The 72089-nt window shown below is 38.2% G+C and overlaps 2 pseudogenes; both read left to right on the top strand.

Annotated features, from left to right (window-relative positions):
- The first annotated feature begins 7617 nt into the window (after positions 1–7617).
- On the top strand, positions 7618–8236 carry LOC123310320 (annotated as a pseudogene).
- Positions 8237–22969: 14733 nt separating this feature from the next.
- LOC123310319 lies at positions 22970–54211 on the top strand (annotated as a pseudogene).
- Positions 54212–72089: the final 17878 nt, after the last annotated feature.

Here is a 72089-nt window from a genome sequence, read left to right as displayed (position 1 = left end):
TTGAAATTTCACACAGTTTTCGAATTGAGATGCACATGTTGAAATTCAGTTCGATAGTTCAGATAGGAATTGAGATTTCAGTGGTGAATTGGCAAAGTGTGATATCAATTCCTCGAAAACTGTTGGATCAATTCGAACCAAATCTTGAAACTGCACATAGTTTTCGGATTGAGATGCACATGTTGAATTTCAGTTCGATAGTTCAGATAGGAATTGAGATTTCAGTTTTCAATACGGCAAAGTGTGATATCAATTCCTGAAAACTGTTGGACCATTTCGACCCAAATCTTGAAACTGCAGATAGTTTTCGAATTTCAGATCGATAGTTCTGATAGGAATGGAAATTTCAGTAGTCGATTCGACAAAATATCATTTCAATTCCTAAGGAACTATTGGATCAATTCGACCAAAATCCCAAAACTGTACACAGTTTTCGAATTAAGATGCACATGTTGAATTTCAGTTCGATAGTTCAGATAGGAATTTAGATTTCAGTGGTCGATTCGACAAAATATCAATTCAATTCCCAAGGAAATATTGGATCAATTCGACCCAAATCCCGAAACTGTACTCAGTTTTCGAATTGAGATGCACATGTTGAATTTCAGTTCAACAGTTCAGATAGGAATTGAGATTTCAGTGGTCAATTCGGCAAAGTGTGATATCAATTCCTCGAAAACTGTTGGTTCAATTCGAACCAAATCTTGAAATTCCACACAGTTTTCGAATTGAGATGCACATGTTGAAATTCAGTTCGATAGTTCAGATAGGAATTGAGATTTCAGTGGTCAATTCGGCAAAGTGTAATATCAATTCCTCGAAAACTGTAGGATCAATTCGAACCAAATCTTGAAACTGCACATAGTTTTCGGATTGAGATGCACATGTTGAATTTCAGTTCGATAGATCAGATAGGAATCGAGATTTCGGTGGTCTTTTCTGCAAAGTGTGATATCAATTCCACAAAAACTGTTGGATCAATTCGAACCAAATCTCGAAACAGCACATGGTTTGAGAGATTGAGATGCACATGTTGAATTTCAGTTCGATAGTTCTTATAGGAATTGAGGTTTCAGTGATCGATTCGACAAAATATCATTTCAATTCCCAAGGAACTATTGGATCAATTCGACCCAAATCCCGAAACTTTACTCGGTTTTCGAATTGAGATGCACATGTTGAATTTCAGTTCGATAGTTCAGATAGGAATTGAGATTTCAGTGGTCAATTCGGAAAAGTGTGATATCAATTCCTAAAAACTGTTGGATTAATTCGAACCAAATCTTGAAACTGCAGATAGTTTTCGAATTGAGATGCACATGTTGAATTTCAGATCGATAGTTCTGATAGGAATGGAGATTTCAGTAGTCGATTCGACAAAATATCATTTCAATTCCTAAGGAAATATTGGATCAATTCGACCAAAATCCCGAAACTGTACACAGTTTTCGAATTAAGATGCACATGTTGAATTTCAGTTCGATAGTTCAGATAGGAATTGAGATTTCAGTGGTCGATTAATTCGAACCAAATCTTGAAACTGCACATAGTTTTCGAATTGAGATGCACATGTTGAATTTCAGTTCGATAGTTCTGATAGGAATTGAGATTTCAGTTGCCTTTCCGGCAAAGTGTGATATCAATTCCTCAAAAACTGTTGGATCAATTCGAACCAAATCTCGAAACAGCACATGGTTTTCGAATTGAGATGCACATGTTGAATTTCAGTTCGATAGTTCAGATAGGAATTGAGATTTCAGTTTTCAATTCGGCAAAGTGTGATAACAATTCCTGAAAACTGTTGGACCATTTCGACCCAAATCTTGAAACTGCAGATAGTTTTCGAATTGAGATGCACATGTTGAATTTCAGATCGATAGTTCTGATAGGAATGGAGATTTCAGTAGTCGATTCGACAAAATATCATTTCAATTCCTAAGGAAATATTGGATCAATTCGACCAAAATCCCGAAACTGTACACAGTTTTCGAATTAAGATGCACATGTTGAATTTCAGTTCGATAGTTCAGATAGGAATTGAGATTTCAGTGGTCGATTAATTCGAACCAAATCTTGAAACTGCACATAGTTTTCGAATTGAGATGCACATGTTGAATTTCAGTTCGATAGTTCTGATAGGAATTGAGATTTCAGTTGCCTTTCCGGCAAAGTGTGATATCAATTCCTCAAAAACTGTTGGATCAATTCGAACCAAATCTCGAAACAGCACATGGTTTTCGAATTGAGATGCACATGTTGAATTTCAGTTCGATAGTTCAGATAGGAATTGAGATTTCAGTTTTCAATTCGGCAAAGTGTGATAACAATTCCTGAAAACTGTTGGACCATTTCGACCCAAATCTTGAAACTGCAGATAGTTTTCGAATTGAGATGCACATGTTGAATTTCAGATCGATAGTTCTGATAGGAATGGAGATTTCAGTAGTCGATTCGACAAAATATCATTTCAATTCCTAAGGAAATATTGGATCAATTCGACCAAAATCCCGAAACTGTACACAGTTTTCGAATTAAGATGCACATGTTGAATTTCAGTTCGATAGTTCAGATAGGAATTGAGATTTCAGTGGTCGATTCGACAAAATATCAATTCAATTCCCAAGGAAATATTGGATCAATTCGACCCAAATCCCGAAACTGTACTCAGTTTTCGAATTGAGATGCACATGTTGAATTTCAGTTCAATAGTTCAGATAGGAATTGAGATTTCAGTGGTCAATTCGGCAAAGTGTGATATCAATTCCTCGAAAACTGTTGGTTCAATTCGAACCAAATCTTGAAATTTCACACAGTTTTCGAATTGAGATGCACATGTTGAAATTCAGTTCGATAGTTCAGATAGGAATTGAGATTTCAGTGTTCAATTCGGCAAAGTGTAATATCAATTCCTCGAAAACTGTTGGATCAATTCGAACCAAATCTTGAAACTGCACATAGTTTTCGGATTGAGATGCACATGTTGAATTTCAGTTCGATAGTTCAGATAGGAATCGAGATTTCGGTGGTCTTTTCTGCAAAGTGTGATATCAATTCCACAAAAACTGTTGGATCAATTCGAACCAAATCTCGAAACAGCACATGGTTTGAGAGATTGAGATGCATATGTTGAATTTCAGTTCGATAGTTCTGATAGGAATTAAGGTTTCAGTGATCGATTCGACAAAATATCATTTCAATTCCCAAGGAACTATTGGATCAATTCGACCCAAATCCCGAAACTTTACTTGGTTTTCGAATTGAGATGCACATGTTGAATTTCAGTTCGATAGTTCAGATAGGAATTGAGATTTCAGTGGTCAATTCGGCAAAGTGTGATATCAATTCCTAAAAACTGTTGGATTAATTCGAACCAAATCTTGAAACTGCACATAGTTTTCGAATTGAGATGCACATGTTGAATTTCAGTTCGATAGTACTGATAGGAATTGAGGTTTCAGTGATCGATTCGACAAAATATCATTTCAATTCCCAAGGAACTATTGGATCAATTCGACCCAAATCCCGAAACTGTACTCAGTTTTCGAATTGAGATGCACATGTTGAATTTCAGTTCGATAGTTCAGATAGGAATTGAGATTTCAGTGTTCAATTCGGCAAAGTGTGATATCAATTCCTAAAAACTGTTGGACCATTTCGACCCAAATCTTGAAACTGCAGATAGTTTTCGAATTGAGATGCACATGTTGAATTTCAGTTCGATAGTTCAGATAGGAATCGAGATTTCGGTGGTCTTTTCTGCAAAGTGTGATATCAATTCCACAAAAACTGTTGGATCAATTCGAACCAAATCTCGAAACAGCACATGGTTTGAGAGATTGAGATGCACATGTTGAATTTCAGTTCGATAGTTCTGATAGGAATTGAGGTTTCAGTGATCGATTCGACAAAATATCATTTCAATTCCGAAGGAACTGTTGGATCAATTCGACCCAAATCCCGAAACTTTACTCGGTTTTCGAATTGAGATGCACATGTTGAATTTCAGTTCGATAGTTCAGATAGGAATTGAGATTTCAGTGGTCAATTCGGCAAAGTGTGATATCAATTCCTAAAAACTGTTGGATTAATTCGAACCAAATCTTGAAACTGCACATAGTTTTCGAATTGAGATGCACATATTGAATTTCAGTTCGATAGTTCTGATAGGAATTGAGATTTCAGATGTCGATTCGACATATTATCATTTCAATTCCTAAGGAACTATTGGATCAATTCGACCAAAATCTCGAACCTGTACACAGTTTTCGAAATGAGATGCACATGTTGAATTTCAGTTCGATAGTTCTGATAGGAATTGAGATTTCAGTTGCTTTTCCGGCAAAGTGTGATATCAATTCCTCAAAAACTGTTGGATCAATTCGAACCAAATCTCGAAACAGCACATAGTTTTCGAATTGAGATGTACATGTTGAATTTCAGTTCGATAGTTCTGATAGGAATTGAGATTTCAGTGGTCGATTCGACAAAATATCATTTCAATTCCCAAGGATCTATTGAATCAATTCGACCCAAATCCCGAAACTGTACTCAGTTTTCGAATTGAGATGCACATGTTGAATTTCAGTTCGATAGTTCAGATAGGAATTGAGATTTCAGTGTTCAATTCGGCAAAGTGTGATATCAATTCCTAAAAACTGTTGGACCATTTCGACCCAAATCTTGAAACTGCAGATAGTTTTCGAATTGAGATGCACATGTTGAATTTCAGATCGATAGTTCTGATAGGAATGGATATTTCAGTAGTCGATTCGACAAAATATCATTTCAATTCCTAAGGAACTATTGGATCAATTCGACCAAAATCCCGAAACTGTACACAGTTTTCGAATTAAGATGCACATGTTGAATTTCAGTTCGATAGTTCAGATAGGAATGGAGATTTCAGTGGTCAATTCGGCAAAGTGTGATATCAATTCCTAAAAACTGTTGGATCAATTCGACCCAAATCTCGAAACTGTACACAGTTTTCGAATTGAGATGCTCATGTTGAATTTCAGTTCGATAGTTCAGATAGGAATTGAGATTTCAGTGGTCAATTCGGCAAAGTGTGATATCAATTCCTCGAAAACTGTTGGATCAATTCGAACGAAATCTTGAAACTGCACGTAGTTTTCGGATTGAGATGCACATGTTGAATTTCAGTTCGATAGTTCAGATAGGAATCGAGATTTCAGAGGTCGATTCAACAAAATATCATTTCAATTCCCAAGGAACTATTGGATCAATTCGACCCAAATCCCGAAACTGTACTCAGTTTTCGAATTGAGATGCACATGTTGAATTTCATTTCGATAGTTCAGATAGGAATTGAGATTTCCGTGGTCGATTCGACAAAATATCATTTCAATTCCCAAGGAAATATTGGATCAATTCGACCCAAATCCCGAAACTGTACTCAGTTTTCGAATTGATGTTGAATTTCAGTTCGATAGTTCAGATAGGAATTGAGATTTCAGTGGTCAATTCGGCAAAGTGTGATATCAATTCTTCGAAAACTGTTGGTTCAATTCGAACCAAATCTTGAAATTTCACACAGTTTTCGAATTGAGATGCACATGTTGAAATTCAGTTCGATAGTTCAGATAGGAATTGAGATTTCAGTGGTGAATTGGCAAAGTGTGATATCAATTCCTCGAAAACTGTTGGATCAATTCGAACCAAATCTTGAAACTGCACATAGTTTTCGGATTGAGATGCACATGTTGAATTTCAGTTCGATAGTTCAGATAGGAATCGAGATTTCGGTGATCTTTTCGGCAACGTGTGATATCAATTCCTCAAAAACTGTTGGATCAATTCGAACCAAATCTCGAAACAGCACATGGTTTGAGAGATTGAGACGCAAATGTTGAATTTCAATACGATAGTTGTGATAGGAATTGAGGTTTCAGTGGTCGGTTCGACAAAATATCATTTCAATTCCCAAGGAACTATTGGATCAATTCGACCCAAATCCCGAAACTTTACTCGGTTTTCGAATTGAGATGCACATGTTGAATTTCAGTTCGATAGTTCAGATAGGAATTGAGATTTCAGTGGTCAATTCGGCAAAGTGTGATATCAATTCCTAAAAACTGTTGGATTAATTCGAACCAAATCTTGAAACTGCACATAGTTTTCGAATGGAGATGCACATGTTGAATTTCAGTTCGATAGTTCTGATAGGAATTGAGATTTCAGTGGTCGATTCGACAAAATATCATTTCAATTCCCAAGGATCTATTGGATCAATTCGACCCAAATCCCGAAACTGTACTCAGTTTTCGAATTGAGATGCACATGTTGAATTTCATTTCGATAGTTCAGATAGGAATTGAGATTTCCGTGGTCGATTCGACAAAATATCATTTCAATTCCCAAGGAAATATTGGATCAATTCGACCCAAATCCCGAAACTGTACTCAGTTTTCGAATTGAGATGCACATGTTGAATTTCAGTTCGATAGTTCAGATAGGAATTGAGATTTCAGTGGTCAATTCGGCAAAGTGTGATATCAATTCCTCGAAAACTGTTGGTTCAATTCGAACTAAATCTTGAAATTTCACACAGTTTTCGAATTTAGATGCACATGTTGAAATTCAGTTCGATAGTTCAGATAGGAATTGAGATTTCAGTGGTGAATTCGGCAAAGTGTGATATCAATTCCTCGAAAACTGTTGGATCAATTCGAACCAAATCTTGAAACTGCACATAGTTTTCGGATTGAGATGCACATGTTGAATTTCAGTTCGATAGTTCAGATAGGAATCGAGATTTCGGTGATCTTTTCGGCAAAGTGTGATATCAATTCCTCAAAAACTGTTGGATCAATTCGAACCAAATCTCGAAACAGCACATGGTTTGAGAGATTGAGACGCAAATGTTGAATTTCAGTTCGATAGTTGTGATAGGAATTGAGATTTCAGTGGTCTTTTCGGCAAAGTGTGATATCAATTCCTCAAAAACTGTTGGATCAATTCGAACCAAATCTCGAAACAGCACATGGTTTGAGAGATTGAGACGCAAATGTTGAATTTCAGTTCGATAGTTGTGATAGGAATTGAGGTTTCAGTGGTCGGTTCGACAAAATATCATTTCAATTCCCAAGGAACTGAGTACAGTCAATCAAAAATTCTAAGAATATTAACAAACGCACCCTGGTACGTTACGAACCAAACGCTCCATACAGATCTAAAGATCCCATACGTGAAAGAAGTCATCCAGGACAGAAGTTGCAGACATGACGCAATACTCGGAAGCCATCTTAGGATGGCTTCCGAGTAGGGCGATTAGGGCGTTAGCGCCCTAATCCGACCACTGACCAAACCCCCAGATACCAGACGACTGAAGAGAAACTGGCCAGCAGATCTGAAGGATGCCTGAGGACTTATCACTGGATAAGACCTCATAACGCCACTTAGGAGCCTACAGCTCTGAACCAGCAAACAGGCCCATAGAATGAATACATTCTGATTGCTTGTATACGTACTATAATAAAAAAAAATATCAGGATATCCCTTCGATCGATGGTTGTCATGGCACAATGTAATTATTTGTTTGCAAGTGTCAATGAAGATTATAAAACCTTCAAAAATTCTTAATACGTGTATCTAAAAATGTTGATCGGTGACGACGAGGTTGTAGTTCCCGAGAGCATTATAGAGAAAGCAAATGAGGCAGCAGAAGAAGTTATTCCATTGAAATCAAAAACTTTGTACGAAAAGGAATATACAGCGTTTTGTACTTGGAGAAATAATATGAAAGCCGAAGGTGTCAACGAAAAAAATCATTTTGGCTTATATTTCTAAAAGGTTCAAAAAAGTTGAGTCGTCGTTCTTATGGTCCTTCTATTTGCAACTCAGAAAAATGTTGGCTCTGAAAGAAAAAATAGACATCGGCAGATTTTACCAAGTCACCGCCTTTTTGAAGCAACATTCTAGAGGATACCTGGCAAAGAAGTCGAAATTATTCACAAGAGAGGAGTTGGAATATGTTTTAGATGCCGCTCCTGATGAGCAATATTTATTGATAAAGGTAGTTTTTATTATGGGTGTTGCAGGAGGGTGTAGAATTGGCCAGCTGGTGAATATGGTCGTAGGTGATGTGGAAGATCAGGACAGCGTATTGGTTATTCAGCTTCCTGATAAAAAACCTTTAAGAAATGAGTTTTCACTATGGTCAATGGTAGTGATAAGGTTGCTGCACTTGATATATTCCGCAAGTATAAGAACTTGAGGCCAAACAAAGTTGATCACAAGCGACTATTCCTTAATTATAAAAACGAAAAATGTACTTTCCAGCCTGTAGGTATGAACTCATTTTGTAAAATGCCCGCTACAATTGCAAAGTATTTGGGTCTTTCTGATGCTGAACAATATGCAGGGCACACTTTCAGGCGATCTTCTGCAACCCTTCTCACAAATTCTGGGACAGAAGGATATATTGAGGATCCATTTCAGAACAGAATCAATATTTCTGAACAAATACTTGGTGGGGTGACACTAAAACCGGAGTTTCTGATGCAGAAGTGGATATTCCAGCAGGGCCTGAGGGAAATCGGTGCTTTATCTCTCTCTCTCTCTCTCCTCTCTCTCTCTCTCACTTGGTGACCCTCAAAATGCCAGTTAGACAGCAGGTCGGAAGAAGCTGTCAACCTGCAACTTGATCGGTGGGAAATCGGCAAAATATTGACAAAATAGGAACAAGATACGGTAAAGGCCCCAAGTCCTCTTGGGACCCAACGGCGGTCGAACGGTCACGGAAATCGGCAATCTACGCCTAAAATGACTAGATCAAGTCTGAACGTTAGGTCGGTATATTCAGCTAGTTAAACGGACTAAAGAAAGCGGAAAATACAGTTTTTAGGAATTGATATCACACTTTGCCGAATTGACCACTGAAATCTCGATTCCTATATGAACTATCGAACTGAAATTCAACATGTGCATCTCAATTCGAAAACTGTGTACAGTTTCGAGATTTGGGTCGAATTGATTCAATAGTTCCTTAGGAATTGAAATGATACTATGTCGAATCGACCACTGAAATCTCAATTCCTATCAGAACTATCATACTGAAATTCAACATGTGCATCTCAATTCGAAAACTATGTGCAGTTTCAAGATTTGGTTCGAATTGATCCAACAGTTTTTAGGAATTGATATCACACTTTGCCGAATTGACCACTGAAATCTCAATTCCTATCTGAACTATCGAACTGAAATTCAACATGTGCATCTCAATTTGAAAACTGAATACAGTTTCGGGATTTGGGTCGAATTGATCCAATAGTTCCTTGTGAATGGAAATGATATTTTGTCGAATCGACCACTGAAATCTCAATTCCTATCAGAACTATCGAACTGAAATTCAACATGTGCATCTCATTTCGAAAACTGTGTGAAATTTCTAGATTTGGTTCGAATTGATCCAACAGTTTTCGAGGAATTGATATCACCCTTTGCCGAATTGACCACTGAAATCTCAATTCCTATCTAAACTATTTAACTGAAATTCAACATGTGCATCTCAATTCGAAAACTGTGTGCAGTTTCAAGATTTGGTTCGAATTGTTCCAACAGTTTTCGAGGAATTGATATCACACTTTGCCGAATTGACAACTGAAATCTCAATTCCTATCTAAACTATCGAACTGAAATTCAACATGTGCATCTCAATTCGAAAACTGTGTGCAGTTTCAAGATTTGGTTCGAATTGATCCAACCGTTTTCGAGGAATTGATATCACACTTTGCCGAATAGACCGCTGAAATCTCAATTCCTATCTAAACTATCGAACTGAAATTCAACATGTGCAATCTCAATTCGAAAGCTATGTGCAGTTTCAAGATTTGGTTTGAATTGATCCAACAGTTTTTGAGGAATTGATATCACACTTTGCCGAATAGACCACTGAAATCTCAATTCCTATCAGAACTATCGAACTGAAATTCAACATGTGCATCTCATTTCGAAAACTGTGTACAGTTTCGAGATTTTGGTCGAATTGATCCAATAGTTCCTTAGGAATTGAAATGATAATATGTCGAATCGACCACTGAAATCTCAATTCCTATCAGAACTATCGAACTGAAATTCAACATGTGCATCTCAATTCGAAAGCTATGTGCAGTTTCAAGATTTGGTTCGGCAAAGTGTAATATCAATTCCTCGAAAACTGTTGGATCAATTCGAACCAAATCTTGAAACTGCACATAGTTTTCGGATTGAGATGCACATGTTGAATTTCAGTTCGATAGTTCAGATAGGAATCGAGATTTCGGTGGTCTTTTCTGCAAAGTGTGATATCAATTCCACAAAAACTGTTGGATCAATTCGAACCAAATCTCGAAACAGCACATGGTTTGATGAATTGAGATGCACATGTTGAATTTCAGTTCGATAGTTCAGATAGGAATTGAGATTTCAGTGGTCAATTCGGCAAAGTGTGATATCAATTCCTAAAAACTGTTGGATTAATTCGAACCAAATCTTGAAACTGCACATAGTTTTCGAATTGAGATGCACATGTTGAATTTCAGTTCGATAGTTCTGATAGGAATTGAGATTTCAGTGGTCGATTCGACATATTATCATTTCAATTCCTAAGGAACTATTGGATCAATTCGACCAAAATCTCGAACCTGTACACAGTTTTCGAAATGAGATGCACATGTTGAATTTCAGTTCGATAGTTCTGATAGGAATTGAGATTTCAGTTGCCTTTCCGGCAAAGTGTGATATCAATTCCTCAAAAACTGTTGGATCAATTCGAACCAAATCTCGAAACAGCACATGGTTTTCGAATTGAGATGCACATGTTGAATTTCAGTTCGATAGTTCAGATAGGAATTGAGATTTCAGTTTTCAATTCGGCAAAGTGTGATATCAATTCCTGAAAACTGTTGGACCATTTCGATCCAAATCTTGAAACTGCAGATAGTTTTCGAATTGAGATGCACATGTTGAATTTCAGATCGATAGTTCTGATAGGAATGGAGATTTCAGTAGTCGATTCGACAAAATATCATTTCAATTCCTAAGGAACTATTGGATCAATTCGACCAAAATCCCGAAACTGTACACAGTTTTCGAATTAAGATGCACATGTTGAATTTCAGTTCGATAGTTCAGATAGGAATTGAGATTTCAGTGGTCAATTCGGCAAAGTGTGATATCAATTCCTCGAAAACTGTTGGTTCAATTCGAACCAAATCTTGAAATTTCACACAGTTTTCGAATTGAGATGCACATGTTGAAATTCAGTTCGATAGTTCAGATAGGAATTGAGATTTCAGTGGTCAATTCGGCAAAGTGTAATATCAATTCCTCGAAAACTGTTGGATCAATTCGAACCAAATCTTGAAACTGCACATTGTTTTCGGATTGAGATGCACATGTTGAATTTCAGTTCGATAGTTCAGATAGGAATCGAGATTTCGGTGGTCTTTTCTGCAAAGTGTGATATCAATTCCACAAAAACTGTTGGATCAATTCGAACCAAATCTCGAAACAGCACATGGTTTGAGAGATTGAGATGCACATGTTGAATTTCAGTTCGATAGTTCTGATAGGAATTGAGGTTTCAGTGATCGATTCGACAAAATATCATTTCAATTCCCAAGGAACTATTGGATCAATTCGACCCAAATCCCGAAACTTTACTCGGTTTTCGAATTGAGATGCACATGTTGAATTTCAGTTCGATAGTTCTGATAGGAATTGAGATTTCAGTGGTCGATTCGACATATTATCATTTCAATTCCTAAGGAACTATTGGATCAATTCGACCAAAATCTCGAACCTGTACACAGTTTTCGAAATGAGATGCACATGTTGAATTTCAGTTCGATAGTTCTGATAGGAATTGAGATTTCAGTTGCCTTTCCGGCAAAGTGTGATATCAATTCCTCAAAAACTGTTGGATCAATTCGAACCAAATCTCGAAACAGCACATGGTTTTCGAATTGAGATGCACATGTTGAATTTCAGTTCGATAGTTCTGATAGGAATTGAGATTTCAGTGGTCGATTCGACAAAATATCATTTCAATTCCCAAGGATCTATTGAATCAATTCGACCCAAATCCCGAAACTGTACTCAGTTTTCGAATTGAGATGCACATGTTGAATTTCAGTTCGATAGTTCAGATAGGAATGGAGATTTCAGTGTTCAATTCGGCAAAGTGTGATATCAATTCCTAAAAACTGTTGGACCATTTCGACCCAAATCTTGAAACTGCAGATAGTTTTCGAATTGAGATGCACATGTTGAATTTCAGTTCGATAGTTCTGATAGGAATTGAGATTTCAGTGGTCGATTCGACATATTATCATTTCAATTCCTAAGGAACTATTGGATCAATTCGACCAAAATCTCGAACCTGTACACAGTTTTCGAATTGAGATGCACATGTTGAATTTCAGTTCGATAGTTCAGATAGGAATCGAGATTTCGGTGGTCTTTACTGCAAAGTGTGATATCAATTCCACAAAAACTGTTGGATCAATTCGAACCAAATCTCGAAACAGCACATGGTTTGAGAGATTGAGATGCACATGTTGAATTTCAGTTCGATAGTTCTGATAGGAATTGAGGTTTCAGTGATCGATTCGACAAAATATCATGTCAATTCCCAAGGAACTGTTGGATCAATTCGACCCAAATCCCGAAACTTTACTCGGTTTTCGAATTGAGATGCACATGTTGAATTTCAGTTCGATAGTTCAGATAGGAATTGAGATTTCAGTGGTCAATTCGGCAAAGTGTGATATCAATTCCTAAAAACTGTTGGATTAATTCGAACCAAATCTTGAAACTGCACATAGATTTCGAATTGAGATGCACATGTTGAATTTCAGTTCGATAGTTCTGATAGGAATTGAGATTTCAGTGGTCGATTCGACATATTATCATTTCAATTCCTAAGGAACTATTGGATCAATTCGACCAAAATCTCGAACCTGTACACAGTTTTCGAAATGAGATGCACATGTTGAATTTCAGTTCGATAGTTCTGATAGGAATTGAGATTTCAGTTGCCTTTCCGGCAAAGTGTGATATCAATTCCTCAAAAACTGTTGGATCAATTCGAACCAAATCTCGAAACAGCACATGGTTTTCGAATTGAGATGCACATGTTGAATTTCAGTTCGATAGTTCAGATAGGAATTGAGATTTCAGTTTTCAATTCGGCAAAGTGTGATATCAATTCCTGAAAACTGTTGGACCATTTCGACCCAAATCTTGAAACTGCAGATAGTTTTCGAATTGAGATGCACATGTGGAATTTCAGATCGATAGTTCTGATAGGAATGGAGATTTCAGTAGTCGATTCGACAAAATATCATTTCAATTCCTAAGGAACTATTGGATCAATTCGACCAAAATCCCGAAACTGTACACAGTTTTCGAATTAAGATGCACATGTTGAATTTCAGTTCGATAGTTCAGATAGGAATTGAGATTTCAGTGGTCGATTCGACAAAATATCAATTCAATTCCCAAGGAAATATTGGATCAATTCGACCCAAATCCCGAAACTGTACTCAGTTTTTGAATTGAGATGCACATGTTGAATTTCAGTTCAATAGTTCAGATAGGAATTGAGATTTCAGTGGTCAATTCGGCAAAGTGTGATATCAATTCCTCGAAAACTGTTGGTTCAATTCGAACCAAATCTTGAAATTTCACACAGTTTTCGAATTGAGATGCACATGTTGAAATTCAGTTCGATAGTTCAGATAGGAATTGAGATTTCAGTGGTCAATTCGGCAAAGTGTAATATCAATTCCTCGAAAACTGTTGGATCAATTCGAACCAAATCTTGAAACTGCACATTGTTTTCGGATTGAGATGCACATGTTGAATTTCAGTTCGATAGTTCAGATAGGAATCGAGATTTCGGTGGTCTTTTCTGCAAAGTGTGATATCAATTCCACAAAAACTGTTGGATCAATTCGAACCAAATCTCGAAACAGCACATGGTTTGAGAGATTGAGATGCACATGTTGAATTTCAGTTCGATAGTTCTGATAGGAATTGAGGTTTCAGTGATCGATTCGACAAAATATCATTTCAATTCCCAAGGAACTATTGGATCAATTCGACCTAAATCCCGAAACTTTACTCGGTTTTCGAATTGAGATGCACATGTTGAATTTCAGTTCGATAGTTCTGATAGGAATTGAGATTTCAGTGGTCGATTCGACATATTATCATTTCAATTCCTAAGGAACTATTGGATCAATTCGACCAAAATCTCGAACCTGTACACAGTTTTCGAAATGAGATGCACATGTTGAATTTCAGTTCGATAGTTCTGATAGGAATTGAGATTTCAGTTGCCTTTCCGGCAAAGTGTGATATCAATTCCTCAAAAACTGTTGGATCAATTCGAACCAAATCTCGAAACAGCACATGGTTTTCGAATTGAGATGCACATGTTGAATTTCAGTTCGATAGTTCTGATAGGAATTGAGATTTCAGTGGTCGATTCGACAAAATATCATTTCAATTCACAAGGATCTATTGAATCAATTCGACCCAAATCCCGAAACTGTACTCAGTTTTCGAATTGAGATGCACATGTTGAATTTCAGTTCGATAGTTCAGATAGGAATTGAGATTTCAGTGTTCAATTCGGCAAAGTGTGATATCAATTCCTAAAAACTGTTGGACCATTTCGACCCAAATCTTGAAACTGCAGATAGTTTTCGAATTGAGATGCACATGTTGAATTTCAGTTCGATAGTTCTGATAGGAATTGAGATTTCAGTGGTCGATTCGACATATTATCATTTCAATTCCTAAGGAACTATTGGATCAATTCGACCAAAATCTCGAACCTGTACACAGTTTTCGAATTGAGATGCACATGTTGAATTTCAGTTCGATAGTTCAGATAGGAATCGAGATTTCGGTGGTCTTTTCTGAAAAGTGTGATATCAATTCCACAAAAACTGTTGGATCAATTCGAACCAAATCTCGAAACAGCACATGGTTTGAGAGATTGAGATGCACATGTTGAATTTCAGTTCGATAGTTCTGATAGGAATTGAGGTTTCAGTGATCGATTCGACAAAATATCATTTCAATTCCCAAGGAACTGTTGGATCAATTCGACCCAAATCCCGAAACTTTACTCGGTTTTCGAATTGAGATGCACATGTTGAATTTCAGTTCGATAGTTCAGATAGGAATTGAGATTTCAGTGGTCAATTCGGCAAAGTGTGATATCAATTCCTAAAAACTGTTGGATTAATTCGAACCAAATCTTGAAACTGCACATAGTTTTCGAATTGAGATGCACATGTTGAATTTCAGTTCGATAGTTCTGATAGGAATTGAGATTTCAGTGGTCGATTCGACATATTATCATTTCAATTCCTAAGGAACTATTGGATCAATTCGACCAAAATCTCGATCCTGTACACAGTTTTCGAAATGAGATGCACATGTTGAATTTCAGTTCGATAGTTCTGATAGGAATTGAGATTTCAGTTGCCTTTCCATCAAAGTGTGATATCAATTCCTCAAAAACTGTTGGATCAATTCGAACCAAATCTCGAAACAGCACATAGTTTTCGAATTGAGATGTACATGTTGAATTTCAGTTCGATAGTTCTGATAGGAATTGAGATTTCAGTGGTCGATTCGACAAAATATCATTTCAATTCCCAAGGATCTATTGAATCAATTCGACCCAAATCCCGAAACTGTACTCAGTTTTCGAATTGAGATGCACATGTTGAATTTCAGTTCGATAGTTCAGATAGGAATTGAGATTTCAGTGTTCAATTCGGCAAAGTGTGATATCAATTCCTAAAAACTGTTGGACCATTTCGACCCAAATCTTGAAACTGCAGATAGTTTTCGAATTGAGATGCACATGTTGAATTTCAGATCGATAGTTCTGATAGGAATGGATATTTCAGTAGTCGATTCGACAAAATATCATTTCAATTCCTAAGGAACTATTGGATCAATTCGACCAAAATCCCGAAACTGTACACAGTTTTCGAATTAAGATGCACATGTTGAATTTCAGTTCGATAGTTCAGATAGGAATGGAGATTTCAGTGGTCAATTAGGCAAAGTGTGATATCAATTCCTAAAAACTGTTGGATCAATTCGACCCAAATCTCGAAACTGTACACAGTTTTCGAATTGAGATGCTCATGTTGAATTTCAGTTCGATAGTTCAGATAGGAATTGAGATTTCAGTGGTCAATTCGGCAAAGTGTGATATCAATTCCTCGAAAACTGTTGGATCAATTCGAACGAAATCTTGAAACTGCACGTAGTTTTCGGATTGAGATGCACATGTTGAATTTCAGTTCGATAGTTCAGATAGGAATCGAGATTTCAGTGGTCGATTCAACAAAATATCATTTCAATTCCCAAGGAACTATTGGATCAATTCGACCCAAATCCCGAAACTGTACTCAGTTTTCGAATTGAGATGCACATGTTGAATTTCATTTCGATAGTTCAGATAGGAATTGAGATTTCCGTGGTCGATTCGACAAAATATCATTTCAATTCCCAAGGAAATATTGGATCAATTCGACCCAAATCCCGAAACTGTACTCAGTTTTCGAATTGAGATGCACATGTTGAATTTCAGTTCGATAGTTCAGATAGGAATTGAGATTTCAGTGGTCAATTCGGCAAAGTGTGATATCAATTCCTCGAAAACTGTTGGTTCAATTCGAACCAAATCTTGAAATTTCACACAGTTTTCGAATTGAGATGCACATGTTGAAATTCAGTTCGATAGTTCAGATAGGAATTGAGATTTCAGTGGTGAATTCGGCAAAGTGTGATATCAATTCCTCGAAAACTGTTGGATCAATTCGAACCAAATCTTGAAACTGCACATAGTTTTCGGATTGAGATGCACATGTTGAATTTCAGTTCGATAGTTCAGATAGGAATCGAGATTTCGGTGATCTTTTCGGCAAAGTGTGATATCAATTCCTCAAAAACTGTTGGATCAATTCGAACCAAATCTCGAAACAGCACATGGTTTGAGAGATTGAGACGCAAATGTTGAATTTCAGTTCGATAGTTGTGATAGGAATTGAGATTTCAGTGATCTTTTCGGCAAAGTGTGATATCAATTCCTCAAAAACTGTTGGATCAATTCGAACCAAATCTCGAAACAGCACATGGTTTGAGAGATTGAGACGCAAATGTTGAATTTCAGTTCGATAGTTGTGATAGGAATTGAGGTTTCAGTGGTCGGTTCGACAAAATATCATTTCAATTCCCAAGGAACTATTGGATCAATTCGACCCAAATCCCGAAACTTTACTCGGTTTTCGAATTGAGATGCTCATGTTGAATTTCAGTTCGATAGTTCAGATAGGAATTGAGATTTCAGTGGTCAATTCGGCAAAGTGTGATATCAATTCCTCGAAAACTGTTGGACCATTTCGACCCAAATCTTGAAACTGCAGATAGTTTTCGAATTGAGATGCACATGTTGAATTTCAGATCGATAGTTCTGATAGGAATGGAGATTTCAGTAGTCGATTCGACAAAATATCATTTCAAATCCTAAGGAAATATTGGATCAATTCGACCAAAATCCCGAAACTGTACACAGTTTCGAATTAAGATGCACATGTTGAATTTCAGTTCGATAGTTCAGATAGGAATTGAGATTTCAGTGGTCGATTCGACAAAATATCAATTCAATTCCCAAGGAAATATTGGATCAATTCGACCCAAATCCCGAAATTGTACTCAGTTTTCGAATTGAGATGCACATGTTGAATTTCAGTTCAATAGTTCAGATAGGAATTGAGATTTCAGTGGTCAATTCGGCAAAGTGTGATATCAATTCCTCGAAAACTGTTGGTTCAATTCGAACCAAATCTTGAAATTTCACACAGTTTTCGAATTGAGATGCACATGTTGAAATTCAGTTCGATAGTTCAGATAGGAATTGAGATTTCAGTGTTCAATTCGGCAAAGTGTAATATCAATTCCTCGAAAACTGTTGGATCAATTCGAACCAAATCTTGAAACTGCACATAGTTTTCGGATTGAGATGCACATGTTGAATTTCAGTTCGATAGTTCAGATAGGAATCGAGATTTCGGTAGTCTTTTCTGCAAAGTGTGATATCAATTCCACAAAAACTGTTGGATCAATTCGAACCAAATCTCGAAACAGCACATGGTTTGAGAGATTGAGATGCATATGTTGAATTTCAGTTCGATAGTTCTGATAGGAATTGAGGTTTCAGTGATCGATTCGACAAAATATCATTTCAATTCCCAAGGAACTATTGGATCAATTCGACCCAAATCCCGAAACTTTACTCGGTTTTCGAATTGAGATGCACATGTTGAATTTCAGTTCGATAGTTCAGATAGGAATTGAGATTTCAGTGGTCAATTCGGCAAAGTGTGATATCAATTCCTAAAAACTGTTGGATTAATTCGAACCAAATCTTGAAACTGCACATAGTTTTCGAATTGAGATGCACATGTTGAATTTCAGTTCGATAGTTCTGATAGGAATTGAGATTTCAGTGGTCGATTCGACATATTATCATTTCAATTCCTAAGGAACTATTGGATCAATTCGACCAAAATCTCGAACCTGTACACAGGTTTCGAAATGAGATGCACATGTGGAATTTCAGTTCGATAGTTCTGATAGGAATTGAGATTTCAGTTGCCTTTCCGGCAAAGTGTGATATCAATTCCTCAAAAACTGTTGGATCAATTCGAACCAAATCTCGAAACAGCACATGGTTTTCGAATTGAGATGCACATGTTGAATTTCAGTTCGATAGTTCTGATAGGAATTGAGATTTCAGTGGTCGATTCGACAAAATATCATTTCAATTCCCAAGGATCTATTGAATCAATTCGACCCAAATCCCGAAACTGTACTCAGTTTTCGAATTGAGATGCACATGTTGAATTTCAGTTCGATAGTTCAGATAGGAATTGAGATTTCAGTGTTCAATTCGGCAAAGTGTGATATCAATTCCTAAAAACTGTTGGACCATTTCGACCCAAATCTTGAAACTGCAGATAGTTTTCGAATTGAGATGCACATGTTGAATTTCAGTTCGATAGTTCAGATAGGAATCGAGATTTCGGTGGTCTTTTCTGCAAAGTGTGATATCAATTCCACAAAAACTGTTGGATCAATTCGAACCAAATCTCGAAACAGCACATGGTTTGAGAGATTGAGATGCACATGTTGAATTTCAGTTCGATAGTTCTGATAGGAATTGAGGTTTCAGTGATCGATTCGACAAAATATCATTTCAATTCCCAAGGAACTGTTGGATCAATTCGACCCAAATCCCGAAACTTTACTCGGTTTTCGAATTGAGATGCACATGTTGAATTTCAGTTCGATAGTTCAGATAGGAATTGAGATTTCAGTGGTCAATTCGGCAAAGTGTGATATCAATTCCTAAAAACTGTTGGATTAATTCGAACCAAATCTTGAAACTGCACATAGTTTTCGAATTGAGATGCACATGTTGAATTTCAGTTCGATAGTTCTGATAGGAATTGAGATTTCAGATGTCGATTCGACATATTATCATTTCAATTCCTAAGGAACTATTGGATCAATTCGACCAAAATCTCGAACCTGTACACAGTTTTCGAAATGAGATGCACATGTTGAATTTCAGTTCGATAGCTCTGATAGGAATTGAGATTTCAGTTGCCTTTCCGGCAAAGTGTGATATCAATTCCTCAAAAACTGTTGGATCAATTCGAACCAAATCTCGAAACAGCACATAGTTTTCGAATTGAGATGTACATGTTGAATTTCAGTTCGATAGTTCTGATAGGAATTGAGATTTCAGTGGTCGATTCGACAAAATATCATTTCAATTCCCAAGGATCTATTGAATCAATTCGACCCAAATCCCGAAACTGTACTCAGTTTTCGAATTGAGATGCACATGTTGAATTTCAGTTCGATAGTTCAGATAGGAATTGAGATTTCAGTGTTCAATTCGGCAAAGTGTGATATCAATTCCTAAAAACTGTTGGACCATTTCGACCCAAATCTTGAAACTGCAGATAGTTTTCGAATTGAGATGCACATGTTGAATTTCAGATCGATAGTTCTGATAGGAATGGATATTTCAGTAGTCGATTCGACAAAATATCATTTCAATTCCTAAGGAACTATTGGATCAATTCGACCAAAATCCCGAAACTGTACACAGTTTTCGAATTAAGATGCACATGTTGAATTTCAGTTCGATAGTTCAGATAGGAATGGAGATTTCAGTGGTCAATTCGGCAAAGTGTGATATCAATTCCTAAAAACTGTTGGATCAATTCGACCCAAATCTCGAAACTGTACACAGTTTTCGAATTGAGATGCTCATGTTGAATTTCAGTTCGATAGTTCAGATAGGAATTGAGATTTCAGTGGTCAATTCGGCAAAGTGTGATATCAATTCCTCGAAAACTGTTGGATCAATTCGAACGAAATCTTGAAACTGCACGTAGTTTTCGGATTGAGATGCACATGTTGAATTTCAGTTCGATAGTTCAGATAGGAATCGAGATTTCAGTGGTCGATTCAACAAAATATCATTTCAATTCCCAAGGAACTATTGAATCAATTCGACCCAAATCCCGAAACTGTACTCAGTTTTCGAATTGAGATGCACATGTTGAATTTCATTTCGATAGTTCAGATAGGAATTGAGATTTCCGTGGTCGATTCGACAAAATATCATTTCAATTCCCAAGGAAATATTGGATCAATTCGACCCAAATCCCGAAACTGTACTCAGTTTTCGAATTGAGATGCACATGTTGAATTTCAGTTCGATAGTTCAGATAGGAATTGAGATTTCAGTGGTCAATTCGGCAAAGTGTGATATCAATTCCTAAAAACTGTTGGATCAATTCGAACCAAATCTTGAAACTGCACATAGTTTTCGAATTGAGATGCACATGTTGAATTTCAGTATGATAGTTCTGATAGGAATTGAGATTTCAGTGGTCGATTCGACATAGTATCATTTCAATTCCTGAGGAACTATTGAATCAATTCGACCCAAATCCCGAAACTTTACTCGGTTTTCGAATTGAGATGCACATGTTGAATTTCAGTTCGATAGTTCAGATAGGAATCGAGATTTCGGTGATCTTTTCGGCAAAGTGTGATATCAATTCCTCAAAAACTGTTGGATCAATTCGAACCAAATCTCGAAACAGCACATGGTTTGAGAGATTGAGACGCAAATGTTGAATTTCAGTTCGATAGTTGTGATAGGAATTGAGGTTTCAGTGGTCGGTTCGACAAAATATCATTTCAATTCCCAAGGAACTATTGGATCAATTCGACCCAAATCCCGAAACTTTACTCGGTTTTCGAATTGAGATGCACATGTTGAATTTCAGTTCGATAGTTCAGATAGGAAGTGAGATTTCAGTGGTCAATTCGGCAAAGTGTGATATCAATTCCTAAAAACTGTTGGATTAATTCGAACCAAATCTTGAAACTGCACATAGTTTTCGAATGGAGATGCACATGTTGAATTTCAGTTCGATAGTTCTGATAGGAATTGAGATTTCAGTGGTCGATTCGACAAAATATCATTTCAATTCCCAAGGATCTATTGGATCAATTCGACCCAAATCCCGAAACTGTACTCAGTTTTCGAATTGAGATGCACATGTTGAATTTCATTTCGATAGTTCAGATAGGAATTGAGGTTTCCGTGGTCGATTCGACAAAATATCATTTCAATTCCCAAGGAAATATTGGATCAATTCGACCCAAATCCCGAAACTGTACTCAGTTTTCGAATTGAGATGCACATGTTGAATTTCAGTTCGATAGTTCAGATAGGAATTGAGATTTCAGTGGTCAATTCGGCAAAGTGTGATATCAATTCCTCGAAAACTGTTGGTTCAATTCGAACCAAATCTTGAAATTTCACACAGTTTTCGAATTGAGATGCACATGTTGAAATTCAGTTCGATAGTTCAGATAGGAATTGAGATTTCAGTGGTGAATTCGGCAAAGTGTGATATCAATTCCTCGAAAACTGTTGGATCAATTCGAACCAAATCTTGAAACTGCACATAGTTTTCGGATTGAGATGCACATGTTGAATTTCAGTTCGATAGTTCAGATAGGAATCGAGATTTCGGTGATCTTTTCGGCAAAGTGTGATATCAATTCCTCAAAAACTGTTGGATCAATTCGAACCAAATCTCGAAACAGCACATGGTTTGAGAGATTGAGACGCAAATGTTGAATTTCAGTTCGATAGTTGTGATAGGAATTGAGATTTCAGTGGTCTTTTCGGCAAAGTGTGATATCAATTCCTCAAAAACTGTTGGATCAATTCGAACCAAATCTCGAAACAGCACATGGTTTGAGAGATTGAGACGCAAATGTTGAATTTCAGTTCGATAGTTGTGATAGGAATTGAGGTTTCAGTGGTCGGTTCGACAAAATATCATTTCAATTCCCAAGGAACTGAGTACAGTCAATCAAAAATTCTAAGAATATTAACAAACGCACCCTGGTACGTTACGAACCAAACGCTCCATACAGATCTAAAGATCCCATACGTGAAAGAAGTCATCCAGGACAGAAGTTGCAGACATGACGCAATACTCGGAAGCCATCCTAACGCCCTAATCCGACCACTGACCAAACCCCCAGATACCAGACGACTGAAGAGAAACTGGCCAGCAGATCTGAAGGATGCCTGAGGACTTATCACTGGATAAGACCTCATAACGCCACTTAGGAGCCTACAGCTCTGAACCAGCAAACAGGCCCATAGAATGAATACATTCTGATTGCTTGTATACGTACTATAATAAAAAAAAATATCAGGATATCCCTTCGATCGATGGTTGTCATGGCACAATGTAATTATTTGTTTGCAAGTGTCAATGAAGATTATAAAACCTTCAAAAATTCTTGATACGTGTTTCTAAAAATGTTGATCGGTGACGACGAGGTTGTAGTTCCCGAGAGCATTATAGAGAAAGCAAATGAGGCAGCAGAAGAAGTTATTCCATTGAAATCAAAAACTTTGTACGAAAAGGAATATACAGCGTTTTGTACTTGGAGAAATAATATGAAAGCCGAAGGTGTCAACGAAAAAAATCATTTTGGCTTATATTTCTAAAAGGTTCAAAAAAGTTGAGTCGTCGTTCTTATGGTCCTTCTATTTGCAACTCAGAAAAATGTTGGCTCTGAAAGAAAAAATAGACATCGGCAGATTTTACCAAGTCACCGCCTTTTTGAAGCAACATTCTAGAGGATACCTGGCAAAGAAGTCGAAATTATTCACAAGAGAGGAGTTGGAATATGTTTTAGATGCCGCTCCTGATGAGCAATATTTATTGATAAAGGTAGTTTTTATTATGGGTGTTGCAGGAGGGTGTAGAATTGGCCAGCTGGTGAATATGGTCGTAGGTGATGTGGAAGATCAGGACAGCGTATTGGTTATTCAGCTTCCTGATAAAAAACCTTTAAGAAAAGAGTTTTCACTATGGTCAATGGTAGTGATAAGGTTGCTGCACTTGATATATTCCGCAAGTATAAGAACTTGAGGCCAAACAAAGTTGATCACAAGCGACTATTCCTTAATTATAAAAACGAAAAATGTACTTTCCAGCCTGTAGGTATGAACTCATTTTGTAAAATGCCCGCTACAATTGCAAAGTATTTGGGTCTTTCTGATGCTGAACAATATGCAGGGCACACTTTCAGGCGATCTTCTGCAACCCTTCTCACAAATTCTGGGACAGAAGGATATATTGAGGATCCATTTCAAAACAGAATCAATATTTCTGAACAAATACTTGGTGGGGTGACACTAAAACCGGAGTTTCTGATGCAGAAGTGGATATTCCAGCAGGGCCTGAGGGAAATCGGTGCTTTATCTCTCTCTCTCTCTCTCCTCTCTCTCTCTCTCTCTCTTGGTGACCCTCAAAATGCCAGTTAGACAGCAGGTCGGAAGAAGCTGTCAACCTGCAACTTGATCGGTGGGAAATCGGCAAAATATTGACAAAATAGGAACAAGATACGGTAAAGGCCCCAAGTCCTCTTGGGACCCAACGGCGGTCGAACGGTCACGGAAATCGGCAATCTACGCCTAAAATGACTAGATCAAGTCTGAACGTTAGGTCGGTATATTCAGCTAGTTAAACGGACTAAAGAAAGCGGAAAATACAGTTTTTAGGAATTGATATCACACTTTGCCGAATTGACCACTGAAATCTCGATTCCTATATGAACTATCGAACTGAAATTCAACATGTGCATCTCAATTCGAAAACTGTGTACAGTTTCGAGATTTGGGTCGAATTGATTCAATAGTTCCTTAGGAATTGAAATGATACTATGTCGAATCGACCACTGAAATCTCAATTCCTATCAGAACTATCATACTGAAATTCAACATGTGCATCTCAATTCGAAAACTATGTGCAGTTTCAAGATTTGGTTCGAATTGATCCAACAGTTTTTAGGAATTGATATCACACTTTGCCGAATTGACCACTGAAATCTCAATTCCTATCTGAACTATCGAACTGAAATTCAACATGTGCATCTCAATTTGAAAACTGAATACAGTTTCGGGATTTGGGTCGAATTGATCCAATAGTTCCTTGTGAATGGAAATGATATTTTGTCGAATCGACCATTGAAATCTGAATTCCTATCAGAACTTTCGAACTGAAATTCAACAATTGCAAGTTTCCTGCGAAATCTCGAGGAATTTAGAATTTTTTATTTGTACCAATTATTGGGTTCATCATTGCATCGTATTTCGGACGAATGCGATATGGAAAATAGGCCGATATTTCATTTTTGACGGACCGAAACTATTCTTCCCAGACTTGTGGAAGTCGCTCCTGTCAAGGTTCCCGGATATTCTTATCATAAGTTATTATTTCGAAATTTGAGTCTCCTTGATCGAACAATTCATGATGAATAGAACTTTTTCTTTTATTGATTGACCATCAGAATTCGTACACAATTTTTGAACTGAGATATACGTATTGAGTTTCATTCAGTTCGATAATTCAGATAGGAATTAAGATTTCTGTGGTCAATTCGGCAAAGTCTGATATGAATTCCTCAAAAACCGTTTGATCATTTCGACCCAAATCTTCAAACTTCACATAGTGTGATATCAATTTCCCATAAACTATTGGATCAATTCAAGCCAAATTTTGAAACTGTACATAGTTTTCGAATTGAGTTGCATATTGAGATGCATGCGAAAACTATGTGCAGTTTCAAGATTTGGTTCGAATTGATCCAATAGTTCCTTAGGAATTGAAATGATATTTTGACGAATCGACTACTACTCCGGTTAGCGCATCCACCATTTTCGGTAATTCTAATCCATTTTCACCTTCTTCTTCGGTGGGGGCGGCACCGATGTGGGCGGCGACGGTTCTGACGGTGTTGGCGGTACGGCGGGCCTCAGTCGGAGGTCCGGCAGTATGGCCTCTGTCCTGCTCCCTGGAGTTGCGGTCGGTCCTGAGGCAGTTCTGGCGGTCCCTGGTCCCCTATCTCTAACGCAACACACCCTGGAAAGGACCCCCACACGGCCGCACCTGGAACAGAACTTCGTCCTTTCCCCTCGGCAGTCCTCCCTGTGGTGGCCTTCATTGCCACACCGCCAGCAACTGTGGGGGCCTAACCCCAGGTAGACCTGAAGTCCACAGTACCCCGCGATAAAACAACGAATGTTATGTTAGAGAAATTACCTAGAAAAGGTATAGCCGCTCTAACAAATATCACGAATGGAATCATTGGGACAGAACACTACCCAGAAAAATGGAAAAAAGCGGAAGTCATAGTATTCAATAAAACATTTAAAGAGAAGAAGTTTCCACAAAACTACAGACCGATAAGTCTACTGTCGGCGTTAGGAAAAGTAGTAGAAAGGATTATCGCCACGAGGCTAAATGAGGAATTCGAAAATCTGAAACTGATACCGCCAGTACAGTTCGGATTCAGAAGAGAGCATTCAACAGAGCAACAATTATTAAGGCTCACAGAGTACATTTCAGAGGGATTCCAAAATAAACAAGCCACAGGTCTTGTTTTACTAGACGTCGCCAGAGCTTTTGACAGAGTATGGTATGAAGGATTAATATTTAAGATGAGAAGTGCAGGATATTCAATCAAAATATGCAAGTTGATCCGGAATTATCACAAAAATAGAAGATTTTACATGAAAGTGGAAGGAGAATGCTCCACAACAAGAGATTTAGAGGCTGGTGTACCCCAAGGGTCAGTGCTTGGGCCATACATTCACGATATTCCGAAGAATGCAAGAACCATGCTAACGTTATATGCTGACGACACAGGCATAGTGACTCGACACCGAAACCCAGAAATGATAGAACGAGTTCTACAAGAAACGATTGACGAAACAAATGACTGGTGCATAAAGTAGAAAATCAAGCCATATTCTTCGAGAGAATTTTACCGGCCACATTAAGCAACGATATGCCCCTGTAATTGTTGCAATTCGACGTATCGCCTTTGTTCTTATAGAGGTTGATAACTAAAGCGTCTCTGAAGTCTTGTGGCACATCTCCCTGTTCCCAGATCTTGCGGAATAGTATTAGGAGACTATTGACAATGTCCTCATCCAAGGCTTTGAATATCTCCGCCGGAATGCCGTCTAGACCAGGTGACTTATCATTTTTCATATTTTTAATCGCGCTTATGATTTCCGACATTGAAATTTCGTCATCAAGCGATGTCATCGGACTATACGCGGGAAGCATGTCTAAAATGGATAAATCCGAGTCGTTATTTTGATTCAAGACCTGTGAGTAATGCTCCTTCCATCTTTCGAGAATTTTTCTATTATCAGTTAGAATAGCTCCATGAGCATCTCTTATAGGAAAGCTAGCTTTTCTGCTTGGACCGTAAACAGTTTTAATAGCTTCGAAAAAACGCCTGTAGTCGTGGTTATCGGCGTAAGCTTGTATTTCCCTAGCTTTTTCTTTCCACCAGCTGTCCTTGATTTTTCTTATTTCTTGACGGACCTCGCGTTTTATGTTTATGAAACCTATTTGGGCTGCAACATCGCCAGGCTTGTTAATTGCGGTTTTCATCGCTACAACCTACACAACTTCACAGACGGAATCAAATATTCCGTAGCTTGGTTAGTGGGCACTTTCACCTCCGCTTTCTCTTTTACGGCACTGTGACACTTCGACTTGCTCGTCCGCTTTCTCTTTTATAGCACTAGGAGCACTGTAGCACGTCTTCTCTCGTCAAGCGAATGACTCGGAATGACACTTTGGATTTCTTCAAATAGTGGGACCGATATTAGCCAAGTTGACGGAAATTTTACGGGCGAATGGTTGGTAAATTATTGCTAAGGACTTGAAATTGAAAGTTTCCTGCGCAATCTCGAGGATTTCAAAGTTTTTTATTTGTACCAATTATTGGGTTCATCATTGCATCGTATTTCGGACGAATGCGATATGGAAAATAGGCCGATATGTCATTTTTGACGGACCGAAACGATTCTTCCCAGACTTGCCGAAGTCGCTCTTGTCAAGGTTCATGGATATTCTTGTCATAAGTTATTATTTCGAGAGTTGAGTCTCCTTGATCGAACAATTCATGTTCATTCATAAATAGAACTTATTCTTTTATTCATTGACCATCAAAATTCGATCCAAATCTCGAAACTCTACACAATTTTTGAACTGAGATACACGTATTGAGTTTCATTCAGTTCGATAATTCAGATAGGAATTAAGATTTCTGTGGTCAATTCGGCAAAGTGTGATATGAATTTCTCAAAAACCGTTTGATCATTTCGACCCGAATCTTGAAACTTCACATAGTTTTCGAATTGAGATGCACATGTTGAATTTCATATCGATAGTTCTGATAGGAATTGAGATTTCAGAGGTCAATTCGGCAAAGTGTGATATCAATTTCCCATAAACTGTTGGATCAATTCGAGCCAAATTTTGAAACTGTACATAGTTTCGAATTGAGTTGCATATTGAGATGCATGCGAAAACTATGTGCAGTTTCAAGATTTGGTTCGAATTGATCCAATAGTTCCTTAGGAATTGAAATGATATTTCGACGAATCGACTACTACTCCGGTTAGCGCATCCACCATTTCGGTTGGTGCAATAAAGGATATTTTTCGGAACGGTATCATTTTAATACTCGGTAATTTTTTTTTCGGTAATTCTAATCCATTTTCACCTTCTACTTCGGTAGGGGCGGCAACGATGTGGGCGGCGACGGTTCTGACGGTGTTGGCGGTACGGCGGGACTCAGTCGGAGGTCCGGCAGTATGGCCTCTGTCCTGCTCCCTGGAGTTGCGGTCGGTCCTGAGGCAGTTCTGGCGGTCTCTGGTCCCCTATCTCTAACGCAACACACCATTTGATGCACCATTTGAGTAATTCATCTATGGCTTCCTGCAGTCTCCGGTGTATGATCTCTGGGCGTCGATGTCTGAACGCTATTCCTGTGTCATCTGCGTACAAGGTGAGCATATTTCTAGCATTCTTCGGGATATCGTAGACGTATATTACGTAAAGCAGAGGTCCAAGTACCGATCCTTGAGGCACTCCCGCTTCCAATTGTCTGGTTTGAGAGGTTGCTCCATCTATTTTCACATAAAAGTTTCTATTCCTCAGATAGTTCCTTATAATCTTGCATAGCTTGGTCGAATATCCTGCTTTTTTCATCTTGTAGATTAGGCCTTCTTGCCATACTCTATCAAAAGCTCTCTCGATATCCATCAGAACTAATCCTGTGGCCTGTTTGGTCTGCATTCCTTCGGTGACGTATTCTATGAGCCGTAGTAATTGGAGTTCAGTCGAGTGTTCTCGTCGAAATCCAAATTGTTCGGGTGGAATTATCTTCAACATTTCTGTTTCCTCATTCAGCCTTTTGGCGATAACCCTCTCGACGACTTTTCCTAGTGCTGATAGTAGGCTGATTGGTCTATAATTTTGAGGAAATTTCCGTTCCTTTCCAGGCTTGTTGAAAACTATCATTTCTGCAGTTTTCCATCTCTTTGGGTAGTATTCGGTCCTCATCACTCCGTTTGTTATATTCGTCAAGGCTGCTATTCCTTTTCTAGGCAATTTCTTCAACATTCGTTATCCTATCTTCTCCCGGTGCTTTCCGGTTTTTCAGTTTCATTATTATCTCTTTGATTTCTGTTGGTGAAGCCGGTTTTGGAATGATTTCGGTTTCCGGTGGTTCCATCATCAGTTCTTCGTTTGCCTCCACTTCTTCTTCTAGATCTTCATTGTCATCATCATTTCTGTAATTTATTCTGGCTTCTCTCTCAATCGAGTCGGCAAGTGCTTCGGCTTTTTCAAGTCTCGTATATACAATTCCGTTTGCTCCATGCAGTGGAGGTATAACTGTCTGTTCTCGTCGTAAGCGTTTTTGCATTTTCCAAGCCGAGTGATCTATTGTATTCAGTTCCCTTAATCTCTGGTGCCATCTGTTATTACGCAGTTCTGTTAAAGCATTTTTCAATATCTGACTATGCTTATTCAGTTTCTTCTTGTCTTCTTCTCTTTTTGTTGTTCTGTAGATTTTCCTGAGTCTTCTGTTCTTTTTTATAAGTTCCTTTATATCCCTTGGCGTATCTCCATGTGAATGTTTCGGAATTGGTTTCCTTATTCTCTTGGTGCTTTCTTCATAGGCTTCTTTCATTTGATTTTCCAATTTTTCAACTGCTTCATCTAATTCATCCCGGGTGTTTATTTGGGGAATTTCCGTGATTTTCTCCTGAAGTAAATTCTTATATTTCTCCCAGTCTGTGCGATCCTTGGTTTGTGTCTCTTCTTCGTTTCTTGGGCCATGTCCCACTACGAATTCTATGGGATTGTGGTCTGAAGTTCAGTCTTCTATTGTATCAATGCTGATTTCTTCAGTGATGTCTTTCATTACGACAATGTCCAGTACATCGGGTAGTCCATTTACTCTTGGTATGTAGGTCGGTATATCAGGTCATATCACAACCGCATTAAGTTTTTCAGCATAAATCTTCAGTCTTCTCCCGTTGGTATTTTCCACCCTACTGTTCCATTCCTGCGATTTGCAGTTAAGATCACCAATTATGATTTTCGGGTGTCTTCCTTCTAGTAGCATTTTCAGATCCTCTTCCAGCATGTCCTTATCCGGTGATTTATAAGTCGAAATAATCTTCACTTGTCCTCGATTGGTATTCACAATAATCGATATTGCTTCTACTTCTTGACCATTGAATATTTGGTCGAAATGGTGATCCATATTCCTTCTAGCCAGTATAGCAACGCCACCTGTGCTGTTAGGTCTATCATTTCTGTAGATATCGTAATTGGGAAATGCTATCCGAACGTTGGGGTTAAGTCTTGTTTCTTGGAGAGCTATGACATCCGGTCTCTTCTCTTCAATCAGTTCTTCGAATTCTGGTCTGCGGGCTCTCAATCCTTCGACGTTCCAAGAGACGATTATGAGATTGTTCTTTATCGTCGTATCAGCCATTAAATATTCTTAATAATTTGCTGCATCTTCTTCTCAATCTCTTTCTCCAGATTCTGCATCATGGTGCTGAGGAGGTTTTTCGTGAACTTATCCAGTTCCTCAGTGATTCCAGAAATTCCTTTTCTGGTTTCGGCTTTTTTGACGGTTTTTGCCTTTTCCGTCTTTTTCTCTGGTTTCTTCGTCTCTTTGACTGCTTTCGTTGCAGTTTCCTGGGGTTTCTTCACAAGAGTTTTGGGCTGGCTTCGGAGTATTCTGTGTTGGCCTCGAGCTGGTTTGGTTTGATCTTGGCGATCTCTTGGCCTTTTTAGTGACCAATTTCCATTCGCTACATCCCTTGTAGCTGGCTGGATGTCATTGTTCTCCACAGAGAACACAAGAAGCATTTCGCTCCTCGTTCTCCCTGGTAAGCGTACACTCCTTGGAGCTGTGATTACCGGAGCCTTTCACGCACCTCCATGGAAAAGTGCACTTACTTTGGGCATGTCCATATCGCTGACAGCGATAACATTGTCCAGGCCCGGTCGTCCTTCTCTTAGGTTCAACAACACAGTTCATGTTGTAGAGCCTTCTCACCTCGAAGATACCCTTATTCTGGGTTTTAAACAGCAATAAGGGCATCGGCTTTTTTGTTATATTTGTGGTAATCCTTATGACCTCAGCATCGACGATCCCTTGATCCTTTCATTCCTTTTGATAGTTTCGGGATTTTGGTCGAATTGATCCAATAGTTCCTTAGGAATTGAAATAATATTTTGTCGAATCGACTACTGAAATCTCCATTCCTATCAGAACTATCGAACTGAAATTCAACATGTGCATCTCAATTCGAAAACTGTGTGCAGTTTCAAGATTTGGTTCGAATTGATCCAACCGTTTTTGAGGAATTGATATCACACTTTGCCGAATAGACCGCTGAAATCTCAATTCCTATCTAAACTATCGAACTGAAATTCAACATGTGCATCTCAATTCGAAAACTAAGTGCAGTTTCTAGATTTGGTTTGAATTGATCCAACCGTTTTTGAGGAATTGATATCACACTTTGCCGAATAGACCGCTGAAATCTCAATTCCAATCTGACCTATCGAACTGAGATTCAACATGTGCATCTCAATTCGAAAACTGTGTGAAATTTTGTTCGAATTAATCCAATAGTTCCTTAGGAATTGAAATGATATTTTTTCGAATCGACTACTGAAATCTCCATTCCTATCAGAACTATCGATCTGAAATTCAACATGTGCATCTCAATTCGAAAACTATCTGCAGTTTCATGATTTGGGTCGAATTGGTCCACCAGTTTTTGAGGAATTGATATCACACTTTGCCGAATAGACCACTGAAATCTCAATTCCTATCTGAACTATCGAACTGAAATTCAACATGTGCATCTCAATTCGAAAACTGAGTACAGTTTCGGGATTTGGTTCGAATTGATTCAATTCCTTGGGAATTGAAATGATATTTTGTCGAATCGACCACTGAAATCTCAATTCCTATCAGAACTATCGATCTGAAATTCAACATGTGCATCTCAATTCGAAAACTATGTGCAGTTTCAAGATTTGGGTCGAATTGGTCCAACAGTTTTTGAGGAATTGATAATACACTTTGCCGAATAGACCACTGAAATCTCAATTCCTATCAGAACTATCGAAATGAAATTCAACATGTGCATCTCATTCCGAAAACTGTGTACAGTTTCGAGATTTTGGTCGAATTGGTCCAATAGTTCCTTAGGAATTGAAATGATGATATGTCGAATCGACCACTGAAATCTCAATTCCTATCAGAACTATCGAACTGAAATTCAACATGTGCATCTCAATTCGAAAACTATGTGCAGTTTCAAGATTTGGTTCGAATTGATCCAACAGTTTTTAGGAATTGATATCACACTTTGCCGAATTGACCACTGAAATCTCAATTCCTATCTGAACTAACGAACTGAAATTCAACATGTGCATCTCAATTCGAAAACTGAGTACAGTTTCGGGATTTGGGTCGAATTGATCCAACAGTTTTTGAGGAATTGATATCACACTTTGTTGAAAAGGCCACTGAAATCTCGATTCCTATCGGAACTATCGAACTGAAATTCAACAGGTGCATCTCAATCCGAAAACGATGTGCAGTTTCAAGGTTTGGGTCGATTTGATCCAACAGTTTTTGAGGAATTGATATCACACTTTGCCGAATAGACCACTGAAATCTCAATTCCTATAAGAACTATCGAACTGAAATTCAACATGTGCATCTCAATTCGAAAACTGAGTACAGTTTCGGGATTTGGGTCGAATTGATCCAATAGTTCCCTGGGAATTGAAATGATATTTTGTCGAATCGACCACTGGAATCTCAATTCCTATCAGAACTATCGAACTGAAATTCAACATGTGCATCACAATTCGGAAACCATGTGCTGTTTCGAGATTTGGTTCGAATTGATATAACAGTTTTTTAGGAATTGATATCACACTTTGCCGAAAAGACCACCGAAATCTCGATTCCTATCTGAACTATCGAACTGAAATTCAACATGTGCAACTCAATCCGAAAACTATGTGCAGTTTCAAGATTTGGTTCGAATTGATCCAACAGTTTTCGAGGAATTGATGTCACACTTTGCCGAATTGACCACTGAAATCTCAATTCCTATCTGAACTATCGAACTGAATTTCAACATGTGCATCTCAATTCGAAAACTGTGTGAAATTTCAAGATTTGGTTCGAATTCAACCAACAGTTTTTGAGGAATTGATATAACACTTTGCCGAAAAGACCACCGAAATCTCGATTCCTATCTGAACTATCGAACTGAAATTCAACATGTGCATCTCAATTCGAAAACTGTGTGCAGTTTCAAGATTTGGTTCGAATTGATCCAACCGTTTTTGAGGAATTGATATCACACTTTGCCGAATAGACCGCTGAAATCTCAATTCCTATCTAAACTATCGAACTGAAATTCAACATGTGCATCTCAATTCGAAAACTGTGTGCAGTTTCAAGATTTGGTTCGAATTGATCCAACAGTTTTCGATAAATTGATATCACACTTTGCCGAATTGACCACTGAAATCTCAATTCCTATCTAAACTATCGAACTGAAATTCAACATGTGCATCTCAATTCGAAAACTGTGTGCAGTTTCGGGATTTGGGTCGAATTGATCCAATTGTTCCTTGGGAATTGAAATGATATTTTGTCGAATCGACCACTGAAATCTCAATTCCTATCAGAACTATCGAACTGAAATTCAACATGTGCATCTCATTTCGAAAACTGTGTGAAATTTCAAGATTTGGTTCGAATTGATCCAACAGTTTTCGAGGAATTGATATCACCCTTTGCCGAATTGACCACTGAAATCTCAATTCCTATCTAAACTATCTAACTGAAATTCAACATGTGCATCTCAATTCGAAAACTGTGTGCAGTTTCAAGATTTGGTTCGAATTGATCCAACAGTTTTCGAGGAATTGATATCACACTTTGCCGAATTGACAACTGAAATCTCAATTCCTATCTAAACTATCGAACTGAAATTCAACATGTGCATCTCAATTCGAAAACTGTGTGCAGTTTCAAGATTTGGTTCGAATTGATCCAACCGTTTTCGAGGAATTGATATCACACTTTGCCGAATAGACCGCTGAAATCTCAATTCCTATCTAAACTATCGAACTGAAATTCAACATGTGCATCTCAATTCGAAAACTGTGTGCAGTTTCAAGATTTGGTTCGAATTGATCCAACAGTTTTCGAGGAATTGATATCACACTTTGCCGAATTGACCACTAAAATCTCAATTCCTATCAGAACTATCGAACTGAAATTCAACATGTGCATCTCATTTCGAAAACTATGTACAGTTTCGAGATTTTGGTCGAATTGATCCAATAGTTCTTTAGGAATTGAAATGATAATATGTCGAATCGACCACTGAAATCTCAATTCCTATCAGAACTATCGAACTGAAATTCAACATGTGCATCTCAATTCGAAAGCTATGTGCAGTTTCAAGATTTGGTTCGAATTGATCCAATAGTTTTTAGGAATTGATATCACACTTTGCCGAATTGACCACTGAAATCTCAATTCCTATCTGAACTATCGAACTGAAATTCAACATGTGCATCTCAATTCGAAAACTGAGTACAGTTTCGAGATTTTGGTCGAATTGATCCAATATTTCCTTAGGAATTGAAATGATAATATGTCGAATCGACCACTGAAATCTCAATTCCTATCAGAACTATCGAACTGAAATTCAACATGTGCATCTCAATTCGAAAGCTATGTGCAGTTTCAAGATTTGGATCGAATTGATCCAACAGTTTTTGAGGAATTGATATCACACTTTGCCGAATAGACCACTGAAATCTCAATTCCTATCAGAACTATCGAACTGAAATTCAACATGTGCATCTCATTTCGAAAACTGTGTACAGTTTCGAGATTTTGGTCGAATTGATCCAATAGTTCCTTAGGAATTGAAATGATAATATGTCGAATCGACCACTGAAATCTCAATTCCTATCAGAACTATCGAACTGAAATTCAACATGTGCATCTCAATTCGAAAACTATGTGCAGTTTCAAGATTTGGTTCGAATTGATCCAACAGTTTTTAGGAATTGATATCACACTTTGCCGAATTGACCACTGAAATCTCAATTCCTATCTGAACTATCGAACTGAAATTCAACATGTGCATCTCAATTCGAAAACTGAGTACAGTTTCGGGATTTGGGTCGAATTGATTCAATAGTTCCTTGGGAATTGAAATGATATTTTGTCGAGTCGACCACTGAAATCTCAATTCCTATCAGAACTATCGAACTGAAATTCAACATGTGCATCTCAATTCGGAAACCATGTGCTGTTTCGAGATTTGGTTCGAATTGATCCAACAGTTTTTGAGGAATTGATATCACACTTTGCCGAAAAGACCACCGAAATCTCGATTCCTATCTGAACTATCGAACTGAAATTCAACATGTGCATCTCATTTCGAAAACTGTGTACAGTTTCGAGATTTTGGTCGAATTGATCCAATAGTTCCTTAGGAATTGAAATGATAATATGTCGAATCGACCACTGAAATCTCAATTCCTATCAGAACTATCGAACTGAAATTCAACATGTGCATCTCAATTCGAAAGCTATGTGCAGTTTCAAGATTTGGTTCGAATTGATCCAACAGTTTTTAGGAATTGATATCACACTTTGCCGAATTGACCACTGAAATCTCAATTCCTATCTGAACTATCGAACTGAAATTCAACATATGCATCTCAATTCAAAAACTGAGTACAGTTTCGGGATTTGGGTCGAATTGATCCAATAGTTCCTTGGGAATTGAAATGATATTTTGTCGAATTGACCACTGAAATCTCAATTCCTATCTGAACTATCGAACTGAATTTCAACATGTGCATCTCAATTCGAAAACTGTGTGAAATTTCAAGATTTGGTTCGAATTGAACCAACAGTTTTTGAGGAATTGATATCACACTTTGCCGAAAAGACCACCGAAATCTCGATTCCTATCTGAACTATCGAACTGAAATTCAACATGTGCATCTCAATCCGAAAACTATGTGCAGTTTCAAGATTTGGTTCGAATTGATCCAACAGTTTTCGAGGAATTGATATCACACTTTGCCGAATTGACCAATGAAATCTCAATTCCTATCTGAACTATCGAACTGAAATTCAACATGTGCATCTCAATCCGAAAACTATGTGCAGTTTCAAGATTTGGTTCGAATTGATCCAACAGTTTTCGAGGAATTGATATCACACTTTGCCGAATTGACCACTGAAATTTCAATTCCTATCTGAATTATCGAACTGAAATTCAACATGTGCATCTCAATTCGAAAACTGAGTACAGTTTCGGGATTTGGGTCGAATTGATCCAATAGTTCCTTGGGAATTGAAATGATATTTTGTCGAATCGACCACTGAAATCTCAATTCCTATCAGAACTATCGAACTGAAATTCAACATGTGCATCTCATTTCGAAAACTGTGTACAGTTTCGAGATTTTGGTCGAATTGGTCCAATAGTTCCTTAGGAATTGAAATGATAATATGTCGAATCGACCACTGAAATCTCAATTCCTATCAGAACTATCGAACTGAAATTCAACATGTGCATCTCAATTCGAAAACTATGTGCAGTTTCAAGATTTGGTTCGAATTGATCCAACAGTTTTCGAGGAATTGATATCAAACTTTGCCGAAAAGACCACCGAAATCTCGATTCCTATCTGAACTATCGAACTGAAATTCAACATGTGCATCTCAATTCGAAAAGTATGTGCAGTTTCAAGATTTGGATCGAATTGATCCAACAGTTTTCGAAGAATTGATATCACACTTTGCCGAATTGACCACTGAAATCTCAATTCCTATCTGAACTATCGAACTGAAATTCAACATGTGCATCTCAATTCGAAAACTGAGTACAGTTTCGAGATTTTGGTCGAATTGATCCAATAGTTCCTTAGGAATTGAAATGATAATATGTCGAATCGACCACTGAAATCTCAATTCCTATCAGAACTATCGAACTGAAATTCAACATGTGCATCTCAATTCGAAAGCTATGTGCAGTTTCAAGATTTGGTTCGAATTGATCCAACAGTTTTTGAGGAATTGATATCACACTTTGCCGAATAGACCACTGAAATCTCAATTCCTATCAGAACTATCGAACTGAAATTCAACATGTGCATCTCATTTCGAAAACTGTGTACAGTTTCGAGATTTTGGTCGAATTGATCCAATAGTTCCTTAGGAATTGAAATGATAATATGTCGAATCGACCACTGAAATCTCAATTCCTATCAGAACTATCGAACTGAAATTCAACATGTGCATCTCAATTCGAAAGCTATGTGCAGTTTCAAGATTTGGTTCGAATTGATCCAACAGTTTTTAGGAATTGATATCACACTTTGCCGAATTGACCACTGAAATCTCAATTCCTATCTGAACTATCGAACTGAAATTCAACATGTGCATCTCAATTCGAAAACTGAGTACAGTTTCGGGATTTGGGTCGAATTGATTCAATAGTTCCTTGGGAATTGAAATGATATTTTGTCGAGTCGACCACTGAAATCTCAATTCCTATCAGAACTATCGAACTGAAATTCAACATGTGCATCTCAATTCGGAAACCATGTGCTGTTTCGAGATTTGGTTCGAATTGATCCAACAGTTTTTGAGGAATTGATATCACACTTTGCCGAAAAGACCACCGAAATCTCGATTCCTATCTCAACTATCGAACTGAAATTCAACATGTGCATCTCATTTCGAAAACTGTGTACAGTTTCGAGATTTTGGTCGAATTGATCCAATAGTTCCTTAGGAATTGAAATGAAAATATGTCGAATCGAGCACTGAAATCTCAATTCCTATCAGAACTATCGAACTGAAATTCAACATGTGCATCTCAATTCGAAAGCTATGTGCAGTTTCAAGATTTGGTTCGAATTGATCCAACAGTTTTTAGGAATTGATATCACACTTTGCCGAATTGACCACTGAAATCTCAATTCCTATCTGAACTATCGAACTGAAATTCAACATGTGCATCTCAATTCAAAAACTGAGTACAGTTTCGGGATTTGGGTCGAATTGATCCAATAGTTCCTTGGGAATTGAAATGATATTTTGTCGAATTGACCACTGAAATCTCAATTCCTATCTGAACTATCGAACTGAATTTCAACATGTGCATCTCAATTCGAAAACTGTGTGAAATTTCAAGATTTCGTTCGAATTGAACCAACAGTTTTTGAGGAATTGATATCACAATTTGCCGAAAAGACCACCGAAATCTCGATTCCTATCTGAACTATCGAACTGAAATTCAACATGTGCATCTCAATCCGAAAACTATGTGCAGTTTCAAGATTTGGTTCGAATTGATCCAACAGTTTTCGAGGAATTGATATCACACTTTGCCGAATTGACCAATGAAATCTCAATTCCTATCTGAACTATCGAACTGAAATTCAACATGTGCATCTCAATCCGAAAACTATGTGCAGTTTCAAGATTTGGTTCGAATTGATCCAACAGTTTTCGAGGAATTGATATCACACTTTGCCGAATTGACCACTGAAATTTCAATTCCTATCTGAATTATCGAACTGAAATTCAACATGTGCATCTCAATTCGAAAACTGAGTACAGTTTCGGGATTTGGGTCGAATTGATTCAATAGTTCCTTGGGAATTGAAATGATATTTTGTCGAGTCGACCACTGAAATCTCAATTCCTATCAGAACTATCGAACTGAAATTCAACATGTGCATCTCAATTCGGAAACCATGTGCTGTTTCGAGATTTGGTTCGAATTGATCCAACAGTTTTTGAGGAATTGATATCACACTTTGCCGAAAAGACCACCGAAATCTCGATTCCTATCTGAACTATCGAACTGAAATTCAACATGTGCATCTCATTTCGAAAACTGTGTACAGTTTCGAGATTTTGGTCGAATTGATCCAATAGTTCCTTAGGAATTGAAATGAAAATATGTCGAATCGACCACTGAAATCTCAATTCCTATCAGAACTATCGAACTGAAATTCAACATGTGCATCTCAATCCGAAAACTATGTGCAGTTTCAAGATTTGGTTCGAATTGATCCAACAGTTTTCGAGGAATTGATATCACACTTTGCCGAATTGACCACTGAAATCTCAATTCCTATCTGAACTATCGAACTGAAATTCAACATGTGCATCTCAATTCAAAAACTGAGTACAGTTTCGGGATTTGGGTCGAATTGATCCAATAGTTCCTTGGGAATTGAAATGATATTTTGTCGAATTGACTACTGAAATCTCAATTCCTATCTGAACTATCGAACTGAATTTCAACATGTGCATCTCAATTCGAAAACTGTGTGAAATTTCAAGATTTGGTTCGAATTGAACCAACAGTTTTTGAGGAATTGATGTCACACTTTGCCGAAAAGACCACCGAAATCTCGATTCCTATCTGAACTATCGAACTGAAATTCAACATGTGCATCTCAATTCGAAAACTGTGTGCAGTTTCAAGATTTGGTTCGAATTGATCCAACAGTTTTCGAGGAATTGATATCACACTTTGCCGAATTGACAACTGAAATCTCAATTCCTATCTAAACTATCGAACTGAAATTCAACATGTGCATCTCAATTCGAAAACTGTGTGCAGTTTCAAGATTTGGTTCGAATTGATCCAACCGTTTTCGAGGAATTGATATCACACTTTGCCGAATAGACCGCTGAAATCTCAATTCCTATCTAAACTATCGAACTGAAATTCAACATGTGCATCTCAATTCGAAAACTGTGTGCAGTTTCAAGATTTGGTTCGAATTGATCCAACAGTTTTCGAGGAATTGATATCACACTTTGCCGAATTGACCACTGAAATCTCAATTCCTATCAGAACTATCGAACTGAAATTCAACATGTGCATCTCATTTCGAAAACTATGTACAGTTTCGAGATTTTGGTCGAATTGATCCAATAGTTCTTTAGGAATTGAAATGATAATATGTCGAATCGACCACTGAAATCTCAATTCCTATCAGAACTATCGAACTGAAATTCAACATGTGCATCTCAATTCGAAAGCTATGTGCAGTTTCAAGATTTGGTTCGAATTGATCCAATAGTTTTTAGGAATTGATATCACACTTTGCCGAATTGACCACTGAAATCTCAATTCCTATCTGAACTATCGAACTGAAATTCAACATGTGCATCTCAATTCGAAAACTGAGTACAGTTTCGAGATTTTGGTCGAATTGATCCAATAGTTCCTTAGGAATTGAAATGATAATATGTCGAATCGACCACTGAAATCTCAATTCCTATCAGAACTATCGAACTGAAATTCAACAGGTGCATCTCAATTCGAAAGCTATGTGCAGTTTCAAGATTTGGTTCGAATTGATCCAACAGTTTTTGAGGAATTGATATCACACTTTGCCGAATAGACCACTGAAATCTCAATTCCTATCAGAACTATCGAACTGAAATTCAACATGTGCATCTCATTTCGAAAACTGTGTACAGTTTCGAGATTTTGGTCGAATTGATCCAATAGTTCCTTAGGAATTGAAATGAAAATATGTCGAATCGACCACTGAAATCTCAATTCCTATCAGAACTATCGAACTGAAATTCAACATGTGCATCTCAATTCGAAAGCTATGTGCAGTTTCAAGATTTGGTTCGAATTGATCCAACAGTTTTTAGGAATTGATATCACACTTTGCCGAATTGACCACTGAAATCTCAATTCCTATCTGAACTATCGAACTGAAATTCAACATGTGCATCTCAATTCAAAAACTGAGTACAGTTTCGGGATTTGGGTCGAATTGATCCAATAGTTCCTTGGGAATTGAAATGATATTTTGTCGAATTGACCACTGAAATCTCAATTCCTATCTGAACTATCGAACTGAATTTCAACATGTGCATCTCAATTCGAAAACTGTGTGAAATTTCAAGATTTGGTTCGAATTGAACCAACAGTTTTGGAGGAATTGATATCACACTTTGCCGAAAAGACCACCGAAATCTCGATTCCTATCTGAACTATCGAACTGAAATTCAACATGTGGATCTCAATCCGAAAACTATGTGCAGTTTCAAGATTTGGTTCGAATTGATCCAACAGTTTTCGAGGAATTGATATCACACTTTGCCGAATTGACCAATGAAATCTCAATTCCTATCTGAACTATCGAACTGAAATTCAACATGTGCATCTCAATCCGAAAACTATGTGCAGTTTCAAGATTTGGTTCGAATTGATCCAACAGTTTTCGAGGAATTGATATCACACTTTGCCGAATTGACCACTGAAATTTCAATTCCTATCTGAATTATCGAACTGAAATTCAACATGTGCATCTCAATTCGAAAACTGAGTACAGTTTCGGGATTTGGGTCGAATTGATCCAATAGTTCCTTGGGAATTGAAATGATATTTTGTCGAATCGACCACTGAAATCTCAATTCCTATCAGAACTATCGAACTGAAATTCAACATGTGCATCTCATTTCGAAAACTGTGTACAGTTTCGAGATTTTGGTCGAATTGGTCCAATAGTTCCTTAGGAATTGAAATGATAATATGTCGAATCGACCACTGAAATCTCAATTCCTATCAGAACTATCGAACTGAAATTCAACATGTGCATCTCAATTCGAAAACTATGTGCAGTTTCAAGATTTTATTCGAATTGATCCAACAGTTTTCGAGGAATTGATATCAAACTTTGCCGAAAAGACCACCGAAATCTCGATTCCTATCTGAACTATCGAACTGAAATTCAACATGTGCATCTCAATTCGAAAAGTATGTGCAGTTTCAAGATTTGGATCGAATTGATCCAACAGTTTTCGAAGAATTGATATCACACTTTGCCGAATTGACCACTGAAATCTCAATTCCTATCTGAACTATCGAACTGAAATTCAACATGTGCATCTCAATTCGGAAACCATGTGCTGTTTCGAGATTTGGTTCATCTCAATTCCTATCTGAACTATCGAACTGAATTTCAACATGTGCATCTCAATTCGAAAACTGTGTGAAATTTCAAGATTTGGTTCGAATTGATCCAACAGTTTTCGAAGAATTGATATCACACTTTGCCGAATTGACCACTGAAATCTCAATTCCTATCTGAACTATCGAACTGAAATTCAACATGTGCATCTCAATTCGAAAACTGAGTACAGTTTCGAGATTTTGGTCGAATTGATCCAATAGTTCCTTAGGAATTGAAATGATAATATGTCGAATCGACCACTGAAATCTCAATTCCTATCAGAACTATCGAACTGAAATTCAACATGTGCATCTCAATTCGAAAGCTATGTGCAGTTTCAAGATTTGGTTCGAATTGATCCAACAGTTTTTAGGAATTGATATCACACTTTGCCGAATTGACCACTGAAATCTCAATTCCTATCTGAACTATCGAACTGAAATTCAACATGTGCATCTCAATTCAAAAACTGAGTACAGTTTCGGGATTTGGGTCGAATTGATCCAATAGTTCCTTGGGAATTGAAATGATATTTTGTCGAATTGACCACTGAAATCTCAATTCCTATCTGAACTATCGAACTGAATTTCAACATGTGCATCTCAATTCGAAAACTGTGTGAAATTTCAAGATTTGGTTCGAATTGAACCAACAGTTTTTGAGGAATTGATATCACACTTTGCCGAAAAGACCACCGAAATCTCGATTCCTATCTGAACTATCGAACTGAAATTCAACATGTGCATCTCAATCCGAAAACTATGTGCAGTTTCAAGATTTGGTTCGAATTGATCCAACAGTTTTCGAGGAATTGATATCACACTTTGCCGAATTGACCAATGAAATCTCAATTCCTATCTGAACTATCGAACTGAAATTCAACATGTGCATCTCAATCCGAAAACTATGTGCAGTTTCAAGATTTGGTTCGAATTGATCCAACAGTTTTCGAGGAATTGATATCACACTTTGCCGAATTGACCACTGAAATTTCAATTCCTATCTGAATTATCGAACTGAAATTCAACATGTGCATCTCAATTCGAAAACTGAGTACAGTTTCGGGATTTGGGTCGAATTGATTCAATAGTTCCTTGGGAATTGAAATGATATTTTGTCGAGTCGACCACTGAAATCTCAATTCCTATCAGAACTATCGAACTGAAATTCAACATGTGCATCTCAATTCGGAAACCATGTGCTGTTTCGAGATTTGGTTCGAATTGATCCAACAGTTTTTGAGGAATTGATATCACACTTTGCCGAAAAGACCACCGAAATCTCGATTCCTATCTGAACTATCGAACTGAAATTCAACATGTGCATCTCATTTCGAAAACTGTGTACAGTTTCGAGATTTTGGTCGAATTGATCCAATAGTTCCTTAGGAATTGAAATGAAAATATGTCGAATCGACCACTGAAATCTCAATTCCTATCAGAACTATCGAACTGAAATTCAACATGTGCATCTCAATCCGAAAACTATGTGCAGTTTCAAGATTTGGTTCGAATTGATCCAACAGTTTTCGAGGAATTGATATCACACTTTGCCGAATTGACCACTGAAATCTCAATTCCTATCTGAACTATCGAACTGAAATTCAACATGTGCATCTCAATTCAAAAACTGAGTACAGTTTCGGGATTTGGGTCGAATTGATCCAATAGTTCCTTGGGAATTGAAATGATATTTTGTCGAATTGACCACTGAAATCTCAATTCCTATCTGAACTATCGAACTGAATTTCAACATGTGCATCTCAATTCGAAAACTGTGTGAAATTTCAAGATTTGGTTCGAATTGAACCAACAGTTTTTGAGGAATTGATATCACACTTTGCCGAAAAGACCACCGAAATCTCGATTCCTATCTGAACTATCGAACTGAAATTCAACATGTGCATCTCAATTCGAAAACTGTGTGCAGTTTCAAGATTTGGTTCGAATTGATCCAACAGTTTTCGAGGAATTGATATCACACTTTGCCGAATTGACAACTGAAATCTCAATTCCTATCTAAACTATCGAACTGAAATTCAACATGTGCATCTCAATTCGAAAACTGTGTGCAGTTTCAAGATTTGGTTCGAATTGATCCAACCGTTTTCGAGGAATTGATATCACACTTTGCCGAATAGACCGCTGAAATCTCAATTCCTATCTAAACTATCGAACTGAAATTCAACATGTGCATCTTAATTCGAAAACTGTGTGCAGTTTCAAGATTTGGTTCGAATTGATCCAACAGTTTTCGAGGAATTGATATCACACTTTGCCGAATTGACCACTGAAATCTCAATTCCTATCAGAACTATCGAGTTGAAATTCAACATGTGCATCTCATTTCGAAAACTATGTACAGTTTCGAGATTTTGGTCGAATTGATCCAATAGTTCTTTAGGAATTGAAATGATAATATGTCGAATCGACCACTGAAATCTCAATTCCTATCAGAACTATCGAACTGAAATTCAACATGTGCATCTCAATTCGAAAGCTATGTGCAGTTTCAAGATTTGGTTCGAATTGATCCAATAGTTTTTAGGAATTGATATCACACTTTGCCGAATTGACCACTGAAATCTCAATTCCTATCTGAACTATCGAACTGAAATTCAACATGTGCATCTCAATTCGAAAACTGAGTACAGTTTCGAGATTTTGGTCGAATTGATCCAATAGTTCCTTAGGAATTGAAATGATAATATGTCGAATCGACCACTGAAATCTCAATTCCTATCAGAACTATCGAACTGAAATTCAACATGTGCATCTCAATTCGAAAGCTATGTGCAGTTTCAAGATTTGGTTCGAATTGATCCAACAGTTTTTGAGGAATTGATATCACACTTTGCCGAATAGACCACTGAAATCTCAATTCCTATCAGAACTATCGAACTGAAATTCAACATGTGCATCTCATTTCGAAAACTGTGTACAGTTTCGAGATTTTGGTCGAATTGATCCAATAGTTCCTTAGGAATTGAAATGATAATATGTCGAATCGACCACTGAAATCTCAATTCCTATCAGAACTATCGAACTGAAATTCAACATGTGCATCTCAATTCGAAAGCTATGTGCAGTTTCAAGATTTGGTTCGAATTGATCCAACAGTTTTTAGGAATTGATATCACACTTTGCCGAATTGACCACTGAAATCTCAATTCCTATCTGAACTATCGAACTGAAATTCAACATGTGCATCTCAATTCGAAAACTGAGTACAGTTTCGGGATTTGGGTCGAATTGATTCAATAGTTCCTTGGGAATTGAAATGATATTTTGTTGAGTCGACCACTGAAATCTCAATTCCTATCAGAACTATCGAACTGAAATTCAACATGTGCATCTCAATTCGGAAACCATGTGCTGTTTCGAGATTTGGTTCGAATTGATCCAACAGTTTTTGAGGAATTGATATCACACTTTGCCGAAAAGACCACCGAAATCTCGATTCCTATCTGAACTATCGAACTGAAATTCAACATGTGCATCTCATTTCGAAAACTGTGTACAGTTTCGAGATTTTGGTCGAATTGATCCAATAGTTCCTTAGGAATTGAAATGAAAATATGTCGAATCGACCACTGAAATCTCAATTCCTATCAGAACTATCGAACTGAAATTCAACATGTGCATCTCAATTCGAAAGCTATGTGCAGTTTCAAGATTTGGTTCGAATTGATCCAACAGTTTTTAGGAATTGATATCACACTTTGCCGAATTGACCACTGAAATCTCAATTCCTATCTGAACTATCGAACTGAAATTCAACATGTGCATCTCAATTCAAAAACTGAGTACAGTTTCGGGATTTGGGTCGAATTGATCCAATAGTTCCTTGGGAATTGAAATGATATTTTGTCGAATTGACCACTGAAATCTCAATTCCTATCTGAACTATCGAACTGAATTTCAACATGTGCATCTCAATTCGAAAACTGTGTGAAATTTCAAGATTTGGTTCGAATTGAACCAACAGTTTTTGAGGAATTGATATCACACTTTGCCGAAAAGACCACCGAAATCTCGATTCCTATCTGAACTATCGAACTGAAATTCAACATGTGCATCTCAATCCGAAAACTATGTGCAGTTTCAAGATTTGGTTCGAATTGATCCAACAGTTTTCGAGGAATTGATATCACACTTTGCCGAATTGACCAATGAAATCTCAATTCCTATCTGAACTATCGAACTGAAATTCAACATGTGCATCTCAATCCGAAAACTATGTGCAGTTTCAAGATTTGGTTCGAATTGATCCAACAGTTTTCGAGGAATTGATATCACACTTTGCCGAATTGACCACTGAAATTTCAATTCCTATCTGAATTATCGAACTGAAATTCAACATGTGCATCTCAATTCGAAAACTGAGTACAGTTTCGGGATTTGGGTCGAATTGATCCAATAGTTCCTTGGGAATTGAAATGATATTTTGTCGAATCGACCACTGAAATCTCAATTCCTATCAGAACTATCGAACTGAAATTCAACATGTGCATCTCATTTCGAAAACTGTGTACAGTTTCGAGATTTTGGTCGAATTGGTCCAATAGTTCCTTAGGAATTGAAATGATAATATGTCGAATCGACCACTGAAATCTCAATTCCTATCAGAACTATCGAACTGAAATTCAACATGTGCATCTCAATCCGAAAACTATGTGCAGTTTCAAGATTTGGTTCGAATTGATCCAACAGTTTTCGAGGAATTGATATCAAACTTTGCCGAAAAGACCACCGAAATCTCGATTCCTATCTGAACTATCGAACTGAAATTCAACATGTGCATCTCAATTCGAAAAGTATGTGCAGTTTCAAGATTTGGATCGAATTGATCCAACAGTTTTCGAAGAATTGATATCACACTTTGCCGAATTGACCACTGAAATCTCAATTCCTATCTGAACTATCGAACTGAAATTCAACATGTGCATCTCAATTCGAAAACTGAGTACAGTTTCGAGATTTTGGTCGAATTGATCCAATAGTTCCTTAGGAATTGAAATGATAATATGTCGAATCGACCACTGAAATCTCAATTCCTATCAGAACTATCGAACTGAAATTCAACATGTGCATCTCAATTCGAAAGCTATGTGCAGTTTCAAGATTTGGTTCGAATTGATCCAACAGTTTTTGAGGAATTGATATCACACTTTGCCGAATAGACCACTGAAATCTCAATTCCTATCAGAACTATCGAACTGAAATTCAACATGTGCATCTCATTTCGAAAACTGTGTACAGTTTCGAGATTTTGGTCGAATTGATCCAATAGTTCCTCAGGAATTGAAATGATAATATGTCGAATCGACCACTGAAATCTCAATTCCTATCAGAACTATCGAACTGAAATTCAACATGTGCATCTCAATTCGAAAGCTATGTGCAGTTTCAAGATTTGGTTCGAATTGATCCAACAGTTTTTAGGAATTGATATCACACTTTGCCGAATTGACCACTGAAATCTCAATTCCTATCTGAACTATCGAACTGAAATTCAACATGTGCATCTCAATTCGAAAACTGAGTACAGTTTCGGGATTTGGGTCGAATTGATTCAATAGTTCCTTGGGAATTGAAATGATATTTTGTCGAGTCGACCACTGAAATCTCAATTCCTATCAGAACTATCGAACTGAAATTCAACATGTGCATCTCAATTCGGAAACCATGTGCTGTTTCGAGATTTGGTTCGAATTGATCCAACAGTTTTTGAGGAATTGATATCACACTTTGCCGAAAAGACCACCGAAATCTCGATTCCTATCTGAACTATCGAACTGAAATTCAACATGTGCATCTCATTTCGAAAACTGTGTACAGTTTCGAGATTTTGGTCGAATTGATCCAATAGTTCCTTAGGAATTGAAATGAAAATATGTCGAATCGAGCACTGAAATCTCAATTCCTATCAGAACTATCGAACTGAAATTCAACATGTGCATCTCAATTCGAAAGCTATGTGCAGTTTCAAGATTTGGTTCGAATTGATCCAACAGTTTTTAGGAATTGATATCACACTTTGCCGAATTGACCACTGAAATCTCAATTCCTATCTGAACTATCGAACTGAAATTCAACATGTGCATCTCAATTCAAAAACTGAGTACAGTTTCGGGATTTGGGTCGAATTGATCCAATAGTTCCTTGGGAATTGAAATGATATTTTGTCGAATTGACCACTGAAATCTCAATTCCTATCTGAACTATCGAACTGAATTTCAACATGTGCATCTCAATTCGAAAACTGTGTGAAATTTCAAGATTTGGTTCGAATTGAACCAACAGTTTTTGAGGAATTGATATCACACTTTGCCGTAAAGACCACCGAAATCTCGATTCCTATCTGAACTATCGAACTGAAATTCAACATGTGCATCTCAATCCGAAAACTATGTGCAGTTTCAAGATTTGGTTCGAATTGATCCAACAGTTTTCGAGGAATTGATATCACACTTTGCCGAATTGACCAATGAAATCTCAATTCCTATCTGAACTATCGAACTGAAATTCAACATGTGCATCTCAATCCGAAAACTATGTGCAGTTTCAAGATTTGGTTCGAATTGATCCAACAGTTTTCGAGGAATTGATATCACACTTTGCCGAATTGACCACTGAAATTTCAATTCCTATCTGAATTATCGAACTGAAATTCAACATGTGCATCTCAATTCGAAAACTGAGTACAGTTTCGGGATTTGGGTCGAATTGATTCAATAGTTCCTTGGGAATTGAAATGATATTTTGTCGAGACGACCACTGAAATCTCAATTCCTATCAGAACTATCGAACTGAAATTCAACATGTGCATCTCAATTCGGAAACCATGTGCTGTTTCGAGATTTGGTTCGAATTGATCCAACAGTTTTTGAGGAATTGATATCACACTTTGCCGAAAAGACCACCGAAATCTCGATTCCTATCTGAACTATCGAACTGAAATTCAACATGTGCATCTCATTTCGAAAACTGTGTACAGTTTCGAGATTTTGGTCGAATTGATCCAATAGTTCCTTAGGAATTGAAATGAAAATATGTCGAATCGACCACTGAAATCTCAATTCCTATCAGAACTATCGAACTGAAATTCAACATGTGCATCTCAATTCGAAAGCTATGTGCAGTTTCAAGATTTGGTTCGAATTGATCCAACAGTTTTTAGGAATTGATATCACACTTTGCCGAATTGACCACTGAAATCTCAATTCCTATCTGAACTATCGAACTGAAATTCAACATGTGCATCTCAATTCAAAAACTGAGTACAGTTTCGGGATTTGGGTCGAATTGATCCAATAGTTCCTTGGGAATTGAAATGATATTTTGTCGAATTGACCACTGAAATCTCAATTCCTATCTGAACTATCGAACTGAATTTCAACATGTGCATCTCAATTCGAAAACTGTGTGAAATTTCAAGATTTGGTTCGAATTGAACCAACAGTTTTTGAGGAATTGATATCACACTTTGCCGAAAAGACCACCGAAATCTCGATTCCTATCTGAACTATCGAACTGAAATTCAACATGTGCATCTCAATCCGAAAACTATGTGCAGTTTCAAGATTTGGTTCGAATTGATCCAACAGTTTTCGAGGAATTGATATCACACTTTGCCGAATTGACCAATGAAATCTCAATTCCTATCTGAACTATCGAACTGAAATTCAACATGTGCATCTCAATCCGAAAACTATGTGCAGTTTCAAGATTTGGTTCGAATTGATCCAACAGTTTTCGAGGAATTGATATCACACTTTGCCGAATTGACCACTGAAATTTCAATTCCTATCTGAATTATCGAACTGAAATTCAACATGTGCATCTCAATTCGAAAACTGAGTACAGTTTCGGGATTTGGGTCGAATTGATCCAATAGTTCCTTGGGAATTGAAATGATATTTTGTCGAATCGACCACTGAAATCTCAATTCCTATCAGAACTATCGAACTGAAATTCAACATGTGCATCTCATTTCGAAAACTGTGTACAGTTTCGAGATTTTGGTCGAATTGGTCCAATAGTTCCTTAGGAATTGAAATGATAATATGTCGAATCGACCACTGAAATCTCAATTCCTATCAGAACTATCGAACTGAAATTCAACATGTGCATCTCAATCCGAAAACTATGTGCAGTTTCAAGATTTGGTTCGAATTGATCCAACAGTTTTCGAGGAATTGATATCAAACTTTGCCGAAAAGACCACCGAAATCTCGATTCCTATCTGAACTATCGAACTGAAATTCAACATGTGCATCTCAATTCGAAAAGTATGTGCAGTTTCAAGATTTGGATCGAATTGATCCAACAGTTTTCGAAGAATTGATATCACACTTTGCCGAATTGACCACTGAAATCTCAATTCCTATCTGAACTATCGAACTGAAATTCAACATGTGCATCTCAATTCGAAAACTGAGTACAGTTTCGAGATTTTGGTCGAATTGATCCAATAGTTCCTTAGGAATTGAAATGATAATATGTCGAATCGACCACTGAAATCTCAATTCCTATCAGAACTATCGAACTGAAATTCAACATGTGCATCTCAATTCGAAAGCTATGTGCAGTTTCAAGATTTGGTTCGAATTGATCCAACAGTTTTTGAGGAATTGATATCACACTTTGCCGAATAGACCACTGAAATCTCAATTCCTATCAGAACTATCGAACTGAAATTCAACATGTGCATCTCATTTCGAAAACTGTGTACAGTTTCGAGATTTTGGTCGAATTGATCCAATAGTTCCTCAGGAATTGAAATGATAATATGTCGAATCGACCACTGAAATCTCAATTCCTATCAGAACTATCGAACTGAAATTCAACATGTGCATCTCAATTCGAAAGCTATGTGCAGTTTCAAGATTTGGTTCGAATTGATCCAACAGTTTTTAGGAATTGATATCACACTTTGCCGAATTGACCACTGAAATCTCAATTCCTATCTGAACTATCGAACTGAAATTCAACATGTGCATCTCAATTCGAAAACTGAGTACAGTTTCGGGATTTGGGTCGAATTGATTCAATAGTTCCTTGGGAATTGAAATGATATTTTGTCGAGTCGACCACTGAAATCTCAATTCCTATCAGAACTATCGAACTGAAATTCAACATGTGCATCTCAATTCGGAAACCATGTGCTGTTTCGAGATTTGGTTTGAATTGATCCAACAGTTTTTGAGGAATTGATATCACACTTTGCCGAAAAGACCACCGAAATCTCGATTCCTATCTGAACTATCGAACTGAAATTCAACATGTGCATCTCATTTCGAAAACTGTGTACAGTTTCGAGATTTTGGTCGAATTGATCCAATAGTTCCTTAGGAATTGAAATGAAAATATGTCGAATCGAGCACTGAAATCTCAATTCCTATCAGAACTATCGAACTGAAATTCAACATGTGCATCTCAATTCGAAAGCTATGTGCAGTTTCAAGATTTGGTTCGAATTGATCCAACAGTTTTTAGGAATTGATATCACACTTTGCCGAATTGACCACTGAAATCTCAATTCCTATCTGAACTATCGAACTGAAATTCAACATGTGCATCTCAATTCAAAAACTGAGTACAGTTTCGGGATTTGGGTCGAATTGATCCAATAGTTCCTTGGGAATTGAAATGATATTTTGTCGAATTGACCACTGAAATCTCAATTCCTATCTGAACTATCGAACTGAATTTCAACATGTGCATCTCAATTCGAAAACTGTGTGAAATTTCAAGATTTGGTTCGAATTGAACCAACAGTTTTTGAGGAATTGATATCACACTTTGCCGAAAAGACCACCGAAATCTCGATTCCTATCTGAACTATCGAACTGAAATTCAACATGTGCATCTCAATCCGAAAACTATGTGCAGTTTCAAGATTTGGTTCGAATTGATCCAACAGTTTTCGAGGAATTGATATCACACTTTGCCGAATTGACCAATGAAATCTCGATTCCTATCTGAACTATCGAACTGAAATTCAACATGTGCATCTCAATCCGAAAACTATGTGCAGTTTCAAGATTTGGTTCGAATTGATCCAACAGTTTTCGAGGAATTGATATCACACTTTGCCGAATTGACCACTGAAATTTCAATTCCTATCTGAATTATCGAACTGAAATTCAACATGTGCATCTCAATTCGAAAACTGAGTACAGTTTCGGGATTTGGGTCGAATTGATTCAATAGTTCCTTGGGAATTGAAATGATATTTTGTCGAGACGACCACTGAAATCTCAATTCCTATCAGAACTATCGAACTGAAATTCAACATGTGCATCTCAATTCGGAAACCATGTGCTGTTTCGAGATTTGGTTCGAATTGATCCAACAGTTTTTGAGGAATTGATATCACACTTTGCCGAAAAGACCACCGAAATCTCGATTCCTATCTGAACTATCGAACTGAAATTCAACATGTGCATCTCATTTCGAAAACTGTGTACAGTTTCGAGATTTTGGTCGAATTGATCCAATAGTTCCTTAGGAATTGAAATGAAAATATGTCGAATCGACCACTGAAATCTCAATTCCTATCAGAACTATCGAACTGAAATTCAACATGTGCATCTCAATTCGAAAGCTATGTGCAGTTTCAAGATTTGGTTCGAATTGATCCAACAGTTTTTAGGAATTGATATCACACTTTGCCGAATTGACCACTGAAATCTCAATTCCTATCTGAACTATCGAACTGAAATTCAACATGTGCATCTCAATTCAAAAACTGAGTACAGTTTCGGGATTTGGGTCGAATTGATCCAATAGTTCCTTGGGAATTGAAATGATATTTTGTCGAATTGACCACTGAAATCTCAATTACTATCTGAACTATTGAACTGAAATTCAACATGTGCATCTCAATTCGAAAACTGTGTGAAATTTCAAGATTTTGTCCGAATTGAACCAACAGTTTTTGAGGAATTGATTTCACACTTTGCCGAAAAAACCACTGAAATCTCTATTCCTATCTGAACTATCGAACTGAAATTCAACATTTGCATCTTAATCCGAAAACTACGTGCAGTTTCAAAATTTGGTTCGAATTGATCCAACAGATTTCGAGGAATTGATATCACACTTTGCCGAATTGACCACAGAAATCTCAATTCCTATCTGAATTATCGAATTGAATGAAACTCAATACGTATATCCCAGTTCAAAAATTGTGTACAGTTTCGAGATTTGGATCGAATTTTGATGGTCAATCAATAAAAGAAAAACTTGTATTCATCATGAATTGTTCGACCAAGGAGACTCAAATTTCGAAATAATAACTAATGATAAGAATATCCGGGAACCTTGACAAGAGCGACTTTCGCAAGTCTGGGAAGAATAGTTTCGGTCCGTCAAAAATGACATATCGTCTTTTTTTCCATATCGCATTCGTCCGAAATACGATGCAATGATGAACCCAATAATTGGTACAAATAAAAAATTCTAAATTCCTCGAGATTGCGCAGGAAACTTGCAATTTCAAGTCCTTAGCAATAATTTACCAACCAATCGCCCGTCAAATTTCCGTCAACTTCGCTAATATCGGTACCACTATCAGAAGAAATCTAAGGTGTAAAGGTTAAACAATGTCATTTTCAACTTCCGAGTCTGAAATGCGACAGGCAACTACGCCCGCCACTGCTGTTGGTAAGACGCTGAAAAAAGCTGAGAAAAAAACCTCAGCAAGGTCAAAACATGTCAAACCCAGCCATCCCCCAACTTCCGATGTGGTTAATCGTGCCATCAAAGGATTGAAAGAAAGGAGCGGATCCTCGTTGCATGCTTTCAAGAAATACATCGGTTCGAATTACAAGGTCGATTCTGAAAAACTTGCACCGTTCATAAGAAAAGACCGCTGTACAGTCCGGTTCCTTGATTCAGACCAAAGGAAAAGAAGCGTCTGGCTCTTTCAAATTGGCCGCTGGCGGTTCTACAACAAACGCGTCGAAGAAATTTGCGAAAAAATTGGTCAAGTCGGCCGATGGAGCAAATAATAATGCATCACCTACAATGGCAGCCGACAAGAAGAACACATCACCTGCCAGGTCTACATCTATCTAGTGAGTAGGTCGGAAAAGAGAGCGGCAATTGCAACAGAAAAGAAGCCAAAATTAACGAAATCTCCCTCGAAAGCTAAGAAGGCAAACAAAAAGCCGACGAAGAAGTCCAAAGCACCGAAACCAAAAACGGTCAAATCAGTAACGGCTCCGAAGAAAGTAACGTCTCCCAAAAAGCAAAAGTAAAACGTATATAATTTTGGAAGGAAAAAAATTTAAATCCGGTCCTTTTCAGGGCCTCTAGAATTTTCTATCAAATATTACTTTTATAGATTTTCGCTCGCTAGAGATACGATGTCAGACAAGATGTTTTCATCGAACACGACATAGCATCATTTCAATTCCTAAGGAACTATATTGGATCAATTCGACAAAAATCTCGAAACTGTACACAGTTTTCGAATTGAGATGCACATGGTGAATTTCAGTTCGATAGTTCTGATAGGAATTGAGATTTCAGTGGTCAATTCGGCAAAGTGTGATATCAATTCCTCGAAAACTGTTTTATCAATTCGAACCAAATCTTGAAACTGAACATAGTTTTCGGATTGAGATGCACATGTTGAATTTCAGTTCGAAAGGACCGTGGGGACCTGTGGACTTCAGTTCTACCTGGGGTTAGGCCCCCACAGTTGCTGGCGGTGTGGCAATGAAGGCCACCACAGGGAGGAATGCCGAGGGGAAAGGACGAAGTTCTGTTCCAGGTACGGCCGTGTGGGGGTCCTTTCCAGGGTGTGTTGCGTTAGAGATAGGGGACCAGGGACCGCCAGAACTGCCTCAGGACCGACCGCAACTCCAGGGAGCAGGACAGAGGCCATACTGCCGGACTCCCGACTGAGGCCCGCCGTACCGCCAACACCGTCAGAACCGTCGCCGCCCACATCGTTGCCGCCCCTACCGAAGTAGAAGGTGAAAATGGATTAGAATTACCGAAAAAAAAATTACCGATTATTAAAATGATACCGTTCCGAAAAATATCTTTTATTGCACCAACCGAAATGGTGGATGCGCTAACCGGAGTAGTAGTGGATTCGTCAAAATATCATTTCAATTCCTAAGGAACTATTGGATCAATTCGAACCCAATCTTGAAACTGCACATAGTTTTCGCATGCATCTCAATACGCAACTCAATTCGAAAACTATGTACAGTTTCAAAATTTGGCTCGAATTGATCCAACAGTTTATGGGAAATTGATATCACACTTTGCCGAATTGACCTCTGAAATCTCAATTCTTATCAGAACTATCGATATGAAATTCAACATGTGCATCACAATTCGAAAACTATGTGATGTTTTCAGATTTGGGTCGAAATGATCAAACGGTTTTTGAGAAATTCATATCACACTTTGCCGAATTGACCACAGAAATCTTAATTCCTATCTGAATTATCGAACTGAATGAAACTCAATACGTATATCTCAGTTCAAAAATTGTGTAGAGTTTCAAGATTTGGATCGAATTTTGATGGTCAATGAATAAAAGAATAAGTTCTATTTATCATGAATTGTTCGATCAAGGAGACTCAACTTTCGGAATAATATTTTATGACAAGAATATCCATGAACCTTGACAAGAGCGACTTCGGCAAGTCTGGGAAGAATCGTTTCGGTCCGTCAAAAATGACATATCGGCCTATTTTCCATATCGCATTCGTCCGAAATACGATGCAATGATGAACCCAATAATTGGTACAAATAAAAAACTTTAAAATCTTCGAAATTGCGCAGGAAACTTTCAATTTCAAATCCATAGCAATAATTTACCAACCATTCGCCCGTAAAATTTCCGTCAACTTGGCTAATATCGGTCCCACTATTTGAAGAAATCCAAAGTGTTAAAGTCAAACAATGTCATTTTCAGCCTCCGAGTCTCAAGTGCGACAGGCAACCACGCCCGCCACTGGTGTATGTACACAGTTTTCGAATTGAGATGCACATGTTGAATTTCAGTTCGAAAGGACCGTGGGGACCTGTGGACTTCAGTTCTACCTGGGGTTAGGCCCCCACAGTTGCTGGCGGTGTGGCAATGAAGGCCACCACAGGGTGGACTGCCGAGGGGAAAGGACGAAGTTCTGTTCCAGGTGCGGCCGTGTGGGGGTCCTTTCCAGGGTGTGTTGCGTTAGAGATAGGGGACCAGGGACCGCCAGAACTGCCTCAGGACCGACCGCAACTCCAGTTAGCAGGACAGAGGCCATACTGCCGGACCTCCGACTGAGGCCCGCCGTACCGCCAACACCGTCAGAACCGTCGCCGCCCACATCGTTGCCGCCCCTACCGAAGTAGAAGGTGAAAATGGATTAGAATTACCGAAAAAAAAATTACCGATTATTAAAATGATACCGTTCCGAAAAATATCTTTTATTGCACCAACCGAAATGGTGGATGCGCTAACCGGAGTAGTAGTCGATTCGTCAAAATATCATTTCAATTCCTAAGGAACTATTGGATCAATTCGAACCAAATCTTGAAACTGCACATAGTTTTCGCATGCATCTCAATACGCAACTCAATTCGAAAACTATGTACAGTTTCAAAATTTGGCTCGAATTGATCCAACAGTTTATGGGAAATTGATATCACACTTTGCCGAATTGACCTCTGAAATCTCAATTCTTATCAGAACTATCGATATGAAATTCAACATGTGCATCTCAATTCGAAAACTATGTGAAGTTTCAAGATTTGGGTCGAAATGATCAAACGGTTTTTGAGAAATTCATATCACACTTTGCAGAATTGACCACAGAAATCTTAATTCCTATCTGATGTGATGAAGTCCAGTTTTCTGAGGAAAATTGGAGTTCATCTTAGTGCATTTCTTTCGTTTCAAATTTCCGTCTTTGCAAATATTTTGATTCTCGAATATTCCGTACGTTCATTCCGATAGGCAGAGTGAATGTAAAAAACCGCTCATCTGTATTTCACCTTGTTTTTCTTACATGCCGCTGAAGATTTCGACGTCACTTTTCGACTTTTGACTTTTACTTCAGTTCTTTCACTTCGCTTCAGTATTTTCGATTTTTCGCTTTCTAACGTGGTGACTTCTGTTATAGATTCAGTTAACTTTTAGTTTCAAGATTTGGTTCGAATTGATCCAACAGATTTCGAGCAATAGATATCACACTTTGCCGAATTGACCACTGAAATCTCAATTCCTATCTGAACTATCGAACTGAAATTCAGCATGTGCATCTCAATTCGAAAACTGTGTGAAATTTCAAGATTTGGTTCGAATTGAACCAACAGTTTTCGAGGAATTGATATCAAACTTTGCCGAATTGACAACTGGAATCTCAATTCCTATCTGAACTATCGAACTGAAATTCAACATGTGCATCTCAATTCGAAAACCGTGTGAAATTTCAAGATTTGGTTCGAATTGAACCAACAGTTTTCGAGGAATTGATATCACACTTTGCCGAATTGACCACTGAAATCTCAATTCCTATCTGAACTATCGAACTGAAATTCAACATGTGCATCTCAATTCGAAAACTGTGTACAGTTTCGAGATCTGGGTCGAATTGATCCAATAGTTCGTAAGGAATTCGAATGATACTATGTCGAATCGTCCACTGAAATCTCAATTCCTATCAGAACTATCGAACTGAAATTCAACATGTGCATCTCAATTCGAAAACTATGTGCAGTTTCAAGATTTGGTTCGAATTGATCCAACAGTTTTTAGGAATTGATATCACACTTTGCCGAATTGACCACTGAAATCTCAATTCCTATCTGAACTATCGAACTGAAATTCAACATGTGCATCTTAATTCGAAAACTGTGTACAGTTTCGGGATTTGGTTCGAATTGATCCAATAGTTCCTTGGGAATTGAAATGATATTTTGTCGAATCGACCACTGAAATCTCAATTCCTATCAGAACTATCGATCTGAAATTCAACATGTGCATCTCTGAAATAGATTTAATAAAAAATGATCTAAAGGTCCAAGGAATCCATGACGCCGAGGTGTCCAGAATGACATCCAATAAAACCAAAAAGTTTATACCCTTATACCTGGTAAAAACTCAGAGAAAGGAGATTTTCGAAATAAGACGCCTCTACAATCTCTGCATTGTAGTGGAATCAAAAAGAAGGGCAGAAAATCCAAGCCAATGCTTCAGATGTCAGAGGTACGGACATGCCCAAAACAAGTGCTCTTTTCCATACAGATGCGTCAAATGTTTGGGCAATCATTGCACAAAAGATTGCGAACTTACCAGAAAAGGTGAGGAGAGAAATGCCACATGCGTTCTGTGCGGCGAAGAAGGCCATCCAGCAAGCTACAAAGGATGTAGCGAATTCAAATTAGTTACAAGGAAGAGGGAAACAGGCCAGAAATCGGCTCAGCAGAGCACGATTCCTCTAAAAGTCCAGGAGAAAAGGAAGCCCACACCCTCCAAAGTAGACGACAAGAAAAAAGAAGTACCCAAACCAGTACAGAAGAAGGAGACCTCGAAAATGCCCCAAGCTAAACCTACGATCAACAAAACAAAAGAAAACAGAAAAGTCTCTGAATCCGCCGACGATTTAGACACTTTTACTGAAAAAATTTTCAACAAAATCATGTAGAAAATTGAAAGAGAGATGGAGAAAAAACTCCTAGGAATGTTCAGTAAACTGAAATAATGGAACATACAACTAGGAAAAATTCCCTTAAAATAGTCTCCTGGAAGATAAACGGGGTCAGAACTCGAAAACCCGAGATAGAAGAAATAATATCAGAGAGAAAACCTGATATTATAGCCTTACAGGAAACAAGAATACAACCAAATACGCGATTGAATATCATGAATTATGAGATATATAGATGTGACAGAATCGCAAACACTGGGGGAGGTGTTGCCTTACTGGTTAGACGAGATCTGAAACACTATTTTAAAGGAAGATCTGACGAGTCACAAATAGAAACAGTGACGATTGTAGCTGAAATAAATCTACAAAGAGTCGAAGTCACATCGGCATATAAAAGACCCCCAAATAACCTATTAGAAGAAGAAATCAACAACTTACTAGATGGAACAAACCCGAAAATCTGCATCGGAGATTTTAATTGCAAATCTCCAGAATGGAACAGCAGGATGGAAAACAGAAATGGCAGAAAACTGAAAGATCTCGCTGAAAAACATGAAGCTGTCGTTATTGGACCTGAAGATTCAACGTACCTAGCATTCGGAAATGGATTACCAGATATAATTGATATCGCAATTATGAAAAATATCACTAGAGAATTCTCGATAGAGACCTTGTGGGACGGAACCTCTAACCACAACCCCATCGAAATAACAATAGGAGATGGGCCAAGAAGAGAACTAATGCAAACAAGAGAATACACCGATTGGACGAAATATAGCCATCTGATACAATCGGAGGTAACAGAAATACCGACAATCAACACACCGGAAGACCTAGAAAGAGCAGTTGATGAACTAGAAAAGAATATAATAGATGCCTACAAAAAGAGCACAAAGAAAATAACGAGACCAGCACCGATACATCCACACGGTGATACACCCAGAGAAATCAAAGATCTCATCAGGGAAAATCGGAGACTAAGAAAAACATACAGGCTCAACAAAACAGATATAAATAAGAGAAATCTAAACCGACACAGCCAAGTTCTAAAAAATGCCCTGAAGGACATGAGAACAAATAGATGGAACAAAAGAGTTCAAGAACCAAATACTATCGATCATTCTGCATGGAAAATGCAAAAATGTGTGAGAAGAGAAAAGACTAAAATACCACCTCTCCACGAAGAAAGAGGAATGGCATATACGAATATCGATAAAGCAGAAGCACTGGCGGACTCGATAGAAAGAGAATCGAGAATAAATTACAGACCTGATGACGATAATGACGAGCTGGAAGATCCTGTAGAGAACAACGAAGAAGAAATGGGCGAACCACCAGTAGACGACAAAATAGAAAAACCAACTTCTCCATTTGAAATAAAAGAGATAATCAGAAGCTTGAAAAATAGAAAAGCTCCCGGAAGTGATAAAATAACGAATGCTATGTTGAAGAAATTACCTAGAAAAGGTATAGCTGCTCTCACAAATATTGCAAACGGTATAATGAGGACTGAACACTATCCGGAAAAGTGGAAAACTGCAGAAGTCATAGTGTTCAACAAACCAGGCAAAGATGAAAAATTCCCCCGAAACTACAGGCCGATAAGTTTATTGTCCGCCCTAGGAAAAGTAGTAGAAAGGGTAATCGCTAGGAGGCTTACAGAAGAAACTGAAAATCTGAATCTCATTCCAGCAGAGCAATTCGGATTCAGAAGAGACCACTCAACTGAACAGCAATTACTGAGACTCACAGAATACATAACAGAAGGATTCCAAAATAAACAAGCAACCGGTCTTGTACTACTAGATGTCGCCAGAGCATTCGACAGAGTATGGCAGGAAGGATTGATTTACAAAATGAGATATGCTGGATATTCAATGAAACTGTGCAAGTTGATTAGGAATTATTTGAGGAACAGAAGATTCTACGTGAAAGTGGAAGGAGAAAACTCCACAACCAGATATATGGAAGCAGGGGTGCCTCAAGGGTCAGTACTTGGGCCATTACTGTATAACATATATATCCACGATATACCAAAATCTCCAAGGACTATGCTGACATTATATGCCGACGACACAGGAATCGCAATGCGACATCGCAAGCCAGAAATTATAGAAGGAATGTTACAAGAAGCTATAGATGAAATAAATGACTGGTGTATTAAATGGAAAATAAAACTCAATGGACAAAAGAGCCAAGCGATATTACTGCAGAAGAGGAGACTAAGAACTACAACAAATCTAGAGGTAGATGGAGAAGAAATCGAATGGAAAAACGAAGCAAAATATTTAGGTATCACCCTAGACAAAGGTCTAACATGGAGAAGCCATATCAAACAAGCCGTTGACAAAACCAAGGCAGCGATGAATATGCTCTAACCGCTGATAGGTAGAAAGAGCCACATGTCAAATGAGACAAAATTGAAAATAATCAAAGCCGTTGCTAGACCGCAACTGACTTATGGATCAGGTGCTTGGGGATTCGCGGCAAAGAGCCATATACAAAGAATTCAGGCAACAGAAAACAAGCTACTACGATGTGCCATAGATGCGCCTTGGTTTGTCAAGAACAAACAGATATATCGAGATTCGAAGTGGGAAACCATCACCGAATTTATGAAGAGGAAAGCTGAAAAGTTATTCGAAACAGCGAAGGAACATCCAAACGAAGAACTCAGGAGACTAGTGGACTACGATCCGGAGGAAGACAGAAGAAGAATGAGAATTTACAAAAGGAGACCGAGAGATCAATTGAGGAGAGATTAAAATGAGTACGACAACTTATTAAAACTATACTAAGAAGAGATATCCGAAATGGACGAACATGAAAACCTTAGCACGACAATGTGCAAGAAGAAATCAACCGATTAAGGGATAAATGGTTTATAGGCAAATGCCCGGAACCAACAAAAAGCAGGTTAGGTTTAGTGGGTCGCGAACTCAGGAGAGTGAGTAACCCCACAGTGTTCCCTAGAAATGGGTTCCTCTGGGCGAGAGATAGAGCCCCGTGTTTTCACGGTCGCAGATTCATCTGCTATAAAAAAAAAAAAAAAAAAGGTCAAACCATGTCATTTTCAGCCTCCGAGTCTCAAGTGCGACAGGCAACCACGCCCGCCACTGGTGTATGTACACAGTTTTCGAATTGAGATGCACATGTTGAATTTCAGTTCGAAAGGACCGTGGGGACCTGTGGACTTCAGTTCTACCTGGGGTTAGGCCCCCACAGTTGCTGGCGGTGTGGCAATGAAGGCCACCAAAGGGAGGACTGCCGAGGGGAAAGGACGAAGTTCTGTTTCAGGTGCGGCCGTGTGGGGGTCCTTTCCAGGGTGTGTTGCGTTAGAGATAGGGGACCAGGGACCGCCAGAACTCCCTCAGGACCGACCGCAACTCCAGGGAGCAGGACAGAGGCCATACTGCCGGACCTCCGACTGAGGCCCGCCGTACTGTCAACACCGTCAGAACCGTCGCCGCCCACATCGTTGCCGCCCCTACCGAAGTAGAAGGTGAAAATGGATTAGAATTACCGAAACAAAAATTACCGATTATTAAAATGATACCGTTCCGAAAAATATCTTTTATTGCACCAACCGAAATGGTGGATGCGCTAACCGGAGTAGTAGTCGATTCGTCAAAATATCATTTCAATTCCTAAGGAACTATTGGATCAATTCGAACCAAATCTTGAAACTGCACATAGTTTTCGCATGCATCTCAATATGCAACTCAATTCGAAAACTATGTGAAGTTTCAAGATTTGGGTCGAAATGATCAAACGGTTTTTGAGAAATTCATATCACACTTTGCCGAATTGACCACAGAAATCTCAATTCCTATCTGAATTATCGAACTGAATGAAACTCAATACGTATATCTCAGTTCAAAAATTGTGTAGAGTTTCGAGATTTGGATCGAATTTTGATGGTCAAGGAATAAAAGAATAAGTTCTATTTATCATGAATTGTTCGATCAAGGAGACTCAACTTTCGGAATAATAACTTATGACAAGAATATCCATGAACCTTGACAAGAGCGACTTCGGCAAGTCTGGGAAGAATCGTTTCGGTCCGTCAAAAATGACATATCGGCCTATTTTCCATATCGCATTCGTCCGAAATACGATGCAATGATGAACCCAATAATTGGTACAAATAAAAAACTTTAAAATCCTCGAGATTGCGCAGAAAACTTTAAATTTCAAGTCCGTAGCAATAATTTACCAACCATTCGCCCGTGAAATTTTCGTCAACTTGGCTAATATCGGTCCCACTATTTGAAGAAATCCAAAGTGTTAAGGTCGAACAATGTTATTTTCAGCCCCCGAGTCTCAAGTGCGACAGGCAACCACGCCCGCCACTGGTGTATGTACACAGTTTGCTAATTGAGATGCACATGTTGAATTTCAGTTCGAAAGGACCGTGGGGACCTGTGGACTTCAGTTCTACCTGGGGTTAGGCCCCCACAGTTGCTGGCGGTGTGGCAATGAAGGCTACCACAGGGAGGACTGCCGAGGGGAAAGGACGAAGTTCTGTTCCAGGTGCGGCCGTGTGGGGGTCTTTTCCAGGGTGTGTTGCGTTAGAGATAGGGGACCAGGGACCGCCAAAACTGCCTCAGGACCGACCGCAACTCCAGGGAGCAGGACAGAGGCCATACTGCCGGACCTCCGACTGAGGCCCGCCGTACCGCCAACACCGTCAGAACCGTCGCCGCCCACATCGTTGCCACCCCTACCGAAGTAGAAGGTGAAAATGGATTAGAATTACCGAAAAAAAAATTACCGATTATTAAAATGATACCGTTCCGAAAAATATCTTTTATTGCACCAACCGAAATGGTGGATGCGCTAACCGGAGTAGTAGTCGATTCGTCCAAATATCATTTCAATTTCTAAGGAACTATTGGATCAATTCGAACCAAATCTTGAAACTGCACATAGTTTTCGCATGCATCTCAATATGCAACTCAATTCGAAAACTATGTACAGTTTCAAAATTTGGCTCGAATTGATCCAACAGCTTATAGGAAATTTATATCACACTTTGCCGAATTGACCTCTGAAATCTCAATTCCTATCAGAACTATCGATATGAAATTCAACATGTGCATCTCAATTCGAAAACTATGTGAAGTTTCAAGATTTGGCTCGAAATGATCAAACGGTTTTTGAGAAATTCATATCACACTTTGCCGAATTGACCACAGATAATCTGAATTATCGAACTGAATGAAACTCAATACGTATATCTCAGTTCAAAAATTGTGCAGAGTTTCGAGATTTGGATCGAATTTTGATGGTCAATGAATAAAAGAATAAGTTCTATTTATCATGAATTGTTCGATAAAATTCCACCCATCACGATGATGGGCACCTCAGATTGGGTAGAGATATCTAAAGCTCTCTACACAAAAATGATAAATTACAACCGTGCAACTACAGTTATTATAGAAGGAATGTTACAAGAAGCTATAGATGAAATAAATGACTGGTGTATTAAATGGAAAATAAAACTCAACGGACAAAAGAGCCAAGCGACATTACTGCAGAAGAGGAGACTAAGAACTACAACAAATCTAGAGGTAGATGGAGAAGAAATCGAATGGAAAAACGAAGCAAAATATTTAGGTATCACCCTAGACAAAGGTCTAACATGGAGAAGCCATATCAAACAAGCCGTTGACAAAACCAAGGCAGCGATGAATATGCTCTACCCGCTGATAGGTAGAAAGAGCCACATGTCAAATGAGTGAAAATTGAAAATAATCAAAGCCGTTGCTAGACCGCAACTGACTTATGGATCAGGTGCTTGGGGATTCGCGGCAAAGAGCCATATACAATGAATTCAGGCAACAGAAAACAAGCTACTACGATATGGTATAGATGCGCCTTGGTTTGTCAGGAACAAACAGATATATCGAGATTTGGAGTGGGAAACCATCACCGAATTTATGAAGAGGAAAGCTGAAAAGTTATTCGAAACAGCGAAGGAACATCCAAACGAAGAACTCAGGAGACTAGTGGACTACGATCCGGAGGAAGACAGAAGAAGAATGAGAATTTACAAAAGAGACCGAGAGATCAATTGAGGAGAGATTAAAATGAGTACGACAACTTATTAAAACTATACTAAGAAGAGATATCCGAAATGGACGAACATGAAAACCCTAGCACGACAATGTGCAAGAAGAAATCAACCGATTAAGGGATAAATGGTTTATAGGCAAATGCCCGGAACCAACAAAAAGCAGGTTAGGTTTAGTGGGTCGCGAACTCAGGAGAGTGAGTAACCCCACAGTGTTCCCTAGAAATGGGTTCCTCTGGGCGAGAGATAGAGCCCCGTGTTTTCACGGTCGCAGATTCCCCCTGCTATAAAAAAAAAAAAACTACAGTTAAAGACGGTATAAAAATCATCGCGTCAACCGTAGATGATTTTAGAAAAATCACTACATTCTTCGAGCAGCATGGTAAAGAATTTTTTACCTACCAAATGGAGGAGGAGAAGAAGATATATGCCGTTATAAGGCATTTACCAACCGACGCTGATATTGCGTTGATTAAGTACGACCTGATATTCCAGGGAATATCAGACGCTGAGGTGTCCAGAATGACATCGACAATGACAAAGAAGCCAATACCTCTCTACATGGTTAAAACCCAGAAAAAGGCTCTTGTCAAGGTTCATGGATATTCTTGTCATAAGTTATTATTCCGAAAGTTGAGTCTCCTTGATCGAACAATTCATGATAAATAGAACTTATTCTTTTATTCATTGACCATCAAAATTCGATCCAAATCTCGAAACTCTACACAATTTTTGAACTGAGATATACGTATTGAGTTTCATTCAGTTCGATAATTCAGATAGGAATTAAGATTTCTGTGGTCAATTCTGCAAAGTGTGATATGAATTTCTCAAAAACCGTTTGATCATTTCGACCCAAATCTTGAAACTTTACATAGTTTTCGAATTGAGATGCACATGTTGAATTTCATATCGATAGTTCTGATAGGAATTGAGATTTCAGAGGTCAATTCGGCAAAGTGTGATATCAATTTCCCATAAACTGTTGGATCAATTCGAGCCAAATTTTGAAACTGTACATAGTTTTCGAATTGAGTTGCATATTGAGATGCATGCGAAAACTATGTGCAGTTTCAAAATTTGGTTCGAATTGATCCAATAGTTCCTTAGGAATTGAAATGATATTTTGACGAATCGACTACTACTCCGGTTAGCGCATCCACCATTTCGGTTGGTGCAATAAAAGATATTTTTCGGAATGGTATCATTTCAATAATCGGTAATTTTTTTTTGGGTAATTCTAATCCATTTTCACCTTCTACTTCGGTAGGGGCGGCAACGATGTGGGCGGCGACGGTTCTGACGGTGTTGGCGGTACGGCGGGCCTCAGTCGGAGGTCCGGCAGTATGGCCTCTGTCCTGCTTCCTGGAGTTGCGGTCGGTCCTGAGGCAGTTCTGGCGGTCCCTGGTCCCCTATCTCTAACGCAACACACCCTGGAAAGGACCCCCACACGGTCGCACCTGGAACAGAACTTCGTCCTTTCCCCTCGGCAGTCCTCCCTGTGGTGGCCTTCATTGCCACACCGCCAGCAACTGTGGGGGCCTAACCCCAGGTAGAACTGAAGTCCACAGGTCCCCACGGTCCTTTCGAACTGAAATTCAACATGTGCATCTCAATTCGAAAACTGTGTACATACATCAGTGGCGGGCGTGGTTGCCTGTCGCACTTGAGACTCGGAGGCTGAAAATGACATTGTTTGACCTTATTTTCACTAATAAGGTCAAACAATGTTTGACCTTAACACTTTGGATTTCTTCATATAGTGGGACCGATATTAGCCAAGTTGACGGAAGTTTTACGGGCGAATGGTTGGTAAATTATTGCTAAGGACTTGAAATTGAAAGTTTCCTGCGCAATCTCGAGGATTTTAAAGTTTTTTATTTGTACCAATTATTGGGTTCATCATTGCATCGTATTTCGGACGAATGCGATATGGAAAATAGGCCGATATGTCATTTTTGACGGACCGAAACGATTCTTCCCAGACTTGCCGAAGTCGCTCTTGTCAAGGTTCATGGATATTCTTGTCATAAGTTATTATTCCGAAAGTTGAGTCTCCTGGATCGAACAATTCATGATTAATAGAACTTATTCTTTTATTCATTGACCATCAAAATTCGATCCAAATCTCGAAACTCTACACAATTTTTGAACTGAGATATACGTATTGAGTTTCATTCAGTTCGATTATTTTGATAGGAATTAAGATTTCTGTGGTCAATTCGGCAAAGTGTGATATGAATTTCTCAAAAATAGTTTGATCATTTCGACCCAAATCTTGAAACTTCACATAGTTTTCGAATTGGGATGCACATGTTGAATTTCATATCGATAGTTCTGATAGGAATTGAGATTTCAGAGGTCAATTCGGCAAAGTGTGATATCAATTTCCCATAAACTGTTGGATCAATTGGAGCCAAATTTTGAAACTATACATAGTTTTCGAATTGAGGTGCATATTGAGATGCATGCGAAAACTATGTGCAGTTTCAAGATTTGGTTCGAATTGATCCAATAGTTCCTTAGGAATTGAAATGATATTTTGACGAATCGACTACTACTCCGGTTAGCGCATCCACCATTTCGGTTGGTGCAATAAAAGATATTTTTCGGAGCGGTATCATTTTAATATCGGTAGGAATTGAGATTTCAGAGGTCAATTCGGCAAAGTGTGATATCAATTTCCCATAAACTGTTGGATCAATTCGAGCCAAATTTTGAAAGTGTACATAGTTTTCGAATTGAGATGCATGCGAAAACTATGTGCAGTTTCAAGATTTGGTTCGAATTGATCCAATAGTTCCTTAGGAATTGAAATGATATTTTGACGAATCGACTACTACTCCGGTTAGCGCATCCACCATTTCGGTTGGTGCAATAAAAGATATTTTTCGGAATGGTATCATTTTAATAATCGGTAATTTTTTTTTTTCGGTAATTCTAATCCATTTTCACCTTCTACTTCGGTAGGGGCGGCAACGATGTGGGCGGCGACGGTTCTGACGGTGTTGGCGGTACGGCGGGCCTCAGTCGGAGGTCCGGCAGTATGGCCTCTTTCCTGCTCCCTGGAGTTGCGGTCGGTCCTGAGTCAGTTCTGGCGGTCATTGATCCCCTATCTCTAACGCAACACACCCTGGAAAAGACCCCCACACGGCCGCACCTGGAACAGAACTTCGTCCTTTCCCCTCGGCAGTCCTCCCTGTGGTGGCCTTCATTGCCACACCGCCAGCAACTGTGGGGGCCTAACCCCAGGTAGAACTGAAGTCCACAGGTCCCCACGGTCCTTTCGAACTGAAATTCAACATGTGCATCTCAATTCGAAAACTGTGTACATACACCAGTGGCGGGCGTGGTTGCCTGTCGCACTTGAGACTCGGAGGCTGAAAATGACATTGTTTGACCTTAACACTTTGGATTTCTTCAAATAGTGGGACCGATATTAGCCAAGTTGACGGAAATTTTACGGGCGAATGGTTGGTAAATTATTGCTAAGGACTTGAAATTGAAAGTTTCCTGCGCAATCTCGAGGATTTCAAAGTTTTTTATTTGTACCAATTATTGGGTTCATCATTGCATCGTATTTCGGACGAATGCGATATGGAAAATAGGCCGATATGTCATTTTTGACGGACCGAAACAATTCTTCCAAGACTTGCCGAAGTCGCTCTTGTCAAGGTATCCATATACAGGGTGTGGCGTAATGAATGGATAATATTGAGCCTGGGGGTAGAGGACTCTATGGCGGTTCAGAAAAATATATTTTACGTTCAGTAAAAGGGCCTTGGTTTTCGAGATATTGGAGATTTTCGAAAATTCAAGAGAATTACACCCTACGCCACTCGTTTTGCAGGCAAGACTCCAAATGAAGGAACTTTTTCAAACTGTTTTTTGGATAGTATTCCTGGATAGATGATCTATCGAATGCAATTCATTATTTTTGAGGGGCATGAATAGTTCTTTATGAAAAAAAGAAGTTATTATTCCGAAAGTTGAGTCTCCTTGATCGAACAATTCATGATAAATAGAACTTATTCTTTTATTCATTGACCATCAAAATTCGATCCAAATCTCGAAACTCTACACAATTTTTGACCTGAGATATACGTATTGAGTTTCATTCAGTTCGATAATTCAGATAGGAATTCAGATTTCTCTGGTCAATTTGGCAAAGTGTGATATGAATTTCTCAAAAACCGTTTGATCAATTCGACCCAAATCTTGAAACTTCACATAGTTTTCGAATTGAGATGAACATGTTGAATTTCATATCGATAGCTCTGATAGGAATTGAGATTTCAGTGGTCAATTCGGCAAAGTGTGATATCAATTTCCCATAAACTGTTGGATCAATTCGAGCCAAATTTTGAAACTGTACATAGGTTTCGAATTGAGTTGCATATTGAGATGCACATGTTGAATTTCAGTTCTATAGTTCAGATAGGCATTGAGATTTCTGTGGTCAATTTGGCAAAGTGTGATATGAATTTCTCAAAAACCGTTTGATCAATTCGACCCAAATCTTGAAACTTCACATAGTTTTCGAATTGAGATGCACATGTTGAATTTCATATTGATAGTTCTGATAGGAATTGAGATTTCAGTGGTCAATTCGGCAAAGTGTGATATCAATTTTCCATAAACTGTTGGATCAATTCGGGCAAAATCTTGAAACTGTAACTGGTTTTCAAATTGAGATGCATATGTTGAATTTCAGTTCGTTGATCTGGAATTATTCATTGACCATCAAAATGCGATCCAAATCTCGAAACTCTACACAATTTTTGAACTGAGATATACGTATTGAGTTTCATTCAGTTCGATAATTCAGATAGGAATTAAGATTTCTGTGGTCAATTCGGCAAAGTGTGATATGAATTCCTCAAAAACCGTTTGATCATTTCGACCCAAATCTTCAAACTTCACATAGTGTGATATCAATTTCCCATAAACTATTGGATCAATTCGAGCCAAATTTTGAAACTGTACATAGTTTTCGAATTGAGTTGCATATTGAGATGCATGCGAAAACTATGTGCAGTTTCAAGATTTGGTTCGAATTGATCCAATAGTTCCTTAGGAATTGAAATGATATTTTGACGAATCGACTACTACTCCGGTTAGCGCATCCACCATTTCGGTTGGTGCAATAAAAGATATTTTTCGATATCATTTTATTAATCGGTAATTTTTTTTTCGGTAATTCTAATCCATTTTCACCTTCTTCATCGGTGGGGGCGGCACCGATGTGGGCGGCGACGGTTCTGACGGTGTTGGCGGTACGGCGGGCCTCAGTCGGAGGTCCGGCAGTATGGCCTCTGTCCTGCTCCCTGGAGTTGCGGTCGGTCCTGAGGCAGTTCTGGCGGTCCCTGGTCCCCTATCTCTAACGCAACACACCCTGGAAAGGACCCCCACACGGCCGCACCTGGAACAGAACTTCGTCCTTTCCCCTCGGCAGTCCTCCCTGTGGTGGCCTTCATTGCCACACCGCCAGCAACTGTGGGGGCCTAACCCCAGGTAGACCTGAAGTCCACAGTACCCCGCGATAAAACAACGAATGTTATGTTAGAGAAATTACCTAGAAAAGGTATAGCCGCTCTAACAAATATCACGAATGGAATCATTGGGACAGAACACTACCCAGAAAAATGGAAAAAAGCGGAAGTCATAGTATTCAATAAAACATTCAAAGAGAAGAAGTTCCCACAAAACTACAGACCGATAAGTCTACTGTCGGCGTTAGGAAAAGTAGTAGAAAGGATTATCGCCACGAGGCTAAATGAGGAATTCGAAAATCTGAAACTGATACCGCCAGTACAGTTCGGATTCAGAAGAGAGCATTCAACAGAGCAACAATTATTAAGGCTCACAGAGTACATTTCAGAGGGATTCCAAAATAAACAAGCCACAGGTCTTGGTTTACTAGACGTCGCCAGAGCTTTTGACAGTGTATGGCATGAAGGATTAATATTTAAGATGAGAAGTGCAGGATATTCAATCAAAATATGCAAGTTGATCCGGAATTATCACAAAAATAGAAGATTTTACGTGAAAGTGGAAGGAGAATGCTCCACAACAAGAGATTTAGAGGCTGGTGTACCCCAAGGGTCAGTGCTTGGGCCATACATTCACGATATTCCGAAGAATGCAAGAACCATGCTAACGTTATATGCTGATGACACAGGCATAGCGACTCGACACCGAAACCCAGAAATGATAGAACGAGTTCTATCGATCGATTGACGAAACAAATGACTGGTGCATAAAGTGGAAAATCAAGCTCAATGGAAAAAAGAGCCAAGCAATATTATTACAGAAGTGGAGACTGCGACCCACAACGAATCTAGAAGTTGACGGCGAAGAAATCGACTGGAAAAATGAAGCCAAATATTTAGGACTAACGCTTGACAAAGGACTTACTTGGAAGAGTCATATCAAACAAGCAATCGACAAAACGAAACCAGCGTTGTATAGACTCTACGCTTTAATAGGAAGAAGAAGCCACATGTCGAAAGAGACAAAATTGAAGATAATTAAAGCCGTTGCTAGGCCTCAACTGACTTATGGATCAGCTGCCTGGGGCTTCGCGGCAAAGAGCCACATCAAAAGAATTCAGGCCACTGAAAACAAGCTGCTACGATGTGCAATAGATGCACCTTGGTTTGTCAGAAATGGACAATATATAGGGACCTAAAGTGGGAAACCATAACGGAATTCATGAACAGAAAAGCAGAGAAATGATTCGAAACAGCGAAACACCATCCGAATCAAGAACTCAGGAGACTAGTGGACTACGACCCAGAGGAAGACAAGAGGAGAATGCGAATTTACCGAAGGAGACCAAGAGATCAATTAATAAGAGATTAAAATAACAACAGAAACTTATTGAAAAATTCAATGAAGTGTTAATCAATTTGAAAACTATATACAGTTTCAAGATTTGGCTCGAATTGATCCAACAGTTTTTGAGAAATCGATATCACACTTTGCCGAATTGACCGCTGAAATCTCTATTCCTATCTGACCTATCGAACTGAAATTCAACATGTGAATCTCAATTCGAAAACTATGTGCAGTTTCAAGATTTGGGTCGAATTGATCAAACGGTTTTTGAGAAATTTATATTCAAAAAAAATTACCTATTAATAAAATCATACCGTTCCGAAAAATATCTTTTAATGCACCAACCGAAATGGTGGATGCGCTAACCGGAATTTCAATGTTT

This window comes from Coccinella septempunctata, chromosome 3, assembly GCF_907165205.1.
Source record: "Coccinella septempunctata chromosome 3, icCocSept1.1, whole genome shotgun sequence".
NCBI classification, from domain to species: Eukaryota; Metazoa; Arthropoda; class Insecta; order Coleoptera; family Coccinellidae; genus Coccinella; species Coccinella septempunctata.
Note: the sequence above shows the minus strand (reverse complement) of the source record. Positions and strands in the feature narration are given on the sequence as shown.